This window comes from Arvicola amphibius, chromosome 4, assembly GCF_903992535.2.
Source record: "Arvicola amphibius chromosome 4, mArvAmp1.2, whole genome shotgun sequence".
NCBI lineage: Eukaryota > Metazoa > Chordata > Mammalia > Rodentia > Cricetidae > Arvicola > Arvicola amphibius.
Genome location: NC_052050.1, coordinates 130,880,996 through 130,953,084, shown reverse-complemented (window position 1 = coordinate 130,953,084; position 72,089 = coordinate 130,880,996). Strand labels below are relative to the sequence as shown.

At 40.9% G+C, this 72,089-nt stretch overlaps 1 protein-coding gene and 1 pseudogene across 1 annotated transcript; one reads left to right on the top strand and one right to left on the bottom strand.

Moving 5' to 3' along the window:
• Window positions 1-58,259: 58,259 nt before the first annotated feature.
• Zfp42 (ZFP42 zinc finger protein) lies at window positions 58,260-59,267 on the bottom strand. Its single transcript, XM_038329120.1, has 2 exons — window positions 58,754-59,267; window positions 58,260-58,690 (listed from the first exon to the last, which is right to left on the bottom strand). Exons 1-2 carry the CDS (start codon window positions 59,196-59,198, stop codon window positions 58,260-58,262), a joined length of 876 nt encoding a protein of 291 aa, XP_038185048.1. The 5' UTR covers window positions 59,199-59,267.
• Window positions 59,268-61,035: 1,768 nt separating this feature from the next.
• On the top strand, window positions 61,036-61,604 carry LOC119811619 (annotated as a pseudogene).
• The last annotated feature ends 10,485 nt before the right edge of the window (window positions 61,605-72,089 follow it).

Below are 72,089 nucleotides of genomic sequence, written 5' to 3'. Positions count from 1 at the left end.
TAAAAATCGCTCTGGCTTTTGTTCAACACCGAATTTCCCTTCCTTCCCTCCCCTTTTATTTATTTACATTTTCTTGCAGTTCAGATTCATGGGTTTACTGTCATTGAGCTTTTCTAAAATAGTTTCATTGCATGTTCAGACGCTTGAAGCATCTCAGATTTCAGATGCAGGCCGGCTTTTAAGTGAACATCTACACCCTTGGAATCTATCCCTAGAAGTTAGGAGCACGTCTTTATTTTCTGACATTTCTATTCAAATCAACACATGGTAAACAGCTGTTCACTATGTTGTGTCTCCTAGACATATTTTAATTTAGAAAGGCAGCCTCTTTTATGTTAAAATCATAACGACGGGTTGGAGAGCCAGGTCCAATTTCTGTCATGTCCTCCCTTCTAGCATTATCCAATTGGGACCTTAGAATGTCATGTTATTACCTGTATTTCCTATGACACAAAAGTGAGACCTCAAAGTGTCGTTAGCTATAGGGTTTTTGGCAGAAACACTTCCTCAAATGTGCTATAGTTTATATCATACCTTAAACATGCTTTTATATTTATTTATTCATTCATTTAGTTATTTATTTATTGGGGGGATGTGGATGCATGTGCCACAGCAAGCATATGGCAGTCAGATCACAACTTGCAGGAGTCGGCTCTTTCTTTCATCCTGGGATCCTGGGGTGAGAAACGAGGCTGTCAGAGTGCCTTTCCTCTGAGCCATCTCGTTGGCCCAACGTTATATCTTATTAAAATGTAACATTGAGCTGCTTTACTATCAAATACAATGATTTCCCTACCGTGGGGACATAGTTTTACTATATTTACATAAAATAAAATGCACTTACCCTATTTGTGCAACCATGGTATATTTATTAAAATTAGATATTGTTACTTAAGGATTTCAATTATTTTAATGATTCCAGTAAGTATATTTAATGGCTTCTGGAAATATGCCTCTTAATATAAAAACTGTACATAAAAATAAAGTACCAACAGATTTTCAAAATTAGATTAATAAATATTAGTGTTTTCCTTCTGCAGCAACAATTCTACTACATCTAAAAATATTCTATGCTTGTCAAGTTCATAATTGTAAAGTTGAAGCCATTCTGCCAGCAATGTTAATACAATTTACACTTTATGTCTAGTTATGCATTGATTGAGTCAACTGGGAACTGAAAATGTGTGTATTCTAAGTGTTGCATTTGTTTCTTTTTTCTTTCTTTTTTTTTTTTTTTTTTTGGTTTTTCGAGACAGGGTTTCTCTGCAGCTTTTTTTTTTTTTTTTTTTTAGAGCCTGTCCCGGAACTAGCTCTTGTAGACCAGGCTGGCCTCGAACTCACAGAGATCCGCCTGCCTCTGCCTCCCGAGTGCTGGGATTAAAGGCGTGCGCCACAACCGCCCAGCTAAGTGTTGCATTTGTGTAGCTAGGCCTAAAAGGCTCACCGCTGAGTAAAATATGGCCAGACTAGTTTTTTTTCTTTTTCAATCATTATTCCTTAAAAGAGACAATATGACAGCTATTTATACATTTACTTTTTTAATGATTTGTATATTTATTTTCAGCATGAGGGAGCTAACACGAATGCAGGGCATGCGAAGGTCAGAAGGAGGTGTTGGATTCCCTGTAGCTGCCATTATAGGCAGTTGTGAGCGTCTGATGATATACTGGCACTAGGGTACTTTGGTCCATTCCAAGAGCATCAAGTGCTCTTAACCCCTAAGTCATTGCTCTAGCTCGCAGGATTTACACTTTATTGGTCCATGATCAGTAATCTAGACATAGTTTAAAGTGTAGTCAAGATAGTTTTTAAGATAATCTAAAGATAGTTTAGAGGAGAATGTCTCTGTAGGTTATTAGCAAATATTTCACCATTTTACACTAAGGACTTAGTCATTTTTGGGTATCATCTAGGGAACCAGGAAGGAAGATCGTCTTCATTCCTCACAGATATGGATGGACAATTGTGTCACAAAGATGCTTCTCCAGAGAGAACTAAGTCAAGGGTCCTTCAAGAGAGTATTAGATAGAGCACAGCTGGAACATCTGTCATATAACTACTGAGCAGTCACTGGAGGTGAGGATGCAGGATACTGGGTAATTTTGGTATGTGTGGGAGAGTTTTGGAACCCCATATGCATATATAGAATAGCAGACTACACAAGAAAACATATAAGAAACTCAGAAAATGTTAGAGAATAAGTTGGACAGTTATTGACATTCCTTTTAAAGTATGTATTTTTTTGGTTTGTTTGTGAATTTTTTAGCATTATGACTATTGTTGTTTTGTGACAGAGTCACTTAGTAACTCTGGCTGTCCTGGAACTCGCTCTGTAGACCAGGCTGGCCTTGAACTCACAGAGATCTGCCTGCCTCTGCCTCCTGAGTGCTGGGATTAAAGGCACATTTCACCACACTCAGTTTATTATTATTGTTTTAGTTTCATATCTCACTTCCATCTGACACTCTCCCTACTTCAACTCCTCCTGTGTCCCCCACCTTCTCTCAGCTTCTTGGTCTTTTATTCATTAGTTATTATATTTCCTCTCTCTCCCTCACATACACACACATTATATATATACATTTATGCATGTAAATACAATGTGGTGAGTCTGTTAATGTTGCTCATATGTGTATATGTTTAGAATTGACTACTGGGTTTGGGTAAACTATCAGGGAGCTCATCTTTGAAGACTAATTCTCCTTCTTTTAGCAGCCATTAATAGCCTATACCTCTTCTTTTAGGGGTAGGGTCTTGGGAGATTTCCCCCATCCTCACTGGGATGTCAACTGGCAGTGCCATTGTACAAGATTTGTTTAGAGATGGCTATATTGGGATTTCATGCATGCCGCTTCCTTGTTTATATATATATATATATATATATATGTGTGTGTGTGTGTGTGTGTGTGTGTGTGTGTGTGTGTGTGTGTGTGTGTGTGTGTATTGTTGTTCTATTCCTCAAGATGTTCTATTCCTCAAGATCTTACAATTTTTGTATCTCCACTTTCACAATGTTCAACCCCTCCCTTCAAAGAGGTCCTGACATAAAAGTTGAGAACCACTCCTTTAAAACATCTTGCATCTTAGGGAGCTTCCCTTCAAAATGGAAGGAAGGTTTGCAGTCCAGGAATTTGCTACACAATACCCAGACAGCCATCTTCTTTATGGGTATGTATCATTCCTAAGGTTAACAACACACAAAATTAAACTGTCCTGTTACATGGTATCAGCTCACTGTGGCGCATCCAATCCAGTAGAACAATTACTGCTAATGACTCAGAACACCCCCCTCCCCCACAGCTCTTCCCAAAGCCTGTCTTCTGGGTATCTCGCCTATTTCCTGGCAGTAAACAGTAAGAAAGTCACCTCAGGAACATTCTGTTTGTCCAGGCTATTGCAATTTCATTGTGGTTAGTTTAGTAGGGTGTGTCCCTCTTGAGTTTTAAAATAGAAGTGAATTTCTATATCCGTGTAAAGGGAAGCTGCTGACGGCTCACACTTTGCTGGCCTGTGAATTGCTGCTGCCTTGCATTCTCTCATAGGAAACTAATCTGTAGGGGAAAAGTACAGAAATTAGAAAAGAGCGAAGAGAAAGCCTGATAAAATAAAGAGAAACTTAAGTCAACGGGGCATGAAGAATCATTTCATCACCTACAGTGCTAGTATATATTATAAAATAGTAACTTTTTGTTTGCAGACCTCCTGAGACACCAGAGTGCATTCAAGTTAAAATGCTTTTGAAAACTTAGTTGTCACCAGAGGAGAAGTGTGAACCTACAATTTACAACTTGAGCCTCTTTGACCTCAAGATAATCTGTACTTTGCCTTACTTTCCTGCTGTCTTCTTTTGTATCTCACCAGTTAAGGACTTCTAACAAGTCTTCTGGCCTTAGATCACTTCCTACATTATGTCGTGCGTGGGCTTTTCCCTTGTAGAGTGTCTCCCTGGAAAGTTTGCCCCTGCTACCCTGTCATATGTACAAAGCGACGTGAAAGGCAGTTTTTCTACTCTGTATGTACCCAGTTTCCATCTTCAAAAGAAATCACCTTGTCTTAGTTGGGGATTCTATTGCTGTGAAGCAATACCATGACCGCAGCAACTCTCATACAGGGAAATCATTTAATTGGAGTGCTTACAGTTCAGAGATTCACTCCATTATCTTCATGGTGGGCCATGATGGTACACACGCAGGAGAAGGAGCTGATAGTCCTACATCTTGATACACAGGCAAACTAAATTAGGGTAGCTTGAGCATAGGAGACCTCAAAGCCCTCCCACACTGGACACACCTCCTAATAGTGCCACTCCCTATGAGCATAAGGGGGCCAATTACATCCAAACCACCACACACCACTTTGAGAATTTCTTTTTTTCTTTGGGGGGGGGGGGCTTGATCAGAAGGACTTGGGCCTCCGACAAGTGGTGCTGGAGAGTAGGTCTTCCCTACACAACCTTTCTGATACCACACTGCACAGGGGATTCTGCGCTGGCCAGTTTCTTTTGCATGTTTTAGATATAAACCCACCTGAGCTTGCACATCTTCTGGATAGATATAAGTGTAAGAATGTGTATACAGCTAAACATGTACATGTCTACATAAATACATGTATGTATGTGTGCTTGTGCACACCATACCCATCCATTTTTCTCCCATTAAATTTCCATGCCATGCCGTGTGGTGGTGGTGCACACCTTTAATCCCAGCACTTGGGAGGCAGAAGCAGGCGGATCTCTGAGTTCAAGGCCAGCCTAGTCTACAAGAGCTAGTTCCAGGACAGGCTCCAAAGCTACAGAGAAACCCTGCCTCAAAATAAATAAATAAATAAATAAATAAATAAATAAATAAATAAATAAATAATTTCAATGTCATATATGTGTGTATGTATGTATAAACACACACACACATATATACACTTACTACCTATTCTGTTGGCTAGTTTTATGTCAACTTGACACAAGCTAGAGTCATCTGAAAGGAGGGAATCTCGATTGAGAAAATGCCTCCATAATAAGATCTGGCTATAGGGCATTTTCTTAATGATTGATGGGGAAAATCCTTGCCCATTGTGGATGGTGCCATCCCTGGGCTGGTGGTTCTGGGTTCTATAAGAAAGCAGGCTGAGGGCTGGAGAGTTGGCTCAGAGGTTAAGAGCACTGACTGTTCTTCCAGAGGTCCTGAGTTCAATTCCCAGCAACCACATGGTGGCTCACAACCATCTGTAATGAAATCTGGTGCCCTCTTCTTGCCTGCAGTCATACATGCAGACAGAACAATGTAAATAAAATAAATAAATAATTATTAAAAAAAAAAAAAGAAAGCAGGCTGAATAAGCCATGGAGAACAAGCCAGGAAGCAGCAGCCCTCAATGGTCTCTACATCAGATCCTGACTCCGGGCTGCTGCCCTGTTTGAGTTCCTATACTGACTTCCTTTAATCGTGAGCAGTGCTGTGGAAGAGGAAATGAAATAAACCCCTTTCTCGAGTTGCTTTTGATCATGGTGTTACATCACAGCAGTAGAAACAGTAACCAGGACTCTAACCTTTGTCATTTGCTGTGTTAATATGTTATATCCAACTCCTGGAAAACACTTCCATGTAAAGGAAACACGGTGTGTACTTCTTGACATATTTTTAATGACAAGTCTGGAGTGGCTCATTGTGGTGGCATACTTGAGACTGGGTGGTTTGTTTTATGAGGGAGGGCAGGATGGAAATCCTGCAGTATTAGTTCGCTAGTAGAGGTTTCTGTCTGTTTCCAGAGTGAGTCCTTGCTGTCATACTCTCCAGAAGGGAGGAGGAGTGTCCTCACATCGGGGCAGAGAAAGGAAAATAGGCTGAAAGCTACTGGGTGAGGTCTTTAATCCCAATCACGACCTTAGAGATGGCTGAGCGGCATCACATTAATCATAGCATTTGGGGGAGACACAAAATAGCACTGTTCTAGCAAGGGAATCACTGGACCAAGGAGTAATGCACTGAAGTCTTTGGTGACATTGATGCTTTTCCTTTCATAGGTATTAGATCCATTAGACCAGAGTATGCTTCCAGGGACCATAGAGAAGAGTGGAAGCATCCTCCATGCTGCACCCCTTCCCTCCCCCAGACATTGTTATCCCCCTTAGAGGTTTTTAGAGTTTATAACTTAAAAGAATCATATTGTAACTTCAATGTTCCCTGTTTAAACATACTAATTATTCTCCCATTTTAGATACATTAGTGGTGGCATTTCTGTAATTCTCAGGAACTCTTTAGAGAGCCCAGCATACTTTTCAGGATTTTCTATGGCACTAGAGTGGCACTTGTCACCCGTTACCCGGAGTTCCTAGCTTTGCACTTAGAATTCTCTTGCTGAAAAACCCTTTTCCAGCCCTTCCTTACATCTTAAATAAAAACCCTAATCCATGTGAGCATACTACCTACAGGTGACAGATGGGAGAAACTAGATGGAGGGAGGAGCAGGAAATTGTGAGGAGAATTAAGTAAATGGAAGAGAGATTGGGGAGATGCTTCTTACACATAGTATCAGCTCGTGTTCTTCTCAAAATATAGCTTCAGCGTAATTTCCACCTCCAATTATTTTTCTTCAGTATTCTAGTCATGACAATTAACAACCCATGTCTAATATTCCTATAAATTTCACAACATACACATTTTTATAGAAAATGGAAGTGCCCCCCTTTGACAGGTTGTGATCTCCTTAATAATTTGTGTCTGCCTATGCTTTGGGTGCTACCAACATCCCTAACACGTCCCTCAATCAGTGTAGGTCCTCTAAACCGGGTAATTCACTCAAATATTTATTGAGCTGATGCTCTGGTAAGGTATTTTGGTACCCACTGGTGATAGAGTTGACAGTCACAATCCTCACTATTTGAGAGCTCAGCTGATGATGAAAATAGACACATAGATAACTCCAATGGATGTAATTTTAAGACAAGTAAAGAAGGGAAATGATGAATATCAAGTAATTATCTATTTCAGCATCTCCCCACGACTGAGTCAAGTAGCATATATTCTTGAGATTTAAGGTAAGTAACAAGAAAATTATTATTATTATTATTGGTTTTTTAAGACAGGATTTCTCTATGTAACTTTGGAGCCTGTCCTGGAACTCACTCTGTAGACCTGGTTGGCCTCAAACTCAGAAAAAAAAATTATTAGATAATTTATTGCAGAAAATATATTAAAAGCCCCATAATTGCCAGGCGGTAGTTGTGCACGCCTTTAATTCCAGTACTAGGGAGGCAGAGGCAGGAGGATCTCTGTGAGTCAAGGCCAGCCTGGACTACAAGAGCTAGTTCCAGGACAGGTTCCAAAAGCTACAGAGAAACCCTGTCTCAAAAAACAAAACAAAACAAAAAACCCATAATTTTGTTGAAATCCATTTATTATGATGTTGAAATAGACACTTAATTTTAAGGACTCATTCACTGAAAAACAAAGCACATAAGCAAATTAGAGTTTATATAGAATATAGCCAGAACAATGTGGGGCAGAGATGTCACATGCCAACCCAGTACAGGTTGCCTTGTTATAATAATTGTAATTGAATGAGGACAATGATCCTGGACTGTCTCGAGCATCATGTCATGCTGCTATGAGAAAAAAAAAACAAAAGCCAACCCACTGTCAAAAGCACCTTACACTTCTAGGAAACAGTCCGTCACTGAGGCAGTCAAGGGAGAATCTTAAGAAACTCAAGGCAGGAATCTGGCAGCAGGAACTGAAGCAGAAATTACGAAGGCTCGCTGCTTGCTGACTTGTTTTCCACAGCTCATCCTGCCTTCTTACAGAACCTGGAACAACTCGCCCAGGGGTAGCATCTCTTATACTGGGATGGACCCGTCACATCAATTATTAATCAAGATAATGCCCCCAAAGACATGCCCAGAGGCCAATCCGGTAGGGCCAATTTTTCAAATAATTTTTTCCTCTTCCAGGCGACTCTAGTTTATGTTAACTGGACACAAACTAACCAGCACATTATCTATAATTATTGTATAGAGGAGATGTGCATTTTCCTGAGGAAGTAGAAGCTGAGTTTAATTACATGACAGACTAATGAAGAAATCTATTTTTTTCAGTGATATGCAGTTGGATTATTAGAAGGCAAGTTTTGAAGAAAATAATAGATAAGATTTCTGTCCTTGTAACTTTTGAATTTAAATTAGGAGAAAAATACCAGGTAAGTGAAGGCTAAGGAAGAGTGCTGTGAAATGTTTCTAGACATAAGAAGGCCTCTGCACTCATTAACTCACTTCAGCTATGGTTACCTACACAAGACCTATACAAGAGGAAGCCAATGAAATCAATTGATATCAGGTATCACTAATTAGACTCAGTGAGATTTGAAGACAAAAGCAGGAAAGATTAGAGGTGGAAAGGGGTGGAGGATGAGAGAGGAGAGTCAGCGATGGATGGGATAAAGAAATACCGAACACCTGTATGCATCTGTTAAGGAAACACCATTGAGGAGTGGTGCCCAGAAAGACATCATGAACATTTATGATAGAAGGGCACAGAGTGGAAGGCAAGGTCAAGAATGTTTCCTCTTGGGGGCTGGAGAGATGGCTCAGCGGTTAAGAGCATTGCCTGCTCTTCCAAAGGTCCTGAGTTCAATTCCTGGCAACCACATGGTGGCTCACAACCATCAGTAGTGAGGTCTGGTGCCCTCTTCTGGCCTGCAGCATACATGCAGACAGAATATTGTATACATAATAAATAAATAAATAAATAAATAAATAAGTGTATGTTTACTCATGGAGGTGACACCAAACTCCCATCTGAGGAATGAAGGGAATTAATTGGATAGTACACAAAAGAAGGTTCGGATCACCTGCCCTGAACACCGTAGCAAACAGGGGCATGTGGTGGCATTCAGGGAACTTCACAGTCCAACAGCAATGACAGCAGAGCGCCAGTGTTTCAATAGCCCTGCTAACGGTTACTTAGTAAACTTGTGCCCATCTCTCGAGTAGGAAATGCTATATACAGATGGATGTAATTTTTCAATGTCTTTTTAAAAAGTTATGAACTATTTACACTGTTTTTCTGCAAACCCTCTCTCGCACACTCTGTACCTTTACTCCTTGTCCTCAGTCATTTGAAGAAGGCTGTCACAGATTAAATAAACTCATCTCTTATGTGTGTCATTTTGTGAGGGTAGCACATGTCCGGGCCTGACATAGAGTGTCTGTCCCTGGTTTGGACAACAGAACAGAGACTGGCAATGCTGAAGCAGAGGGATGGAGAATTGTGTCAGAGGTAAAAAGACCAGAGATGATAACTGTGTAGGGGACAAGATGGGGTACAAGGGGGCAGAGCACAATGACTCTTCGAGGTCATTGCCAGACATTGATTTCGGTATGAGTAAGATTAAAAAGTGACTGGCAGATTAGAGCACAAGAATACTGTACATGCCAAATCTGAGTTTGGGTATGTTAGATGTCCAATCAATTCATTTATGGTATTTATCTGAAATAGACAGTCTACACAGACAGAAGGTTGTATGGCTGCGGGAGTGGCTAGGGTAAAAGTTTTGTACAAAGATAATTGCAGTATTTTTTTTTTTGCAACTGAAAATTGGCAACTGAATTGTATATCCTGGTAGGGAAACTATAGCAATCTGTGCTGTGTCTACACTACAGAATACAAAGGAATGATTTGAAGTATGAAGATTTTTTTTTTTGGTTGGTTTCCTGTTTTACAAGACAGAGTTTCTCTGTAGCTTTGGTGCCTGTTGTAGAACTAGCTTTTGTAGACCAGGTTGGCTTCGAACTCACAGAGATCCACCTGCCTCTGCCTCCTGAGTGCTGGGATTAAACGTGTGCATCACCACTGTCCAGCTTATGAAGATAAATTTAAAAGTATAAAAAAGTTAATAGAATTGTGTGTGTGTGTGTGTGTGTGTGTGTGTGATGTGTGGGTTTAAGTTCAGACATGCACATACCAGAGCTCACGTATGGAGGGAGGTCAGACGATAACTTTCAAGAGTTAGCTCTCTCCTTCCTCTGTGCATTCTAGGATTTGAACTCAGATCATTGGACTTGGGCAGCAAACATTTTACCCACTGAGTTTTCTTGTCAGGCCAGGACTGTTACTTCAATGGCAAAGAGGTGCCCATGGAAATGGCCTGTTCTGTCTTGTCCACCTTGTCCCTGACATTTAGGGGGTTGTCGGAGATTAGTCACAGAACCAGGGCAGGAGAAGGTAGGTCACTGAAACAAGAGTAAAAATCAACTGGTTCTCACTAGTCTCAGTTGCTGACATATGGGATTCACTTTGGTTTTCTCTCTGTGTTCAGCAGGTTTGAGAGTTCTATAAAAGAAAGTATGAACTCATTAAAGATTGAAAAACTAACTGAAGCATGAAAGTCAGGAAATGATTCCACAAATGTTTTCGTTGTTGCTTTGCTCTGCATTTAAGGCAAACTCTTACAAAGGAAACATCTGTAATGAATATTTTGATATACTAGGCATTCAGAGTTCTTAGAATTAAATGAGATGATCCATGTAAATTATTTAGCCCTGAAGTCTCTATATAGAAAACAAAAAGTTATTTTTTTTCCTGGAAGTTTATTTTTTCCACTTAAACTACATTAAAGTTATTATTTCTTAAATTGGCCGACCTGTCTATCTCTAACTAATTTACCTTCTATTTAGCGATATAATGTTTCATAACTTATTTAGACATTCTCTTGTTGACATTTTTCCTTTATAACCTATTATAATGTGTGTCTTACAAGACATAGTTGTGTAGTTAGGGATGTAGCTTACTCTTAAAATGTTTGTGGGGCTCTGAGTTTGATTTGAAGCATTTCATAAAGCAGGGTGTGGTGGTATATGCCTGTAACCCCAAGCACAGGATATGGAGGCAGAAGGATGAGAAGATTAAGATCATTGGCAGGTCCTTAATGAGTTCAAGGCCAGTCTTGGACAAATAAGACATTATCTCAGAAAAGTAAAAGAAACCCCTCATCTATATACCTTCTCAATTATTTCTATGAAGTCCCATGAGTGGGCATTTTGGTCAAAAATCAGTGCAGTTCCACAGAGGTTTTAGTTTGGCACACAGAGAAAACCATATTTACTTTCTCTATGCATTGGGAAATTTCTCTATGCACTTGCTTCCCTATAATCTAGCCATAGGACATTATCAATATTTGCAGGCACAAACTGGGCTCACACCTGTGATTCTTATACTCGGGAAACTGAGGCAAGACTATTACTGTGAGTTCAAGGCCAGCCTGGGTTGTACTTAGTGAGTTGCAGGCAAATCTGGGCTACAGAATGAGACCCCATCTCTTAACAAATTATTTCCATATATAAAATTCACATTTTCTTCATAAGACTTGAGTTTTATTCCCCAAGTTACTGGTGACAGTGAGTGAATATTTATTAGTTATTTTATCTTTACCATAGTCAAATACCTTATTGTAATCTTTATATTGGATTCTGTCTTTCTCTTACTGATTTCCTAATACATATAAGACTACTGCCAGTTTTGTCAAACATAATGTAGGACATTTCTCCTAGTTTCCTAATTGTCTTTAATTCACACAAAATTTATCACCTTTATTTTATGGTATCTAGCATTTATGACATGCTGAGAAAAGACTTTTCTACTTCCAAATTAGAAGCCTATTTTTTCTGTAGTGTCTTTCACTCTGTAGTATTAATTTGCTTGCATTTTGTCTTAATCCATCTAGAATTTTTTATTAGGTAAGGTTATACAAATAATTCCTAATACATAGTCAACTGTTCCAGCCTGGGTCTTGAATTCTTTTTAGGGGCTGTCTAGAAGTCTCCATCCTATATTTTCCTTTAGGTACTTTTTATTGACTCTTCTTGCTAACACATTTATTATAACATACATGCTTTAGAAGCTGCAGTCAAGACTACATTTGGAGGCACTTTAGAAACAGGGTGAGAACTGACATTCTCTAACACCAAGCATTCCTTCTGACTTTCTAGATCTTTTAAGCAAACCTTATTTTAATTTCCCTATAAATCTTTTATTTATTTATTTATTTATTCATTTTTTTTTTTTTTGGTTTTTTAAGATAGTCCTTCTCTGGAGCTTTGAAACCTGTCCTGGAGCTAGCTCTTGTAGACCAGGTTGGCCTTGAACTCACAGAGATCCTCCTGCCTCTGGGATTAAAGGCATGCACCACCACTGCCCAAAATATCTTTTTCATTTCTTAAGTATTTCATAATTTTGAATGATTTAAGATGTTCTTGAATGAGATCATCTTTTGCCACTCTAATTTTTACCTGCTACTGCTAATATAACATGCACAAAATGCTGTAAGTCTTTGTGTGTGCATGCATGCAACATACACACATGGTGTAGGAGGTCCTTCTGTCTATGTGTTGCTTTCATTGGTTGAATAAAGAAACTGCCTTGGCCTTTAGATAGCGCAGACTTAGGTAGGCAGAGTAGATAGAATGGAATGCTGGGAAGAAGGGGGACAGAAAGCCGCCATGGAGCTGCCAGGTCAGACATGCTGAATCTTTCCTGGTAAGCCATGACCTTGTGGTGACATACAGATTATTAGAAATGGGTTGAATCAAGAGGTGAGAGTTAGCCAATAAGAGCCTAGAACTAATGGGCCAGGCAGTGTTTAAATGAATACAGTTTCTGTGTGATTATTTTGGGTGTAAGCTAACCGGGCGGGATGAACAAAGGGCCCACGCTCCTGTTACACACACATGTATAAGGAAGCTCCTTATAATTCCAACAGTTATAAGTCTGAGGCAGGAGGATTTCATGATTTCAAGGCCATGCCAGCCTGGATTATATTGGGGACCTCTGAGTGCCAGCCTCAGTGTCCCCTTCAGGGTTCAGAAGACGTACAGCAAGCATGGGACTTAGATCTGAGGGTGAAATGAACCCTCCACTACGGACATTTCTGCACTGGTTTCTTTATTTTGCCCCCCCCCCGCTGTTCTCCTGTTCTGTAAATTTTTCAGTTTATATACACACGCAAAACAAAGGCAGTTCTCTGAACGTGAACATTCCTTTATCTTTGAAGGTCCCAATGTGATCTATATCAAAGACTCTTTTCCTGACTGCATGTCCTGCCAAATGGAAGGTAGTTGCAGGAAGGTGGCTTCTAATGTATCATAGGGAATGAAGCAGAGATTAGACTGTGGGAAGCAAGGCTATTGACTGCATGACTAAATTTCCCACTGTGGTCCCATAGAAGGTGGGGGGCGATGACCCAATATACTATTACATACCCACTTGTCCATATCTGCTGAGCACCAAGCAAGAGTAGTTGTGGCTTCACAAGAAATCCACTGTGAGAATCAGTCGATATGCAAAAGGTGGTATGCCTAGCACCTAGCAAGCTGGGTTTGCCTCCATCAGAATGCATTCGTTCTGGTGGGTCAGCCTTCTGCTCTATCAGCTGAAATCTCACTCCATCATTCCTGCGGACCACAGCAGGACTATATAAACTCTGCTACATAAAGCAACAGTTTTGTAGCCTGATGTTAATAACTCTTAATAAGGCACAACTGCTAACAGAAGAGTTCTAGTGTATTTGCCGTATCAGAACAGAACCTACAGGAAAGACAGAAGCAAAGAACGACTCCAGACACATGCATCGTTCACTTTAAGACTAAGGTCAAAACAGAGTGGGAAAATGTAGCCAATCTGGCAGGGATGAACTTGACCCAAAGGGCCAGTCCCTGTAGACACTGAAACAACAGATACCAAGAACTTAGATTATCTCCAGGGATCTTAAGTTGGAGAAGGAAAAGAGCTGCTGAATCCTGGTGCCAATTGGAGAAGGAGCTTGTCTCCCAGAAGGAGATTTCACATAGTTATGACAACTTGTCAGACCAACAGGCAAGACGGCACTTTGACCAGGGACGCTTAGCTATGACTACCTCTTGCTTTCTATTTAAACCTAAACCTCATGTTCACAACATGAAAATGGACTTAGGGATATTACTGGAGATCTTTGTTATATGACAAATTGAAAAAAACCACTTTTCTGATATATATAATATTGTTTGAAATCAATATAAATAATGAAACCAGACTATAATATACCATCTCAGACATGTCTTACCATAGGAAATATGTCTACATTTACATTTCTGTTAGAATATGGAAAACAATCCATTAAAATGTTAACCACCGTGATTTATCTTCTCCAGGTGGTAGGATTTGATGCAGTCAATCTAACTTCTCTAAACTGTTACTAATCTCCTTTCAGAACAACAACAGCATATCCACTTCTAAAGACAGTTGTTTAAACTTTGAATTCTTTAAAGTCTGAATTACCGCTTCCTCTAAGAACTTTAGCTGAAACATCACACAAATGAGAAGTTTTGAATGCTAGAATTCGATGGATGATGTCGCTAAACAGGGAAAACTGAGATGCAGTGTCTGTGGCCTCAAACACTGTCAAGTGGACTTCTGCAGGCAAGTAGACTAAACTCAGGAAACGGTTTATGCCAAGGTGCCAACAGCAAGGAGGGAAAGAAAACTGCACGTGTGTATGCAGGTGCACAGACGCAGACCTTTAAAAGTAACTCACCATGGGTTGGATTTCCCAACGTAATACAAACGCCGAAAACTAAAGTCTTAACTACTTGGCAAAAAGCTACATGAAACAACATTACAAAAATCAGCTGGGGAAAAATCTACAGTTAATATTGTATACAAAGGACTGTTTCCTCTCAAACCATCTACACACCAAGAAAAGCAGATGGTCAAGAGAAAACCCAAGGAAAGCAGTGGGATGGCACAGCGGGTAAAGGTGCCCGCTTCCGCACCTGATAACCTGAGCTGGGGCCCTGGAGCACAGGGTGGAAAAAGGGACGACTGGCTCGCACAAAGCTGGTCAGCTCCATCCGCATACACCATGGTAGGTGCGTACACTCTCTCTCTCTCTCACAACGCACTACATCCTCACACTCTCACATACACACACACGTATGCACACATTAAATAATAAGCAAGTCGATAAATAAATATAAAGAAGTTAATTAAAGCACAAATAGGTAATTCAGTATAGGGAGTTTTCTGTGGGCAGGAAGAAAGAACCAATCATGCAAAACCCTACAGAAGGCTTCTGCAGTTCAGGTGACACCGTATTCTTTGTTTTTAAGCTAAGTGATGAATTCACAGATATTTCATTACTCCTTAGTCCTTGTCTATCTATTTATATGTGTGAATACATGTATGTCTTAGTCCATTTTATGTTACTATAGTAGAACACTTAAATCCCAGTAAAGTTTTTGGGATTTATCTATTTAAATTTTGAGACAGGGCCTAACTGTGTAGCCCTGCTGGCTGGGTACTATGTAACCAAATGTAGCTTTGAACTAACTTATGATGATATTGCTAGCTAAATTTCCTAAATGCTGAATTACAGGAGTGAGCCGCTATGATTGCAAAGTCTGGTGAATTTATGATAGAAAGGTATTTATTAATTCACAGGTTGGAAGTTAGGAAGTTTGACCTCAAGATAGTCTCAGAAGGTAAGAAGGTGAGAGAGAACTAAAGAAGAGTCTCAATCACATGATAGTAGCATGAATCTACTCATGAGAGTGACATTCTCATGACTAAATAATATAAAAAGTTCCATCTCTCACTATCATTACAATAGCCATTAAATTCCAACATGGATTTTGGAGGAAAACACTGGGAAACACTGAAAATATTTACCACCACACACAGCCATGTGTCACTTAATAATAGGGACACGTTCTGAAAAATGTGTACTTGGTTGATCTCATCATTGTGAAAACCTCAGAGTGCTTGGACTGATGAATATGGTCACAATATCACCAGACACAGGAATTTATGAGACCACCATTGTATGTGTCTGGGGCCTGTTTTTGAAAGGACCATCTCTACACATACAGTTATATGTTCTGTCTGTGTGTCAAAATGTTAAGACATCTTAAAAACAAAAACAAGGCCTATTAGGGCTGGTGAGATGACGTAGTGGGTGAAGGTGCTTGCCATCAATTTCCTTGGTGGAAGGAAATGACCATCAAGTGGTGCAAGTGGCCATTCACACATGCACACACATAGAAATTAAGAAAGTAAATGCAAACTTATCTTTAAGAGACATTACACTGGGGAGTGCTTGCCTAGTACGCACAGATCCCTTCTACATTATTGCATGAATGTGGTGTGGTGAGATACACCCATAATCCCAGCACTCAGGAGACAGAGGGTAGACGTTCTAGGTGATCCTTGGTTACAGTGAGTTTGAGGTCAGCATATGTTATGTGAGAGTCCTTCTCGAAAATGTTGTGTTTAATATATTGAGAAAGGTTTGGTGACACTGGGGGCAAGAAGAAGGGGCAGAGGTCCTGGTGAATGTGTATCCAACTATCTGTAAAAAACTGTCATCTATGAAACCTAACGGTACACATATTTTTTTATTTAGCATTTCTACTTCAATGGTAGTCACTTTAAATATGTAATTCTACACTTGTTATATGAGATTACATGATCAAGGTTATTTAACAGTGCACATATTTTTTATTTAGCATTTCTACTTTAATGATATTCACTTTAGATATATAATTCTACACGTGTTGTGTGAGATTACATTATCAGGTTATTTATTGTAACCTCGTGGGTTCCAGTGCACATTGAAAACAGTACTTATAGGGACTCCAGTATATAAAACGCACTAATGAACTTTTAAATATACAAGCAGTTGTAATAATAAAATAATGAGGGGGAAAAACATGGGCAAAGGAATAGATTGGTAGTTTTAAAGGATTGTATGATCTATCATTTTGTAGAAATAGGGCAAAGTCTGTTATAATTATAACTAGTTTATTGAGAAATGTGGGGAAAGGGAGATGATTCAGGGGACAAAAGCACTTGCTACAAAGGCATGAGAGCTTATGTAGAAGGACCTTTTAAAATCCCATGTGTTCAGGTGGTGGCGCACGCCTTTAATCCCAGCACTCGGGAGGCAGAGGCAGGCGGATCTCTGTGAGTTCGAGGCCAGCCTGGTCTACAAGAGCTAGTTCCAGGACAGGCTCTAGAAACTACAGGGAAACCCTGTCTCGAAAAACCAAAAAAAAAAAAAAAAAAAAAAAAAAAATCCCATGTGTTCTATGGAAGGAAGAGGCAGAATAATCTCCAGAAGTTTAGCTTACGGAAAGTAGAGGGTACAGGGGCTGCTTCAAAAAATGTAGAAGTATGTTGGGCAGTGGTGGCACATGCCTTTAATCCCAGCACTGGAAAGGCGGAGGCAGGCAGATCTCTGTGATTTCAAGGCCAGCCTGATCTACACAGTGAGTTCCAGGATAGCTAGGTCTATAATACAGAGAAACCCCATCTTGAAAAACAAAAAGGTCAAAGATGAGAATTAACTCTCCAGGCAGTCCTCTGACCTCACATTGTGCCATGGTGTGTGCTTCCTTACATTCATGAACACACATGTTGACACTGACATACATACATATATACATACATAATACACACGTGCACATGTGCTCATGCGCACACGCACACACGCACACACAAATATAAACATGCTTGTTACTTTGCATGTTCATGTTGCTCTCCAACCCAGAGAAACCCTGTCTTGAAAAAGAAAAGAAAAGAAACAAAAAACACAACAACAAATAACTGACAAGGTTTTGTCTTGTTTTGTTTTTGAGACAAGGTTTTGGTAGGAGCCTAGGACGGCCTAGATCTCCCTCTGTGGCCCACACTGGCCTTGGGTACACATTGAGTCCCCTGAGTGGCCTTGGGTATGCATCGAGTCCCCTGAATGGCCTTGGGTACACATCGAGTCCCCTGAGTGGCCTTGGGTACACATTGAGTCCCCTGAGTAGTGGCCTTGGGTACACATCGAGTCCCCTGAGTGGCCTTGGGTACACATGGAGTCCCCTGAGTAGTGGCCTTGGGTACACATCGAGTCCCCGGATTGGCCTCTTCAGTTCTGGGATTGCAAGCTTGTATGCCACTACTTGCCTTCTCGGTGACAGATTTTAGAATCAAATTTCCATGTGGACATATAATTTAGCCATCTGAGCAAATTAAGTGCGTGTTGTAATGTACATAAGACAGTTTCAGTTGCATAAATTAAAACCTTAACAGAAGAAAAGCAATTACAAGACATTATCTCTATATCAAATTAATTATAGTTGTATTTGGATGACAGAGTATAGGGGGATAGTTAATACTGGTGTTTCTGTAATGACAGCTTACAGAAACTCAATAGCACAAACTTTTGGTGGGATTCATAAGTATGTTTAAGAAAGAAAGAAGGAAGGAAGGGAGGGAGGAAGGGAGCGGAGAGGGGGGAGAGAGGGAGGGAGGGAGGGAGGGAGGGAGGGAAGGAAGGAAGGAAGGAAGGAAGGAAGGAAGGAAGGAAGGAAGAACAAAAACATCAATAAAAAATTGTTCTGACAGTATTTTAAAGAACGACCATAGTATTTCCTTTGTTATGTGCAGGGGAAAATATTTAGTTGTTTCCTTATATCGTTCAAACAAGACCAGAACATATTGGTGAATCACCCAGAGTCTCCTCCCCCCCCCCCCCCAGCTAACTAGAATGTCTCTGGTCCATGAGAATGCAGCCAGTTTTCTCCAGGGATGGGACAGGCTCTGGGAGGGGTTAGAGCTGCTCTTTTATTTAACACCCGGGCTGAGACTAGTTTGTAGCATTACATCTGAGAATATCAAGAAAGCAGCTCCCCAAGGAATAGGCAGTTATACAATTTTGTAAAATAAAACTGGAGGCCGGGGGCTGGAGCTACAGCTCAATTGGCGGAGTGCTTGCCTTGCATGCAGGAAGCTAAGCTCCATCCCCAGCACTGAATAACTGGGTATGCTGGCTCATGCGGGTGGCCCCACTACTGGGGAGGTAGATAGGAAGATGATTACAGGGTCATCCTTGGCGACACCGAAGGTTCAAGGCCAGTAGAGGGCACAGGGTCTCACAAAAGCTGAGGGCACAGGAATGGGTGGCACAGGTTTGTAATCCGCCTATTCAGGAGGCTGGAGGAGGCAAATCTGAAATTCAAGACACATAAGGCACATTTGGCCTAAAAAGTGACCTCATACCACCTGTGTGGAGGTCAGAGGCCAAGTGGCCATTGGTTCACTCATTCTACCATGCAGGTCCCTGGATCTACTCAGGTAGCTGGACTATGCAGAAACCTTTCCTTTTGTGGAGGCCTCTCAGCAGGCCAGCTGTGGATTTGAAGGGAATCACATCTCAGGCACAGGCTGGTGCCTTCAGCGCCAACTGGAAAGAAAACCACGTCTCAAGAATTGACCCAAACTACATCTTGAGAAATGTAAGCAACCACCCTTAGTCAAAGGCTGACTATACTAAAATCTGCCAGTTATATCAGTCTTAGGATAAAATCATGGGCTCCCCACTGTTTCTTTCTTTTTCCATCATAGATGCACCCACAGGCCATTCTGTCTCCTCAGACTCATCCATTCTGCCCAAGTAAAGTGCTTGTTAATTCTGGCACTTTGGAAGGAATGACGCCAGGTGTTCCAGGAGTTAAGCGGTCTCAATGCCCTTAGGCAGTCATACCTCATCTTCCAAGATGGAAGGCTATGTTTCCAGACTAGCCTTAGCTTATTGTAGTCTACTACTGGCATAGTATTCTTAAAAGAATCTCAACTCTACAAAGGAGGAAAAATGAAATAACAGTGGGTTAAATAAAAAAGGTAAATAAATAAATATAAGAAATTTTTAATTTTATACCTGCAGACAATCTTTCCATTTCTATTGGAAAATAATGTGAAGATCTGGCAATGCTGGCAATGGATCCAGTGTTTCTACCCAGCAACTTTTCCCCCTTTCTTTCTTTCTTCCTTTTCTTTTCTGTTCTTTTTTTTTTTTTTTTTTTTTTTTTGGAAAGGCCATCTGGCACACTTGGTCCCCAAGCATTCCCTTGAACACCCTCACCCTTGTTAAGATCTGTGACTTTCAGAACAGTCTCAGCACTGCCTGGGGAATTTCAGGTCCCATTTCATTTCGAGGTCCCAATAGGCCCTGTTAGCAAGAGCCCTAGGTGACTAGTGGCACAATAAAAGTTTTTAAAATCCTTTTTGCACCTTTACCCTCTGTATACCAATGTGAGGTCTTAAATCCCAGGCGTCCCAAACTAGTAAATTCCCTCCTCAGACTGCCTCTTATTCTCCCTGACTTAATGATATTGGCCTTTACTTAGATGTTATCTGTATTGGTCTAGAATCCAGGTAAACTCTTTATTTTTCAGTATATTTTCTTATCAATTTTCATATCCTTAGCACATTCCTCCCCTCCCCCAGCTCTTCCCAAGCAACTCAGCCCACCCCAACAAGGTAACCTTCCTTTCCCTGGTTCTTCTTGCTTGTGTTTCGAAAGTTGTCATGCTAACAGGGGACCAGGCCGGGCTCTCTGAATGTGGCTGACGGTGGAGGAGGACTGAGAAACCAAGGACAACGGCAATGATTGTGAACTCTACAGCATGGACGGGCTCACTGTGAGCCTTAACCTTCACCTGGCGATGGATGGAGATAGAGACAGAGCCCCACATTGGAGCACCGGACTGAGCTCCCAAAGTTCTGATGAGGAGCGGATGGAGAGAGATCATGAGAAAGAAAGTCAGAACCATGAGGGACGCGTTCACCCACTGAGACGGCAGGACAGAACTAATGGGAGACCACCAAGTCCACTTGGAATGGGACTGATGGAACATGCGACCAAATCGGACTCTCTGAGGGTGGCTGATGGTGGAGGCTGACCGAGGAGCCAAAGACAATGGCGATGGGCTTGGTCTCTACGACATGGACGGGCTCTGTGTGAGCCTTGTCAGTTCGGTTGCTCACCTTCCTGGACCTGGGGGGAGTTGGGAGGACCTTGGACTCGGCATAGTGTGGAGAACCCTGATGGCTGTTTGGCCTCAGGAGGGAGGGAGTGGGGGTGTGGGTGGAGGGGAGGGGAGGGAAGAGGGAGGAGGAGGGGAGGAGATGGCAATTTTTAATAAAAAATAAATAAACTGGAAAAAAAAAGTTGTCATGCTGCACTTTCAATCTTGAGATTCTTTTGAGCAAGAGGAGGTGACCATCTACCGTTTGTTTCATTTTGCTATTGGAACCTAATACCAAGAATTGCAAATTCGTATTGGATAGCAAGCTACTTATGCAATTTCTATTTATGAGTAAACATTATGTGTAATGTTTAGATCAAGCTAAACATACATTTTTCCAACCATTCACCATTTCTTTATTTTATTTCAATGGTTTTCTTTGGCTTCTTGAGACAGTATCTCATATAGTCTAGGATGGTCTTAAACTCTGTAGCTGAGTTTAAGTTTTGAGTTTTGAGATTTGAACTCCTGAGCTTTCTGCTTCCATCTGCATAGGGCTGGAATTATAGGCCTATGGCACTATCAAAATCCTTTCTTCTAGGTTTTTAAAATGTACAGCACATAATAGCCATGTGTAGTTACCCTACTGAACAACAGCACCGCACAACCACTTGGCCTCATGTAACTGTAATTCAGTACCACAGACCAGCTTCCCTTGCTTACTGGTAAAGTAAGGGTTAGCATGTCTAGGGTTCTGGGTTCAATTCCCTGCACCTAGATTTAAAGAAAATGCTGTTAATATTTCTTTTATTCATTTTCCTACCATCAACTTCTAGCATCAGGTTGAGTGAAAGTTACTCTGAAAGGTCTTCCTATATGTCCTAATTCCTGAGACCTGTGCATGTGACCAGGGAAAGGCGGTGATGCCAAGAAGAAATGATTTCTCCCCAGCCAAAACTGGGAGCAGGAAGGAATGAGCAGGCAGACCACATGGCTGCCTATTTGAGATAAACACTATAGCAAGAACATCCTACAGTCCTCTAAGTTTCCGTCTTGATCTATATGCACAGACTCTTTCAGTGTCTCCCGTGTATGCACAGGTGTTCCCAACAAAAGCTTCTCGTTTAACATTCTTTTTCTTGTTTTGACACAAGGCCTCTCTATGTGTTCCTGGCTGTCTTGAAGCTTGATATGTAGACCAGGCTGTTCTTGAACTCACAGATATCCTCCTGCCTCTGAGTACTGGTATTAAAGGTGTGTGCCACCAAGCCTGGCTCTTTTGCCTTTTTTTTAGAAGCAATGACAGCTGGGTATGATGCCCCAGGGCTCTAATCATAGCAGACTTGAAGGTCAAGGACAGCCTAGGATGCAGAATTATCTGTCTGTAGAACACATTTTTAACTGTAGTCAAAAGTCTGAATCCGCATCATAGGTTATTATCGTCAATCAATTCCTACATTGTGCACCTGGCAGGTCCTATGCTCCCAGAGATTATATAACTATAAATTGTATTATTTGTTACTTTATTACCTATTTTAAATATCCCAAACAATTGTTATCTATATTCAAAGCACTGCCTAAAACTTGTTTATACTTGTTGAGCTGGCAAACCATTAGCCTAGAAAACACAGGTTTTCAGTTCCACACGTTGTTTGGGGAAACATTTTAGTGTTGCTAGAGGTTAAACTACACAGGATATACCTCAACAGCTTCTGCCCACTCTGACTGGGAAGATGGGATACCTATGTCTTTATGATTAAGCACATTGTTATAAGAATAATCATCTAATTCTGTTAAGTTGCCATGACAACCTGTGCAAACCTGCATTAGTTGATACTTTGTATTTTTAGTTTTGTCAAGATTTTAAGCTTTTCTGAAGAGCTACCCTGGGTCTTGACCAATCCCTACCCCCAACCTCTTCCAAAAAAGTTTCCTGTGTCCCAGGTTATCCTGGAACTTTCTGTGTATAGGAAGATGACCTTAATCCCTGATCCACCATCTCCTGAGATTACAGACATATGCCCCCATGGTTTATATCATACTTTGGGACAAAAACAGGGCTCTGTTCATCCCATGTAAACACTATACCAACTGAACTATGCCCCCAACACCCTCTCTCTCTTTTTTTAAAATTTCTTTTCCTCCTTAGATGGTGTCTTGCGTTTCTGCCCCCTTTCTCTGGAACTCCTCAGATGTTCTTTCAAAGTCAAAGGTTGTAAAAACATTTAAAGCATACTTATTAAATATCATTCATACCGACCACATTCCTCTAAATCCAGCACTCAGGAGCACTCAGCACTGGTAGATCTCTGACTTTTTAAATTGTTTCTATTGAGCTATATATTTTTCTCCACTCCCCTCTCTTCCTCTCCCCTCTTCTTCTTCCTTCTCCCATGATCCCATGCTCCCAATTTACTCAGAAGATCTTGTCTTTTTCTACTTCCCATGTAGATTAGGATCTCTGATTTTGAGGTCAGCCTAGTCTATGAGTTCGAGGACAGACATGAATACAGGGAGAAATCCTTTCTTGAAAAATCAAACCAAACCAAGACAAACAAACCAACAACAACAAAAAGCTTTCACATAATTGTTGTCGAAATACTCTGATATTCCCGGTGATTTCTAACATTTAAATTTCCTGGGATGTCTAAAAGAAATGGAGCACACTGTTTTTCATTCTTCATAGTTTTGAGTTTATCTTACTTTCACTGAAGAAACACACATTCAGCGGTGCAAAGGTGCAGTGAGATTTCTCCTTCACTGAGGACCTAATGGTGCAGTCCTGTAATAGCAGTATACGGAAGCTGGAGGCAGGGGGCTCTGGAGTTCAAGGACAGATTTGGCAAATCTGGTGAGTTCAAATATGTGACCAGCCTGGGTTACATGAAATTCTGCTTTAAAAAAAAATCATGGGGGATGGAGAGATGGCTCAGCGGTTAAGAGCACTGACTGCTCTTCCAGAGAACCCGGGTTCAATTCCCAGCACCCACATGGCAGCTCACAACTGTCTGAAAATGCAATTCCATGAGATCTGATACCTTCACACCAATACACATAAAATAAAGTTAAATAAAAGAGAGAGAGAGAGAGAGAGAGAGAGAGAGAGAGAGAGAGAAGGAAGGACAAGGAGGCAGAAGAGAGAGGAGGAGGAAGGGGCTTGTGAGATTGTTTAGTGGGTAACGATGCAAAGACTGATGAGCTGAGTTTGATACCACGGACCCACATGGTGGAGGGAGAGAACCCATCCCCACAGGTTGTCCTCTGGCCTCCACATGCATGCCATGACCCATGCTCTCCTTACCCGCACATACAAATAAATAAATGTAATAAAAAATCTTAAAAAAACATGAATGACATTGTTTTCTTTTAATGATAAAGCAAAGTCTTTTATCCCTTTAACTCAGTGTGGCATGAATAAATACACTTGACTTGAAATTGTAAATGCATATATAAAAATCTACATCATCTACCAGCACCCCTAATTTTTAAAAACTCAATTAAAAAGTTAATCGTACAATAGAACAGAGATCGGGATAAGTGTATGTGGTAGCTGGAAAGAAAATGGCCCCCAAAGGGAGTGGTGCGATTAGGAGATGTGACTTTGTTGGATTGAGTGTGGCCTTGCTGGAGGAAGTGTGTTACTGTTGAGGCAGGCTTAGCAGTCTCATATATGTTCAAGCCACACCCAGTGCCTCATAACACTTCCCACTGCCTGTGGGTCAAGATGTAGGACTCTCAGCTACTTCTGCGGTACTGTGTATACACGTCACATCATGACAATGGACTAAACCTCTGGAAATGTAAGCCATCTCAAATACATATTTTTCCTTTATAAGAGTTGCCATGGTCATGGTGTCTTTTCACAGCAATAGAAACTCTACGACAGTGTATGGCAGCGCAGCAGTATAGTGCTCAATTATGACATATTATTGTGTGAAAATGCAGAACTATGAAGCTAGTGCCAATATAATTTCTTATTTCACGAAAATCTCTCCAATTTCATGGTTGGTATTATTTTGTAATTAATAAGCAAATGTAACTGAGGTCATTTGCTATCTTTTGGTAATTAAATTAATCTCCTTTATGTCCATTAGCCATTGTTTTTCTAGCTGGTTCTTAACCCAAAGGGCTAAGCAAAGTAGATACAGGTGTTTTAACTTTGGATTTGTTATTTTAAGGCCAAGTAATTTTCAGTTGCTACCACAGTTGACAAAACCTATTTGACTGCAAATATTACCCCAGGTTTCTCTTTTTAATTAAAAGTAATTTCATTGGTTTCCATAGCTTCTTAATTCCTTAAAATGGACTATTTTTTAAAACTAACTCCAGAGGCTGGAGAGGTAGCTCAGTGGTTAGTAGCACTGACCGTTCTTCTGTAGGACCAGAGTTCAAATCTGAACACTCAACTTTAACCTCAAGAGGAATCAGTCAAAATCAGAATAAACTGCCACTGCGCTATGCCACAGGCCCGAGTCAGTGCTGCTTTTGATATCCTTTAAATGTTTGGTACATTTTAGATTTTTAAAGTGTGTGTATAGAGCTGGGTGGTGGTGGTGCACGCCTTTAATCCCAGCACTAGGGAGGCAGAGGCAGGCGGATCTCTGTGAGTTTGAGACCAGACTGGTCTACAAGAGCTAGTTCATGACAGGCTTCAAAGCTACAAAGAAACCCTGTCTTGAAAAATCAAAAAAAAAAAATCAATAAAAAAAAAAAACAAAGTGTATGCATATGTATTTTTCTGATGGGGAAGCTGCTCCTGTGTAACTCAGAGTGGCCACACGTTGACAATAATGATAATGTGTGAGTGTGTGTGTGTGTGGTGCTGTTGTATAAGACCTAGCTAATCAATCCCAGGTCTTGAACACTAATGAAGTTAAGCTCACACAGTCTTGTTGTATAAGACCTAGCTAATCAATCCCAGGTCTTGAACACTAATGAAGTTAAGCTCACACAGAGTCTTGTTGTATAAGACCTAGCTAATCAATCCCAGGTCTTGAACACTAATGAAGTTAAGCTCACACAGAGTCTTGTTGTATAAGACCTAGCTAATCAATCCCAGGTCTTGAACACTAATGAAGTTAAGCTCACGCAGAGTCTTGTGCAGTATCCACATCACTCTATTCAGAATTCTAGCTCCAAACTCAAGAAAAAAAAAATCATGCCTATCAGCAGGCGATTGAATACGGAAACTGGTCTGTGGTATACTGGAATGCTTTTGTACACACAAAAGGAATGATTACTAACACATCCAACAACTAAAAAGAATCACAAAAGCCCATTTTGTGTGAAAGAGACTATACACAAAACAGTACATTCGCCATTATTCTACTGAATACAAAAGATTCTCCAAAACGCCCGTCTATGGTGATGGAGAGCAGACTGGGTGTTATACGACAATGGTGTAGTGGTTAACAGGGAAGGGAAGAGCATGGACAAATGGAGAGAGGGCAGTTTTCAGGGGATGGAAAATGGAACTGTCCTACATTAGGGTTTTTATCGCTAAAGGCTCCTCAGTGTCGTTAAGGTCACTGAATGGACAATATTGGTAGAGGCTGCCAGGCACAGCGGTGCATGCTTTTAGTTCCCACACCTGGGAGGTGGAAGCAGGTAGTGCGACCCTGCCTGAAAATAATAAAAGAGGACACAAACATTACAGAGAGTGAGGAGGTGCAGGAGAGGGGCTGGGGTGGGGGGAGGAAGGGTGGAATGATGCAATGTTCCTTCCTCCAGCGCCTACCATGCACCTCTCTGTCTCATAGGCTCTTTTTCCTAAAATGTTGTTACATATATATATATATATATATATATATATATATATATGTGTGTGTGTGTGTGTGTGTGTATGTGTGTGTGTAACAACATATATGTGTGTGTGTGTATGAATACATAAATACAACCTGCTCAGTTCATATAATGTTATCTATATGTGTATGTCCTCAGGGCTGACCACTTGGTATTGGATAGCCAATTAAAAGGTTCCTTCCTGGGGGCTGACCACTTTTCTTTCTCTCAGCATTCTGCAGTTGCCCATAGTTGCCCATACACATATGTATATATTTGTGCAGTATCTGGAATCTTTTTCCGAGTTGGTCTTGCACTTGCTATGTAACCAAAACTCATCTTGAACTTCTGGTCCTTTTGTCTTTACCACCCAAGTGCTAGCACTGGGGATCAAGCCCAGGGCTTCGTGCACACCAGGCAAACAATGTACAAACTGATCTACATCCTCAGCCCATGTCAGAGTTGAAACAAAACTGTACAGTTTTGCCTGTCATGGTGAAGCATGCTCGTAATCTCAACATGAGTCAGGGAAGCAGAGGGAGGCAAGGGGATGGGGAGTTTAAAGTCATTCCTGGTGTCTTAATTACTTTCTCTTTTCTCTCTTCTCTCTCTTCTCTCCCCCTCTCTCTCTCTCTCTCTCTCTCTCTCTCTCTCTCTCTCTCTCTCTCTCTCTTTCTCTCTCTTTCAAGAAAAAGTTTCTCCATGTAGCCCTTGCTGTCCTGGAACTAGCTCCTTAGGCCAGGCTGGCCATGAACTCAAAGATTCACCTACCTCTGCCTCCCCAGTGCCGGGATTAAAGGCATGCACTGACACCACCACCAGGCCTTAGTTACATTTCTATTTCTGTGATAATAGCATGACCAAAGCAACGAATAAACAAAAGCATTTAATTTGAGGGCTCAGTGTCTGACAGTTAAAGTCCATGGCCTGATACCATGGCAGAGAAAATGGCAGCAGGCACATAGGCATGGCACTGGTGCCATAGCTGAGAGCTAACCTGACCCACAAGCAGAGAGCGCTAACTGAATGGCATGAACTTTGAAGCCACAAAATTTATCCTCAGTGATATACTTCTACCAACAAGGCCACACCTCCCAACCCTTCCCAAACAGTTCCACCAACCAGGGACCAAATATCCAAACCTAGGTACCTATAGAGGCCATTCTCACTCAAACTATCACACTTAGCTATATATTTGACTTGAGAAAAATCTCAAACAAAACAAAACAAAACAAAACAAAAACCACAAAACTGTATCCAGGTGTTGTTTTGCGTTCCTATTGCAACTTGCGTGAATTCTGGTATCTTCATTCCTTTAACAAAAAGTGAATATTACCAGCCATTGTGAATCCCACCATTTTCTTGGCTATGTAGAAACAGTTCATTATGATCTGAATTTGCATTCCTCAGTAGCTAACTATGTTGAGTATGATTTATGTTCTTATTTGCTTTTTGGTATGCTCACTAGTGAATTATCTCTTCAGGTATTTCTCTCTGTTTTAATCAGGTTGGTTGTAATTTTCTTATTGAGTTGTAAAAGCACTTTATGTATTCTAGCTATGAACCCTTTATTAGATATACATGTTTCCTATATTTTTTTAAGATTATATCTGTTTTGAATTTTATGTGAAATATGCACAAAAATTTATTTTGAATTTTCGTCAAGTACAATTTATTAATTCTTTTAAAAAAGGTTTTATACTTTTCCTATATTACTTTTCTTATCTTACATAAAAATTATTTATGGAGCTAGGTATAATGGAGAACACCTTTAACCCCAGCACTTGAGGCAGAGGCAGGCAGACCTCTGTGAGTTCAAGGCCAGCCTGGTCTACAGAGCGAGTTCTAGGACAGCCAAAGCTATATAGTACGACTCTGTCTTGGGGAAAAAAACTCTGTGTGTGTGTGTGTGTGTGTGTGTGTGTGTGTGTGTGTGTGTGTGTGTGTATACATACATATAAATGTATATGTACATATATATTAGCAAGATAGCTCAGAAAGTAACAAACATTACTTTCAAGGCTAATGACCTAAGTTAGGGCCCCAGGACCCACATGGTAGAAAGAAAGAACTGACTCCTGACAATTGTCCTCTGACCTTCACACTCTCTTGATCCAGGCCACCATCTCCTGCACCCAAAATACATGTAAAAATAATTTTTCAAAAGCCATTTCTTTGTTTTTAAATAAATTCTCCTCAAATTGCCCTGTACATATAACACATTCCAGAATGATGTCCCAAAAAAGATCGTGTGCAGAAACTGATATTTGGCTCACTATACATAAAAATGCAAAGGACATAGAATAGCCAAAGCCAGTTTAGTTAAGGAGAAAGCTATGGAAGTTAGCCTACCTCAAGTGCAGCTTCCTGTGGAGGGACGGTGGTTAAGTGCATTGTGTTGTCTGAGGACAGACGGAACATTCAATCGTCTGTGGTACGTGGTCACATGCTCTTGACGTCTGGCACAAATATCAAGATAAAGAGAAAGGACAATCATTGCCACAAACAATGCTTGGAAACTAGGTTAGAAACACATTTGGGAAGCTGCGAGGATGGTTCTGCAGTGTAGAGTGTGCCCTGCTCTTGCAGAGGACTTTATATGCTTGTGTATTCAAACTCAGTTTTGCTAACACACACAACATAACCTCAAGCTAAGTCAGAGATAAAATAAAAATAGGAAACTCTATGTTTCTGGAGAGGAACAAAAAAAAAAAAAACAGGGAAAACCTTTGTGTTTATAAAATAGACTAAAGCAGGAGGCAAACTCTGTCAACTAGGCAAATGTAGTCCCTGGACTGTTTTGTATATAAAGTTTTATTTGAACCTTACTGTGTTTATTCATTTATACCTTATCTCCGGCTTCAGTGCTTCAGGGCTGAACTGAGCAGCTAGAGCAGAGATCACAGAGACCATGAGGTTGGAATATTTACTGTCTAACCCTTTGGTAGACAAAGGTTGCTGACCACTGGGCCAGAATGCAGTTCTCCTTGCTGTGCACAGAAAATTGGTTCCAGGACAATGGAGGATATTTATGTGCCTATGGTTGCATATGACGTATCAGCATCTTCCCGTACATGAAAGCCATTTTAGATTGCTCACGATACTTGATGCAATAGCAATGCTATACAAATATTTACCATGTAGAGAATAATGACAAAGATAATACCTGTACATGTTCAATACAGAGGCAAGTACTTCTCCCTAATATTTTCATCTCTGGTAACTTGGATCCAAAGAGAAAAACCAATGGACATATAAAACAATTGTATTTAAAATGGATGCAGAGGAGCCGGGTATAGTAGCACATGCCTGTAATCCCAGGAATCTGGAGGTAGAGGTCGAAGAATCCCTGTTCTGGAACTCACTACGTAGACCAGGCTGGCCTCAAACTCAGAGACCAACCTGCTTATGCCTCCCCAAGTGCTGGAATTAAAACCATGCACCACCACTGCCAGGCTTAAATGTTCTTTTTAGATACAGTTTTGCATAATTTAAAATCAAGAGATATTCAAAGTTTGGTTTTATGAAGCACACAATATATTGCCAAGGCTAATTTTTTTTTAAGGTAGAGAGTAATTCACAGAAGGTAGACTCCATGGAGGAGGTATGTTAGCCACCGTGAGTTCCTATTTCACGGCGAGTGAAGTTATTAAAGTCTAGCTGTTCAATTAGCATGGTAGCGGGGCCCAGTGGAGGTAAAGTATAATTAAAGTTTAAAGTGGCTCTCTGCTGAGATGGTTGGGAGCGGCAAAGCACACAACTGGGCCAGCTCAGAAGGTCTCTGGAATCGTGTGTGTGGAGGGTGATGCTGTGGGCCAGCCCAGCTTTGGAGAATTGCTGGAGGTTTGGCAGTGAGTGGTCCTGACACTGGCTGAGCTCTCAGCATGTTTGCCAAAGTCATAAAGGTCCTGAGATCAGTAGTGGGGCCAGTAACTCACACAAGGAGGCTGATAAGATGTGCTGTCCATTCCCATGGAAACGGGATTGCACTCCCCATTCTTATCATAACGAAACATATGTCATTCAGGTAGCAAACCATGTGTTCAATCACATCAAAGCGATACAACAAAAAGTCATTTTGTAACCCCACAACAGCTGGGGAGTGTCTAATGAAGCACTAAGGTCCTTTCTGTGTCATATTAATTTCCTATAGTTCTTATTTTAACCTAGTATTTATTGAGGCATTTATCTGCTTTACATTATTTGCTTTGACAAAAAAAAATCTCTTTATATAATTATTTTCTTTGAAAATAACCAGCATTCACTCTGTGCCTTCCAAGAGCCTGGCATAAAGACTTTACATTATTGTTCAACTCTCGCAGCAACCTAGGTACAAAGTTAGTATCACAATATTGCAGGGTCACTTGGTGGTTTGTTCAGAGTAAAACAGTCTAACTGAGTCCCTTGTCATGCTCACACTCAGTGTTTCAAATTCCAGATACAGTGAACTCTAGACCCTGAGCCATAAACTCTGTTGACACCAGAGGCCAGCCACCTGGATCCGAGATTTCTCTTAGGAACAATACCATCAACTGTACAATCGGTGCCGACTGATGCAGATTTGAGCTTCTGTAATTTCTTTACACAGCTGCATCGAAAATGCAAGTTCGCACTTTGACAGGTATGCTAAGTTAATTGTTAACCTGTTATTAAGGCAACTAATTATTGATTGGCATATGAAATGGCACAGCCCAAATCCCTTTTAGAACAGATGCCATTCAGAAGAAAAAGTGGGCTTTAGGAGCAGACAGTAGCATTGGCAACGCTATGAGTGCTCTTAGGGGGATTTGGGGTGCTGTGTAAGCCTTTCTGCAGGAACAAGTATAAATGCCTCACTCAGCGGGATAATCAGAGGTTGCTAAAAGCTTCATGTGTGTTCTGACACCAAATGAGGTCAGAAGTTTTAGCTCCAGCTCCTTGGTTGCCAAGAGTAAAACCTCATCCTGGGCATCATTTCTGTCTGTGGGAATGACACATGTTTTAACTTGGAGAAAATGTTTCAGGATTTGGAATCTGTGCATGGTCAGTGCTCATTACATGTTAGTAAAACTTATGTGTACTCTGGGACAGAGGATGAGAACACTCAGCTGGGTTTCCTCAAGTAAACAATTACAGTATTCTGTCCTTTGTCGGAAATAACAAGTAATTTAACTTTGGAATACATAACTCTTTCCTTTTTTATCTTGATTATTTTTGTTTGTTTGTTTCAAGACAGGGTTTCTCTCTGTAGGCCTTTGCCATTCTAGATCTTGCTCTGTAGACCAGGCTGGCCTTGAACTCACAGAGATCCACCTGCCTCTGCTGGAATTAAAGGCATATGCCACCACTGCCTGGCTTCCTTTATTACCTTAATCAGAAAGTTCATAAGCTATGTCTTCCTCTAGGTCTTGAGCCTTGTGTTTGCCTCTCAGAGCATCCTGCCCAAACATCACTATTGCCACTTAGACACATTTTGTTATAATTGGTTGTTTCCCCTTGTGTCTTGCCTGGATTATAAAAGGAACTAATTGATGTTCCATTTTTATATTCCCAGTGCTAAATACAGTACCTAGTACATAGGAGTAATGATCTATTAAACAGACAATCCATTTTGAGTGTTTCCCTTTTGTGAAAAAAAAACTGTCTACACAGCTACAGTAATAAAATAGATACTGTGTATACATATATTTCTATACTAAAGGCTTACTAGCTGTTAGAATGTTGTCACACATATACCCCATCCCCGAGACTATAAGGTCACTGGGAGGTAAGCTTCTGGCCATACCTATTAGAAATGATCTCGATTGTGATGCAGGTGAGAACACCTACTGTGGGCGTCATCATTCCCTGGGCCGAGATCCTAGGCAGCATGTAACAGGGTAAGGTGAGCTGAGCATAAGCTTCCATTGTACTTGACTTCCTGACTGGATGTGATGTAAACAGCTGCTTCAAGCATCTGCTACAATGATGGTCTCCCCCCCCATCCACCGTGATGGAATAGGACCTGAATCAGAACGCAACAGATGGGGGGAACGCAAATCAAATTATCCCACACTAGCTCTAAATAGGATATCCTAAGGTTTTTCTTTGTTAAAAGGAAACTCACGGATCACAACATGGAAATAGGAATGGGGTACAACATCCGGGTGTGGCACGGGAAGAAGAGGGGCAAAGGGGCAGGACAGAAACTTTTTGGCACCCAAAGCCATGCCCTACCTAGTACAGCCTCTCAGAGGCCATTGGTTGAAGGAGGTTCCCCATCACCTCCCCATTTTGTCTAAATAAGAGAGTTCCAAACTCAATATAAAACTATATATAATACAAACAGATATCAAGTATAAAACTTAGAATTACAACCAGCATAAACAATATTGAGTAAGGAACATGCTAAATGTTTCAATAATCATTCTATCCTAAAGAGTCTAAGTCTTGTATTAGAAATGGCTTGACTAAATCATGAGAGGAAATTAACTATGACTCATCTTCAACCCCATCAAAGTCCTGAGAGGGGAGATAACATTATTTGAGTAGGCAGGAAGTGCAGTCAAGCAGCTTCCAAAATGTGCAGTAGATGACAGAGACAACTGGCTACCTGGGCAATCACCCAAAGTCTCATTTGCAATGTTGAAGCAAACAACTTTGGCTAAGGCCTAGAGTAACTGACAGACCATTTTCAGAGGAAGGAAAAATTTTCAAAACTGTCTTACCCCGTATTGGCAAGATTTGGTAGCCTTTTTTCTTGTATCCTGCTTGTCCTGTCTGGACACCGCGCATTTTGTCAGTGGTTGAGGCATGGGCAGTTCCTTACCCAAAGGCCAATTTTGCCAAGAAGAAAACAAGCTCCAAGTGGAGTAGCCTCCAGAGGAGAACGATGCGAGCTGCTAGCCAGAACCTTGCCAGTAGGCCACAAGTCTCATGGTAAAATACAAAATAATAGGAATAGGTTAACTTAAGATGTAAAAGCTTACTAGAAATATGCTAGAGTCATTGGCCAGTGTTTAATTAATACAGTTTTGTGTAATTATATAGGGTTGGAGCAGCTGGGAACGAATGAGCAGCCTCCTACAACAGATTGTAGCCAACGTGGCCAACTAAATCCACTTAAAACCTGAGAGAGTTTGGTGAAGGAATTCTAGACACACACACACACACACACACACACACACACAACCCACAGAGTTTAACACAGCTTCTTGCTCTGTTTGATTGCGGTAAGCAGAGATGCAGCTCCTTTAAAAGGTTTCCTGACTCAGCTTTAGTGACAAGAACTGTGAGGTTTCTTTAAGGGAAGGCTTCCTGGTTCATGCTAGAAGAGCTTAGGCTCTTTTGGGGGGTTGATGCCTGCCACCTACTTTGGGTCCAGATGCTTATGTGCCCACTCTGGGTCTGGAGGAAAGTAGCTGAGACCTGCCCCCAAGTTAAGCATTCCCCACTTGGGTAGGCAGCAGGATCAGGTCTACTAGGAGTTCACAGGCAGGAGAGCATGGTGGATTTCCACCACCATACACAGAGATATTTCCCGGCTGCACAGTGCGCTGCATGGCAGATTTAGCTTTTACTCAGATCAAAAGGGTTTATGTCTTTGATGGGGTTGAAAACTAGATAGTTGTAGTTACTTTCCTCTCATAAATATATTTTTACAAAACACTGAAGCCATATATTTTTTTCTTTATTTACACTTAAAATACAACGAACCTTTGGCTTCAACACATATGGTAGAAGCTCATGTTTATTTGATGTGTACACGATATGCCCCTTTAGGCAGAGGTACAAAACTGCTAGGTGAAAATGTGGTAAGGAAAATGATATGTGCATACTATCCACACATTTACCCACAAATTATGTATGAATGCCAAAGGAAAACATAATTTTCCAGCTGAGAAATGAGGCTGATTTTAACGAAATGCTCAAAGACAATGTAACCTCTGATCACTCCAACACCGTGTACTTTATATATAGTACAGTGTGAACTTCAACATGACTGCAGGTGTACATATGCTCAAAACAAACCACCCGGCCCAGTCACAAGGAAGCATCAGAAAATCTAAAACACAAGTGAGACACTGTGAAAGGTTTGCCTGTATTCCTCATCGATGCCAAGGTCAAGAATCAAAAAAGATTAAGACAATATTCCATGTTTAAAGAAAATGAAAAAGAGCTGGGTGGTGGTGGTGCACGCCTTTAATCCCAACACTCAGGAGGCACAGGCAGGTGGATCTCTGAGTTAGAGGCCAACCTGGTCTACAGAGTGAGTTCCAAGATAGCTAGGGCTACATGGAGAAACCCTGTCTCAAACAACCAACCCCTCACATCCCCACCCCACCCCCCAAAAAAGAAAAAAGAATAAATAAATAAATAAATAAATATGTGTCTGTTGCTATGGAGCATATTGTACATGATCCCTGCCAGGTGTGATGATGATGCATGATGCAATCCTGAATTTGGGAGGTAGAGGCAGGAGGACAGGAATTCAAGGTCACTCTCCTCTATATAGTGAGTTTCAGGCCACCTTGCTCTAGATCAAATGCTGTGCCGGTTAGTTACTGCCAATTTGATAACAAACGAGAGTCACCTGAGAAGAGAGAACCTCAGCTAAGACACTGCCTCCATCAGGCTGCTCTGTGGGCATGACTCTGGGGCATTTTCTTCATGAATGACTGCTGTGGGAGCGTCTAGTCTGCTGTGGGTAGACCCATCATCCCTAGGCAGGCGGGTCTTGGTCAGTATTAGAAACGTAACTGAGTCAACCAGGGTAAGAAAGGCAGTAAGCAGTGTTCGGTAGTTTCTGCCTCAGTTTTTGCCCCTGAGCTCTTGCTTTGAGTTCCTGCCTTGGACTGTAAACTGTAAAATGAAATAAATCCTTTATACCCCAAATGGCTTGTTGGTCATGATATTTATCACAGCAGCAGGAAGTTAACCAAAACAGATACAATGAAACGATCAATACACGGTGCCCGTATGGATCCTCAGCACAAAGGAAGAATATCAGTAACTATCAAGGACATTATTTAGAAAGCACTGTATATACCTAAACATACCTGTCTTTAGGAAGCATCCATTGAAATACTCAGAGGCAAAGGCATTATTTTTGCAACGTATTCTAAAATAAAGAAAAAAGTAATAAGGGAAAAGAGAGAGCATAATAGAGCCCTAAAACAAAAACGTAAGGCTGTTTCTTGTTCTTTCCTGCAATTTTTTGGTGAGCTTAAAAGATTTTACCAAACTAAAACATTAACCTCAAAAAGACATCCTCTGAAATAAACTATGCAGTTTGATGTCAGATATTCATATATAATCTTTTAATTGTCAATTATTCATTATTGCCTTGGCAACACAGCTGAATAATTTTAAAAATTCTCATCTAGTAATCCAAAAGAACATGAAGTTATTATCTTTTAATGATCCTGAATGTAGCCTGAGGTGAGTTGGGCTAGTCTTCGATCCTTTGGTAGCTAGACTGGGGTTCCCATTTTGCTTTATGCTATGGAAAGCTCTGTAATTTTGGAACAACGATGATGGCCTCTCAGCTCCAGGATTTCTTTAGTCTGAGTTTTCTTTTTTATTTACTTATTTATTTATTTATTTATTTATTTTTGTTTTTTTCGAGACAGGGTTTCCCTGTAGTTTCTAGAGCCTGTCCTGGAAGTAGCTCTTGTAGACCAGGCTGGCCTCGAACTCAGAGATCCACCTGCCTCTGCCTCCTGAGTGCTGGGATTAAAGGCATGATTTTTTTTTTTTTGACACAAGTTCATGGGGCTAGTAAAAGTAACACTGTCTGATACAGAACACTGATCCAGGGACTGGAGAGATGGCTAGGTGGTTAAGAGCTCTGGCTGCTCTCCCAGAGGACCTGGGTTCAATTCCCAGCACCCACATGGCAGCTCACAACTGTCTGTAACTCCAGTTCCAGGGGATCTGACAGCCTCACACAAACATACATGCAGGCAAACACTGATCCAATCCACATCCCCTTCCCCATGTATCTGTGTGGCCGCTTCTTTTCCTCTTGAATATGGAAGTGAATTGTATGAATGTCCCTACTAGGTGACAAGAACCAAACATACTTAAAACTTAAAAAAGACTTAACCTAGAACACCCAGACAACTTTATACTAAGCAAGTAATTTACAATAAACTTCATGTAATCTGCAATTATAAATGCGAATCCATATACACATTATGGTGGTTTCCATTCCAATCAAAACCCTTTTGACATTTACTATGTATGCTAATATACCCAAGCAATATTCATCGAGAAGTGTGTTCTATCTCAATTATTTTACTTTGGCAGTGTCTCTGGGAAATAGTTTTAATCATGGCCAAAAATTCCTCCCAGCCTGGGAAACCATAACTAAATCAAAGCAAACTCCATTTTTGTCTGTGTGAATCTAATCCGTGCTGTGATTTTTGCCTGCACAATGAGCACAGCGGAAGAAACATTCTAGGACTTTTGAGCCTAGGCTACAGAAATGTGAGCATCATTTTGTTTTTCTACCCTGGAGCTTGATCAAGCTTCAAGAAAACTCAGACTAGCCGGGCGGCGGTGGCGCACGCCTTTAATTTCTTTCTCCTCCACCTGCCTGGATACCTGCATATATTTTTAAGATGAAAACTGAAGATATGATAATATATACCTCAAGGCACCACTATGTACAAGTAAGAGTTGACGGTCTCACTCTGTAGAGTAGGCGGGCCTAGAGCTTGTGGCAATCTTCCTATCTCAGCTTTCTGGGTGCTGTGGTTAAAGACAAGCACCTCGACACCAGGTTTAGGTGAAATTAGGAAATGACTCAAGGGCTTAATACATGCATTCTACCAAGGAAGCTACATCCCAACTCCAAGAAGGGTGGCCTTTTCTTTTTTACATACTTTTAAAAGATTTATTTATGTATTTGTTGCTCTATCTGCATGTACACCTGCATGCCAGAAGAGGGCATCAGATCCCATTTATAGATAGCTGTGAGCCACTATGTGGTTGCTGGGAATTAAACTCAGAACCTTTGGGAAAGCTGCCAATGCTCTAAATCCCTGAGCTGTAGAAGGAGCAGCCACCCGGCCGCCAGCTAGCTTTACACCCGAAATAATTACACGGAAACTGTATTCTTTTAAACACTGCCTGGCCCATTATCTGTAGCCTCTTATTGGTTAATTCTCACATCTTCCTTTAACCCATATTTAGTAATCCGTGTAGCACCATGAGGTGTGGCTTACCAGGAGAGATCTTAACCTGCATCCATCTCAGAGAGGAGAAGCATGGAGACTCACTATGGCAACTGCCTGAAGCCTCTCCCCACTCCTGCTACCCAGCATTCTGTTCTGTCTACTCCGCCTACCTAATTTTCTGTTCTCTTAAAGGGCCAAGGCAGTTTTCTTTATTAATTAACCAATGAAAGTAACATAGACAGATAACTCTCCTCCATCACTGAGCCATCTCTCCAGTCCCCAGAAGTATGACCTTTTAAGCCATCATAATTACAATAACATTTGTGTGCTCTGAAAAATTAAAAATAATTACTTTACAGGTAGTCAGTGAGTGACTATCTCAGAAATATCTTTCTAGAGTAATTTCAACCTAAACCCAAACAAGTCTCACAAATACTATTTGGCTATTAGTTAACAACTATCAAATCTTTGTAACATTCCCCCTTTTACCTTAGGTGTTTGAGGAAACCAGGTTGTTTGCTTTGTATATTTCCCACTCCTATCCCAGTGGTTAATGTATTGGCTGATGGTCCCCTGCAGTGTCCTTTATTATGTTTTGATGAATGCAAGTTTATTTAAGGGAGCAATTAAATGCCAATTAGTAAGACTCCAAAGGTTGGAGTCATTAAGACTTACAAATTTCAGCAATGGGGAGGGGGTTAGGAGAGCAAAGACAAGGAAATGTGATAATGTGGAATTCACCTCTCAGTCAACGAGCTTCACAGTCATCTGCTACATTCTAGTGTAGAAGTCCTTTAAAAATAGAATATTATATTCTTTGAGAATTTCATAGATATGGATTATTTTTACAATGCATTTTGCTCATGCTTATCCTCTAACCTCCCCATTCAATCAGCGCCTTAAAAATTTCACCTTTCATGCCTCTCAACTTAATAACATTTCTTTTTCTTTCTTTTTTTTCTCTGAGTTCTCGATTAGCTTGAGCCACAGGACAGCCAAGGCTATACCAAGAAACCCTGTCTGAAAAAAAAAAAAATCAGAGAGAAATAACAACAAAACCTACTCCACTGAATCTACTTAATGCTGCACATATGTGGATGGATGTGAGGCCATGCACTGGAACACAGTCAACCTACCATAGACCATACACTTCAAGAAAAACTTTTCGGGAGGCAAAGGCAGGAGGATCTTTGTGAGTTCGAGGCCAGCCTGGTCTACAAGAGCTAGTTCCAGGACAAAGCTACAGAAAACCCTGTCGGGGGGGGGGGGGGATGGAAAGAAGAAAGAATGAAAGAAAAGCTGACTTTCTGTCAATATGTAGAGGATGGGCCTTCTCTGGGCTGAAATGTTGACTGCTTTGATTTTCTGCAGTTCTGATGCAAGCAACCACAGCTGCTGTGTTCCTTTCCAATGATGCCCGTTTAGCATAATAATAGTAGCAAGTTCCCTCCTGGCCCTGGGAATACCCCGGCCATTGTTTTTTAAACAGCTTTACAGTCCTAAGAGCTCAAATTCCAGGAGAAAAAAACAAACCAATAAGAAAGCTAAATAGCCAGGTGGTGGTGGCCCATGCCTTTAATCCCAGCGTTCAGGAGGCAGATACAAGTAGATCTCTGTGAGTTCGAGGCTAGCCTGATCTACAGAGCTAGTTCCAAAACAGGCTCCAAAGCTACAGAGAAACCCTGTCTCTAAAAACCAAAAGGGGGGGGGGGGGGCTAAATAAATAAATAATTCAGAGAAAGGTAAATGAGAAGGGCTAGGATGTAGCTCAGTATAGAACATTATCCTAGTATTCATGAGGCCTTGGGTTCAATTCCCAGGAGTGGAAAAGAAAAACTGAATAAATGAATGCAAAAAAGCAGAGAAAACAGGGCAATGGCAGATCAAGGGGATCTGAGACCCTGCTGAAGGGTCATCAGATAAAAATTTGTTTCAAAGGTTTTAGCTGATGGCTGGACTGTGGCTCAGTTGGCTGAGCCTATCATGAAGGAAGCCCTGTGTTTGATGCCCAGTGCCTAAGTCAGAAGTCCTGGTTCACACCAGTAACATCGGAGCACAGCCAGGAGGATCAGATGTTCAAGGTTATCCTTGTTTACACAAGTTTGAGCCCAGAATGGATTATACAGTCAGATCTTGCCTCATAATACAAAACAACAACAAACCAAACCCTACCTAACTGCATACATGAGATTCTATCATGAGCCCAATTGTAACTAATTAACTATCATGAACCAAACTGTAACTAACGACATGCATGGGAGTCTATCATCACACCCAACAGGCTTTGAAAAATAGAAGTGTAGATTAAGGGAACTAAGTGCAGAGCCTGGGTCCTAGACAGGGCAGCAAACCAAGGCTTGAGGAGGCAGAAAGGATGACCTTATATGCAGGAGGAAAATTGACATTTTTTGGTGGTTCCTTTCTCCTTACTTCTTGTCTCTTTCTTTATTTCAAATAATTTTTACAAATACAGTTTTCAAGGAAAGGAAAGGAATTAGCTTTATAAAGAATATGATAAAATTACAAAAAAAGATAAAATCCAATTTGGATTAATTTGTGAAGTTTACCTATACGACTAAGAACATTCTGGAATTTTTAAATGTTTTATTGATATCTAAGGGATTTTAGAGAATATAGTAGACAATAATTTGAAGTGCTAATCTGGTTACCATAATGTAAAAAGTACATTTTATTTATTTTTTATTTTTATGTATATTGGTGTGAAAGTATCACATCGCCAGTGCTCTTAACGGCTGAAACATATCTCCAGCCTCAATGCACAGCGAATCTTATACACATGAGAGAAAGGCTTGAAAAGAAGACTCTTGGCTGTATTTACTATTAACAATTTTAATAGTTTGCAGAAAAGTGCCAAAGCTTTAGCTTTCTTGGGTTCAATTTGAGCTATTTTGTTAGCCATTTATACACACATACATATATATGCATATATATATATATATATATATATAATTTAAAGCTAAACAATACAACAATAGCAAATCAAATTCGAACTAACTACATACATGAGATACTATCATCCTTCACAGCAGACATTGAAAGCATAGTGTAGATGAGTCATCAAGGAATAAGAGTAGATCAACAAACATGTATATGGTTTGTGTCTGTGTGTACATACAAACAAATATACGTATAGACATGTAAACATATATACACACATATAAAACATTTTTTGTGTATGTATGTACATGCCGTGTGCTAAGTAGGGAGCATAACCCCAGTCCCGGGCATCCATCCCAGCCCCCTGGCCTGGGAGTTGCATTAGTCTGGACTCCAAATCCCAGCATGCCAGGTTCTGACTCCTCCTTGGGGAAAGGTCAGGACCACTCCCACAGGGTATTTAAGTGGGCTCCCAGGAAGAGGAACCCGTGGTTCCGGGTTTGCATGTGCTCCTGGCTTTCTCTTGGCCACCTGAGAGCGCTATGTTGAATAACACATGGGCATTTTTAATTCGGTTTAATCTGAACTAATTGGATTTCTTTGTGCTGGCGGAGCGGCTCGTTTTAGGATATTTTCCTAACACCACGGTGTGCGAGGACAACTTGTGGGAGTCGGTTCTCTCCTTCCACCACGTGGGTCCTTGAGATCAAACTCAGGCAAGCCCCCTTCACTGCTGAGCCATCTTAGTCTGCAGAGAAGGACGGAAGTGAGGGGAAGCAATACTGATTCTTCAAGGCAGAGCCGACTGAAAGGTAAGTTCAAGACTGCGAGTAGTAGGGTGAGTGAGGACAAAAGGCTGATTACAATAAAGGAACCAGAGGATACCGCCAGGCATGAGGATCCTAGTGCCGCACATGAAGAGCAAATGGACTCCTTTGTGAAGAAATGATTGAAAGACACCAGGTTAGGGTGTCTTACAGATTGGAGAGATGGCCCAGTGGTTAAGGGCACTCGCTGCTCTTCCTGCAGTCCTGAGTCCATTCCCAGCACCCTTTGATGGTTCACAACCATCTGTAATGAGATCTGCTGCCCTCTTCTGGCCTGCAGGCATACATGCAGGCAGAACACTGTATACAGAATAAGTAAATCTTTAACAACAGCAACAAAAAGGATACCAGGTTGGAAGCAAGGAAAACAACTTAGTGACTGTGTTAAACATGGTATCTTGGGCTGGCTACAGAAAAGAGTCTCTGTTTTACAACGATCGATATGGAATATGGAAGAAAAAGAAGGAATTAAGGATACTATCAAGGATGCTGACCTGAGGAACTGATTTGCTGGAAGAGTACAGGCAGGGAGCACACTAGAGGATAAAGGATATGCTTAGTCACGGGCTGCAGAATTTCCCTTCCCGTCTATTGCCGCCGGGATTCACCAGCATCACTTCCATTTCCACAGTTTTCCTATCCCAGAAAGGCTTTGTATCATGTAATTTTGAGAAGTTATTAGTGCATTGAAGGGTTGGATCTCATATTTCCTAAGTCCCGTTCTGAACCACAGATTTTTATATTAACCCACTCTGCTTAGGTTAACTTTTACTTTCAAGGCAAGTTTTCTCTCACTTTGAAAAGCTATTGGCCAAACTGGATGGTAGTGGCACATACCTGTAATCCCAGCAAGGAAGCAAGGGGCGTGGGATCTCTGTGAGTTTGAAGCTAGCCTAGTCTACAAAGCAAGTTCCAGAACAGCCAGGGCTACAGACAGAAATCCTGTCTTGAAAAGCAAAACAAAACAAAAACAAAAAATAAACAAAACAAACAAAAAACAAAGGGAAAGAAAAGGCTTTGACCAATAATATATTGTAAGGCAGGTCATATTCATATCCAGAGAATGAGTAATTGTACTTGCAGGTAGAGGTGGAAGAGACATGTACATTCGCACGTTAGCAGACATAACATGGATATTCATTACAGTTGAACTCACAGTAGCTCAAATTCGTATGCTTCTCATATGCCATCTACAGTACGCCAGGACAGAAGAATGGCTATTTTGGGGGGAGGGAGGGAAAGACATGGTGGAGACTTAGGAGATGTAAGTGTATTTATGGTTTATGCATCTTTCTGTATCTGACACTTTAATAAAAGAAAACCATGAGAAATTGAGGAAAATGGTTTTATTTCAAGAATATTTTCCTGTTTATCTCTCTCTTAGAACTGCATTTTCCAACATTTGTTGATTAAATATATAACCAGCTCTATTTTTTTTTTGAGATGGGGTTTTTCTGTGTGTATTCCTGGCTATAATGGACCAGGCTGGCCTCATACTCACAGAGATCCACTTGCCTCTGCCTCCTGAGTGCTGGGTGGGATTAAAGCCATGTGCCACCACTGCCGAGCAAGCTCTATCATCTATATATTAGACACTACAGCAAGCCTTGAAAATACACTGGTAAACAAAAGATTTTGTTTCCTTTCTTCTTTTATAGTTATTTTCTTTTGCAAGTGTTTGTCTCGTGGGAACTCATCAACTCTAGATGGACAGCAGTGGAGTCTGCATGGACAAGCCTGCATGTGAGAGACAGTTATGTAGCTTGGTGAGGGGCAGTGGGATCAGATCAACCCCTGCTGCACGAACTGGCTTTTTGGAGCACATTTCCCTATGGTAGGATGCCTTGCTCAGCTTTGATGCAGTGGAGCGGGATTTGGTCCTGTCTTAGCTGAATGTACCAGGCTTTGTAGACTCCCCATGAGAGGCCTAACTCTTTTGGATAAATGGATGGGGGAGGAATGCGGCAGGGAGCAGGAAGAGGGATGGGAGGGAGACTTGTGGCTGGTATGTAAAATGAATGAAAAAAAAAAGTGGGGGAAGGAGAGCAGTGCACTCTCTTGGACAAGGAAGGTTTCCTGACACCATGGCTTGGTGACTGGTCTGGAGCTTTCCCCATCCTTCCTTTGTAGAGGAAGAGGCAATGCGCCAATTCATTCTGCAGTCATGAGTGTGTTATTTCCAATTCATCCCTTAATAAATATGCCTTGATCTCAGAAAGAAAGAGTGTCTGTATGTGCAATTCGTGTATGCACATGTGCGTGGATGCATATGAACACATGTGCTGCCTGGGCACATGGAGGCACCAAGCTTGGATCAGGAGTGTTCCTGGATTTCCTCCTTCACCGAGACAGGGTCTATGTAACCTATTTAATTCTCACTGAATTGAGAATGCTGGCTAGCCAGTTTACTCCAAAGATTCCAGCCAGGTCTCTCTCTACCTTCAGAACACTAGAATTACAGTGGGCCACCATACCCGCTGAACTTTAATGCTCATATTTGTTTGCCACACACTTCACGGGTTGAGTCATAGCCTCAACTCTGTTTCTTGGAGTATTGATGCAGATTCTTTGCTATGGGGAAGAGGGGGAGAAAAACGGATTCTCGCTATTTCTGTACAACCCTGAGTCATAATTCATTCAAGGAATGTTTGTTTACCCACCCCTTCCCCTTTAAAAAACTCTGAACTCTTCCTGATCCAGGGTTTCCTGTATCCAGATAAAGCTTTACATGTATGTCTTTCCCCTCAATCTTTGGAGGTTAGGATGTCAAACTGACCAACCAGTTCGTGAGATATTTAAGTCTGATCATCTGTAATGGCTGTGAGAGGGTCGGAGCATGCTCAGCTGAGACACTTCCTCTGAGCTTGTTTGTTAATGAGTGATTTGCGAAAGTGCCAGGCTCTGCATTTTCATGCTTTAAGACGGTATCGGTTCCCCATATTTCTTTCAGAAGGGCACAAAAGGGACATCATTATCCACTCCCCATCTGTAAAAGTGAGAAGCACGTGTCGTGTCCGGTTAAACCTATGGCTGCTTCCTCATTGCACTGGATGAATAATTAACCTGACACAGGAAACTGGCGAACCCTCTCCTTCTTCCAAAGGACTGAAAATAGAGTAGAACTGGTGCTTTCTAGCGATTTCTTTTTAAACACATATTTATTGTGTGAAGGATATTTAATAAGAAGACATGAGTGCCAAAATCTCAAATGTTGATCCAGTATTATTATTTTGTTTATTCTTCAGTGATCAGGATTTTATTATTATATGTATGCTTCTTGGAAGTGATAATGTTCTCTAATGCAATCATTTGGAACAATATGGCCACCAATCTACTTTCATTAGTCACACGGGAACACTATAAATCAATTTATATGATCTTTGCAATTGGAATTTGCCGGATGCCAGCTGTTTTAATTTCTGTTAATTATCACCCTTTTAAATCTCATTCTTTCTGTAAGTAAGATATGCACTTTAGGATATATATATATATATATATATATATATATATATATATATTTTAAATTGTCTTCTCATCCTCCTACAGATCTCCTACAAGGATTTTGCCCCTCTATGTTGATTTATAAGGTAACCTTGAGACAAGGAGATGCATTCAGTTGGCTGTTGTTTTAATAAATGGCATGTCAGCTCCTTTACTGCCATGGCTATTTCTTTAGCCAGAGAAGTTTCTAGATAGCAGGCCTCTGAATCCCTAATTATTTCACAGGCTTAGCTGGACATTCCTGATTATGTCCATCTGCCAGCAAATACATCCTCGACGGCTAGAGAGGAAATAGCTTTGATTTGTCTCCACGTTGTGATTTTTGTCAGGCATACTAGTCAATTATGAAGCTGGAATGTAATGAAATCCCTTTATGTCTCACCTGTTCTGGCACTATGTTCCTCTCCTGTTTATGCTTATTCCGCAGGAGTTATATTTTCTTTGGAATTGGAGTTCTGTTCATATCAGCTTCCCTGGTCGAATTCGTTAGTTTTACTTTTCACAGTGAGTTTTTCACTTTCTACATGCAGGATGAGATTCTTACAGTGAATTATCCGGTTTTCTCACCTATTCATTGCTCCTCTGCAGTCCTGATTTCTGTCTTAACTGTAACACAATCCATTATTGTACTGTCTTAATATTTCTTTCATTATTATTATTATTATTATTATTATTATTATTATTATTATTATTATTATTATTGGCTTCTTGAGACAGGGTTTCTCTGTGGCTTTTGGGCCTGTCCTGGAACTAGCTCTTGTAAACCAGGCTGGCCTCGAACTCACAGAGATCCGCCTGCCTCTGCCTCTTGAGTGCTGGGATTAATGGCACGAGCCACCACCACCCGCCCGGCTGTCTTAAGGTTTCTGTTGCTGTGAAGAGACACAATGACTTCAGCAACTCTTGGAAAACATTTAATTGGGACTGGCTTATGGTTCAGAGGTTTAGTCCACTGTCATCATGTAGGGAAGCATGGCAATAGGCAGGCAGACACAGTGCTAGGGGAGGAGTTGAGAGTTCTACATGTGGATCGGCATGCAGAAGGAGAAAAGAGTGAGCCACTGGGCACGGCTTGATCTTTGGCACTTTGAAAGCCCACCCCTTATGACACACTTCCTCCAACAAGGCCACACCTACTAATAGTGTCACATCCTCTGAGCGTATGGGGTCATCATTTAAACCACCACAGGTACCCATCTGAAAATCTCAGGATGCCACTCCTATTTCCCTGCACATTGCCAAGACCAGATGGCTGACCTGAGCATGGCTTGTGCTTCTACCTCCTCCTTAGTACTATAATAGCTACCTTTTTCAGACTTCTAGAACTTTTGTATTCCATGATGATCTTTCTCTAATCTTTTCCTCACTTTTACCTCCTATATACTTATGTCCATAATTATATAATATTTGGCATAACACACACATTTGCATTTATTGCTCATTCGATAAAACTGATACTTTTTCAGTTATTTGATTGTTATTCATTTGTATTTTATGAGTAAGAGTGCTTCGTTTGTGGGTATATGTGTGAACCATTTGTCCCCATAGAGGCCAGAGGGGGTGTTAAATCGTCTAGAACTGGAGTTACAGACGGTTGTAGAGTCTGGGAACTGAACCCAGGTTTTCTCTGGAAGAGTAATCAGTGCTCTAAAGTGCTGAGCCATATCTCCAGCCCGTGAACTGATAGGTTTTAAGAATGCATTCTCTAGACTCCCCCCCCCCCAATTTGTTTATTGGTTTTTATGAGGCAGGGTTTCTCTATGAAGCCTAACTTGGTCTCCAACTTAGTATGCTCCTACCTCAGTCTCCCAAAGCTAGTGTTATAGGTGTTTGCTCAGATTAGGGTAATAATAATTTCAAAGAATAGCCGAGTGGCACATGTCTTTAATCCCAGCACTTGGAAGGCAGAGGCAGGAAGATCTCTGTTTGAGATCACCAGTTTGAGACCAGTCTAGTCTACAAGGGTTAGTTCCAGGACAGGCTCCAATGTTACAGAGAAACTCTGTTTCGAAAAAATTTTTTTCAAAGAACAATTTTAATAAAACTTAATAATAGAGAGCATACTAATGTAAAGATTAATAAGTTTCTAATATAAATAATATTTATAATATAAATGAAACAACTAATGAAAATTAATAATAATTTAATAATATATACTTTTGGTTTTTCTTTTTTAATACACTAAAACCAGATATTTATTATTTTTATATCACGTTTCATTTTTCTTTTGGGGGGGATATAGAGTTTATTTAGTGTGTTATGGAAAGGAAAGGGAAGGGAAAGAATGGGAGGGAGAGTGAGAGAAACAGATAGAGGGGGTGTAGGGGAGAAGAGAGAAGCAGCAGCCACCTCTTCAGAAGAAGGAAGAGACATTTGTCATTTTACAATATAGAGACACTCCATAAAAATGTTGAATCCCCATGTCCTTTTCCTAAGTCCCAGCCCTCCCTCAAATATCCCCTCCCATCCCTTACAGAACTCTGTCCTGAATAATATACTTAAATATATCATAAATAGTAAATTATGAAAAAACAGCAAGAACTGTTTCTTTCCTTCTTATAAAAGAGAACATGACAGCAAAGACAGGCAGTTAGAAGCTGGCTGGGGGTGTCTAATACAGACAGCTACTTCAGGGACAGACTAACTTGCTATCAAGTATCAAGGTGGGACGGGTGGGAGAAGTAATGACATGAGGTTTAAAGATTTTTGGTTTTTCAAGACAAGGTTTCCCAGTAGCTATGGAGTCAGTCATGGAACTTGCTCTGTAGACCAGACCTGGCCTTGAACTCAGAGAGATTCTCCTGCCTCTACCTCCCCAGTGCTGGGATTAAAGGCATGAGCCAACACTGCCCAGCTAATTTAATAATACTTTGAAAGATATGAGGTTGGGAGGGAGATATAATGAAGATAACTGCATAGATGTATGAGTCTGTCAAAGAATAAATACAAAATACAATTTTAAAAAGACATACGGCAAAGTACAACCATGAGTAAAAAGTGCTCTTTGTATATGGCTAGACCAAGAGAGGGCTTGTGCCTCTGCAAAGTCTCAAGGTACCCAGGCTTGAGTGTGCAGACATTTTTTTTTTTTTTTTTGGTTTTTCGAGACAGAGTTTCTCTGTGGCTTTGGAGCCTGTCCTGGAACTAGCTCTTGTAGACCAGGCTGGCCTCGAACTCACAGAGATCCACCTGCCTCTGCCTCCCGAGTGCTGGGATTAAAGGCGTGCGCCACCACCGCCCGGCTGTGTGCAGACATTTTAAAAGCAAAAACTGCAGAGGTCATACTGTAATTTATATCAGTGTTAGATGAGAGTCAGCGTACCCTTGAATGGTTCATTCCTGCCTCGGTATAGTAATTGTTTCAGACATAACATGCCAATTATTTTTGATGTATATCTTTTCTAGCTGTTTTAGTTTACTTCAGTTATTTTGGTTAATACAACTGAACTATGGGCTGGTCCAGGCCATGAAAATCTCAAATGTGCTGCCAAGGCAGATGTGACTGTTAGGGGAGGGGAATAAAGAGCTAAGAAGTGTGTGAGCAAACACAAAATAGTCAGGGGACTGGTGAGATGGCTTAATGGTTAAGAACACTGGCTGTTCTTCCAGAGGTCCTGAGTTCAATTCCCAGCACCCACATGGCGACTCACAACTGTCTGAAACCTTCATACCAATGCACAAAAAACAAATTTAATAATAATTAAAAAAAAACAAAATAGAGTCAGAAGAAGATGATGCTAGTTTGTTCACTTCAGACCAACACAATTATCTATCCAGGGATGACAGGATAAAGGAAATTTGACATCGATACATCCAAGGGAATATCATTACACTCAATAAGGGAGGGAATCAAAAAAAAAAAAGGCGGGGGGGGGGGATTGCCATCTGTGGTCCAATGGATGAACCGTGGACACTATGCTGTTGAAATAAGCCAGTTGCAGGAAAACAGATCGAACACACAGGACCTAACACTGTTAGTAACTGAGTAGAGGGTAGAATGGTGATAGCAAGGGATGGGAAGGAGGGAGGGGCTTCACTAGAGAGATGTTAGGAGGAATCAGTTTACATGTTTTAATACATAAGACAGCGAGGGTGGTTAGTAAAAATGAGCGTATGCTGTGTAGACTAAAAATCGTTGAAAATAAATCTTACAAGTTCCAGCTACAAAGAAAAAAAGCAACTGCAAGGTAGGGTATAAGTTTAGTTGCCTCTTTTGCTATTTGAATGTATATTGGAATATATGTGATTCAAAACAATGCCTTATACATGAGAAATCTCAATTTCATGTGCCACCTAAAAATTAATTCTTAAAACTTGCTTTGGCTATCTTGCTATTTTAGATGTGCCTGTTAGTGATACTCTGCATATTTCTTGTAGGTCCCACTTGTAAAGGATGCACCCGGTGGCCTGAAGAATTTTATAATCTATAGGTCCTTAAGGTGGCGATGTATTTTCCTAGTCCGGAAGACACCTATAAACCAGGAAGAAAGAAAGGCCAACTTGAAGTTCACTGTGAAGTGTAGGTCAGCAAGATGATTAGCGAGTCTCTAAATGAGAGCTAACATTCTTAAAATGATCAGTATCCTTCAGTATTCTTCAGAAGAGTATCCGTGGCAAACAAAGAGTTGCCAGGATGCTACACATCTCTTTTATGACCTCAGAAGTCACTGTACTGGCTGTCACCAGCAGTTGCTGAGGGTCCGGTTTCCTCCCCATGTGGAGAAACCATGTTAGTGAATGCAAAGTGGCTCCAACTGTGGTTCTGACGGGCAGTTCTTGAGTGACACCAGGGAACATCTTCTCCTGTGTCTACTGGATATTTTTGTACCTTCTCCAGAGAAGTGTCTACTCAAGCCTTATGGCCATTTTAAGTTAGATTGTTTGTCCTTTGATTGCCATATGTCACTGACTTTGAGTTTAGGGCATCTGTCGTTTTTCTATTTTTACTGCTGCCTGGAAATCTTTTCAGTTATGTCTAGCCAAGCATTTATTTAAATGCCCATTAATCATTTATTATGTTCTCTATCTGCGCTGGAAATATAAGGCCCAGTAAGACCTGTCGTCTCTTCTGGGTTATTGCAACAGTTGCTTATTTTCCTTCCTGCTAATCCATCTTCAGTCTGCCTCCCAGATGACTTTTCTCAAAAGTGAATTTGATCATGTCGCTACTTGCTTAATCCCTCTTATGCTTACTTCATTGACTAGAAGATAAAGTCCCAGCCCTTTGAAGATGGGTTGTAAAGGCCCCTGACCAGCCGCTACAAAGTTCTCTCTCGTGTCTGTTTTCCACTCCCATGTTGGAGGTTTAAAGGTTTTCTAGTTAAATACTCTAATGTTTTTGATCCCCTAGTGGAGTTCCAGAAGAAAAAGTTCATGACGAATGTATACGAGGACTAGAAATATAGCCCTGACCTTGATCCCCAGCACAAATCCAGGCAGTGGTACCTGTCCGTAATCTCCATACTTAGGAGAAGGCAGTTAGATCAGAAGCTCAAGGTCAGCCCTAACTATACAAGATCCTGTTTCCATTTATCTGTATTTTGAGGCTGGCAAATTGTATGTATCATCAACACATAAGAGAAACGTGAAGCCACATGACTGTGTATATAAACTTTCAGAAAAGGAAGGAAACATATTGAGCAAACAAAAAGAAAAAAAGCAGAAACCAGGTCTCAGAGAAACATGAACCACGAGTGTTTTTTGGTTAAATTCAAATCCCAAAAGAAGTGGCTCTGTCTTAAGCCCAGGAGCTGAGGAAAAGCAAGTTATACTGTGCTCCTTTCTTCCGTGTAAGAGGCTCTTCCAATGTTTCAGTCTCATCTCAGTCTCACTGCTAACAGTTATCCAAGAGCTGTGTGCTGTGGCTTGGGTCTGAACATTAAAGGGGAGCGTGGCTTTTAAGGGCAATGGTGGGATGCTGAGAGCTCTGACGGAGAGAACTGAACGAGCTCTCAGAGGAGAAACTGCTCCTTCCACGTGGGGATTATCCCTGCACTAGCCTTAAAAGACAAGACTCAGTTTTGGTGAAGGCAACTGCAATTTCTTTAGATCACTTAACAAATACAACGGTCTTCCCAGTCCATGAAGAGGGAATTCTCTAGTTTTCCGTGTGAGCCTCTGAAGCTACATCAAGGAATTACAGTCAGCCCTCCATGGAAATGCACCCAAACTTCAGCAAACCTCAGGCTGGACATATTTTTTTTTTCTACAAACAAATAAGCAAAAATTATGTGGTGCATCTGGTGGAGTACTTCTCTATTGTGTATGAATTCACAGATTTCATCCACAGCACGCAAACACCGGATGGTAGATTACAAGGGCACTCAGGAGGTGGAGGCAGGAGGATTAGATGTTCAAGGTCTTTTGCGGCTATATCTTGATGAGTTTAAGCCAGGCTGGGCTGGAAGAGATACTGCCTCAAAACAAAACAAAAACCCAACCAACCAAACAAACAAACAAACAAATCACAACAATCCCCCCTCCAACAAAAACTGCACATCCATCTACTTTTCTTTTCTGTGATTTCCCCATAAACACAGTGTGACAGTTGCTTACGAAGCACTGACGTGTGAAATGGCTGGCTTCATTGACAGCAACCCTATTGACACAGCAGAATAAAAAGTAGTGGACGATTTCCACCTGATTCTTGACATTATCTCTGTATTACACTGTAATATGTATATACCTAGGCTGTGTCTGTGCATATAGAAAACATACAAATGTCAGGCAGTGACAGAACTTCAAATAACCCTCAACAAGGTTGATAATAGATACTGGCATATATATATATATATATATATATATATATATATATATGCCAACCCCCAAACTTCTGAACCCCCAAGCATCTGAAACAGCCACTTTGTCATTTACTGACTTAGAAACATCACAATGAACCATTTAGAAAATTTGCTTCCCACAGTAGAGCAGGCTACCTGTGGGTTGGTGGAGGATGAACTTCCCAAAATGGTTCCTTCACTAAGAATCGGCAGCCTCATTAGTTCATGGCCAGCCACTCTGTGCTCTCCCCCTATGTACAATGTCTTATCTAGACAAGGTCTCCATGCGCACATAGATTTTATATTGTCCTGGATGTTATTCTTAGTAAGAGTAGTTACTCAGGCTCATGTGAGCACAGGATAGGTGGGGTGTACAGATTTTACAACATTACAAATAATAGTATTAATAATCACAAACTGATAATTTTTTATTGTATAAGCATGTGGTACAAAGGCGTGCACCACCACCACCCAGCTAAGATCTTACATTTTAATAGGAGGAATGGCAAAGAATTAGCTGTCATCTTTACTATATATAGGACAGGTAGAAAGTTCTAAAAAACCACATAGACGTGGCAAACCCCCACAGCATTTCCATACACAAAATTTCACCATGCTTAGTCCTTAGCAGTTTGTACAAGCACCAATTATCTTAGAAAACTGGGTATAATTACATATATTGTGTGCAGCATTTTGACATTTAATGGTGATGATTATCAAAATTCTTCCCAGTTTTATTACTTCTTTGATTTGTATGTGTACTTTATGACCATCATTTTGAGTTGTAGGCAGCATGTACTATGATTTTTATGGCACACTTCTATGATCTTAGGAGTGCTAAGAATAGTTTATTAATGCCCAGGGCATCATTGAGGCCTTCTTTAATACTTTTGATTTACTAAAGTCACAAAAGTTCTGCTAGCTTGTTTTATGGATATGACTTTAGCCATATGGTAAAGCACAGTCTGGTACAGGTGTTCTTCATGTCTGGTCCACTAACGTTTAAGAAATTCAACTCTGGGGTCACAGAGAAAAGGAGCAAAGAAAAACCTAATAAAACCCACATGCTAACCATTAATGTTCATTTACCCAAGCTTGCTTAAACTCTTGTACTCTTAAAGCTAATTTCATCCAATTGCCTTTTAATTATAGTCTCTTGCTCGGAGTTGCAAATAGAATGGGCTTTTAATGTAACTTGCACTGTTCTATGTCCAGTGCAGGATGCACTCACGCAGTTTATTCAATCAGAGCCAGTGCACAGGGTAATTACAACACAAGAGCACACGGATGTCCACGCATGCATACACCCAGCAGGACAGTGTAATATAGGAACCTGACAAGCAGCTCGTGGTGTAACACTGCAAGATTCAGACAAGCCGGAGTTACAGTTAGACCCTGTCTCAAAAGCCTCCATGAAGTGGAACAGTTGTTTCATGTGCTACATAAAGTAATTCACGTTTTTTTTTAAAAAAAAAGATCATTGATGTGTGTGCACCACATTCACATGGGTGCTCATTGAAGTCAAAGGGCATTGGGCCACCCGAAAAGGAGTTATAGGCAATAGTAAGCTGCCTGATGTGGGTGTTGGGTAAACCCGCCTTCCCCACCTCCAGTATACAAGTACCAACTTTTATCTTCTGAGCCGTCTCTCCGGTCCCAGGGCATTAGGATTAAAAAGAAAGGATCTGCACTGACAGTTTCCGAGCTTGTTCAATCAATCACATCTCTATATATTGGTGATAATTTGGAAACAATAAATCCAAACATTCTTATGTATGGTTACATTAAATACTTTGGAGGAAATTTAACCAAGGAAGGAACCACACTGAAAAGTTATAAATATTGCTGAAATTGAAACTTAATGTAAAATGAAAAGATATTCCATGTTTATAGAGTGGAGAAATTAACATTAAAAAAAGTGGAACTCCATGAAACTAAAGAGCTTGTGCACAGCTAAGAAAACAATCAGTAAATTAAAATGCTTCCTATGGACTTGCAAGAAAATACTTGCAAGTCCTTGGTAGGTAGGAAAAGTACACAGGGAACTCAGGAAGTCACAGCTTATTAGCAAACAAACCAATGATCCTCCATAGAAACCGACAACAGAAATGTAAATTAGGGCTGGAGAGATAGCTCAGAGGTTAGGATCACTGGCATGGACAACAGAAATGCAAACTAAAACCACTGGGAAGGGTTGGAGAGATGGCTCAGTGGTTAAGAACTCTGGCTGCCTTTCCAGGGGTTCTGAGTTCCAATTCCCAGCAACCACATGGTAGATCACAACCATCTGTAATGAGATCTGGGGCTCTCTTCTGGCCTGCAGGCATACATGCAGGCAGAACATTATATCATAATAAATCTAAAAAAAAAAAAAAAAAAAAAAACAAAAAAAAACAGGGAAGCCATTCTACATCTGTAACCTGTGGCTGAGGCAGGATTGCTGAGAATTCCAATCCAGACTGGACTATACAGTGACTTCTGGGCAAGCCTCAAAATAAATATGCAAATGAATTAAATTATGAAATCTGAAGAGTCAGTCTTGGTGACACACACACACACCTGTAATTCCTGAATCTGGAAGATGGAGGAGTGTCACTTCAAACTTCTTGCCTACTTACTCAGCTTGAGGCCACTTCAGACTACATGAGACCTTGATCCACACCAGTGAGGATGGCTTTTAAAATCTATTTTTAGATGAGTTTACTTGATGCATGTTTTGCCTTGCATATGCACCATGTGCTTGGAGTTCAGAAGAGGACATTGGATACTTGGAACTGGAGTCATGAATGGTTGTGAGCCACCATTAAGTTCTGAGACCAAATCTGGGCTTGACAAAAACAAGTGCTTTATTATTGTTGAGCCATGATGGGAGATGGGAAGCCATGTATAGAAAAAGGAACCCTTCAGCTAGGGCAGTGCCAGCGCAGGCCCTTAATCCCAGGACAACCAGGGCTACACAGAGAAACCCTGTCTTGAGAAACTAAAACCAAGGAGGCTGGAAAGATGGCTCAGTGGTTAAGAGCACAAGTTAGTCTTCCAGAGGACCAGTGTTCAATTCCAAGCACCCACAGGGCAGCTCACAACTGTATGCAACACCAGTTCCAAGGAACCCAACACCCATGGCAAAACCACAAATGCATATAAAATAAAATAAATTTGAAAACAAAAAAAAACCAAACAACAACAAAAAACAGAACACTGAAACTGTTGGAAATGTGATAGAACCATTGTGGAAAATAGCTTGGAGGGTGCTCAAGAAAACAAAGCAGGACTAATATATAACCCAGTCATCCCAGTATGGTGATATCTAGATCCCTTTGTTTATCAAGGCTGTTCGTAATAGTCAAGGTGTGGATATGGCCCCCTGTAATGTGAAAGTCTTGGAAACCACTATATTAGTAGAATAAAGCCTAATACCACCAGCAAAATACATGTTAAAACAAAACAAAGGCAACCAAATACACACATAGTGTGCTTTCAAACTTTCAGTTCTGCAGGAAGTCTAGAAATCTAATACACCTGTGCATGTATGCATGCCTATCCAGCTTTGAAACTGATTAAATGTAGGTATTCTGGAGAAATTATTTTAGTTCTGCTGAGATGTTTATTCCTATGTAAAATGTAAACGTGAGAGTATGTGTGCATTCATTAAATATTAACAAAAGGGCTGGGAAGGTTTCTCAGCAGTTCAGAGCACTGGCTGCTCTTCTAGAGAACCTGGGTTTGATAACGAGCACCCACACACCATTTTGTGATTCCAGTGAGTGCAAAGCTCCACCCTGGTTTCGGCAGACGTTGCACTCCCATGGTGCACAGACAAACATGAAGACAAAATGAAAGTGTTTCAAATACCATCCCTCAACATCTAGCCTCCTTCCCACATCTTCACTTTCCCACCCCTCTGCCGTCCCATCTACATCTTTGGGAGGAAAAGACAAAGAAACACGGGGCTAGCCAGGTATTATCCTGCAACAGGATTTTCTATGCCTCTTTTTACTTTGAAAAAGACTCTTCTCACATGAATACAGGTAGACCAGCCTCTACAAGGAGAGCCAATCTTGATCCTTCCGGAGCTGAATCTCAGATCTTTAGAGCCTGCACCCTAATCTCTGCATCTTTTGTTTAGACTTTAATCCTCACACTGAAACTAGAATCCATAAAGGATCTAGTAAGACACAAGGCTGGCAAAAGCAAACACCAGACAGACATGTGATCCATCACCTTGATTAAACTCTTAGAAAATTGAAATTTATGAATGGCTTTTGTGCTTTAGTTTACTGGTATTAACTTGGAGTTTCAGATACACATTCCTTTAAGTGATACCTGAGTTGCCCTACCAAATATCTCAGAATGAGTTAACATTCTGTAGTAGTTCTTATTAGCAACAATGCCACACTGAAGTCAAAACTCTAAACCCTGAATTTTAAAGACATGTTTCTTTTAAATTTTGTTATTTATAAAAAACAAGATTAAGCATCATTCATTTTTTCTTTCTAGAACGTAACTTCCAGGGGTATGGCAAATCTTCAAAACAAAGTGGCACTTTTAACAACCAAATTATCTACATGGAAAGGTATGTGTGTGGGGAGGGTACATTCAAAGTTGGATGGCTGCTTTATTTTCTGGTCTTTAGTTCACTTGGCAATTATTTCAAATAAGTTAAACATAATAGAGTTAGATTTTCATTCCAGCTACCCTTTCCTTTGTCCACTTTGAATTCCTTCCCCAGCATGCACTGGTTTATCCCAACTACTAAAATCAACAAAATTCCTCTATGGATCCCATCTAGTATGACCCTTTTCTCATATCATTTCCCTTCGTAGCTTTTTTTTTTAAAAAAAAATTTGCATTATCTTTCTATTGAGGAGATCTAGCATGATTTAGGTAATTGTTTTTACTGAGTGGACATTTACGTATATGAATTTGCTACAATTAAATAGAATTCACTTAATGTCCTTGAGGAAATACTCCCAAACATGAAAGAACTCTAGAAATAAATAAAAAAAAAAAAAATCACTGGGTCAAAGCACTACATATTTATGGATTTGCATCCTCCTCAAACTTCATACATTAAAACTTTTAGATCCCAGTACTACAGAACAAGAATGTGATCTTTTTATTCAAACTTAGGAGAAAAAAAAGAATGTGATCTTATTTGAAGGTCTTTTTTTTGAAGATTTATTTATTTATTATGTATTTATTCTGCCTCCATGTATGCCAACACGCCAGAGGAGGGCGCCAGATCTCATTACAGATGGTTGTGAGCCACCGTATGGTTGCTGTGAATTGAACTCAGGACCTCTTGAAGAGCAGGTGGTGCTGTTAACAACTGAGCCATCTCTCCAGCCCCATCTGAAGGTCTTTTTATAGATAATTAAGATGACAGGTCTTGAAGACAGAATGTTATTCAATATGACTGGTGTCTGGATAAAAAAGATTCCAAACAGAAAACAATAGCAAGAACCCTGGTATGACCATTTGATTTCAGACGGGTGGCCTCCACAACTAGAAGATAATATATTTCTAGTATTTGAAGCACTCTGTTTTGGTCACTGTGGTGGTGGCCCTCAGAAATTTAACAGAGCACTCTAACAAAACAGACTGGACAATTTCTGCCCTAACATACTGGTGCATTAGTATTAAATTTTAGTAACTCAAATTGGAAACAGCTCATTGTGTAGTTCTGGTCAAACTAATACTTGTCCTGTGAACCAGGCTGGCCTCAAAGCTGGCCTTAAACTCACAGATCTGCCTGCCTATACCTCCTGAGTACTGGGATCAATGGTGTGTACCACCACAACCTACTCTTTTGCTATATTTTAAAAAACAATTCCTCCTCTCCTCTAGAGACATAATCCTCTATAGTTTTGACTAGTCTCCCAAACTCAAGGTTTACCAGGCTAGCTTCGAACTCACAGATCTGCCTGCCTCTGCCTTCTGAGTGCAAGGATTAAAGGCATGCGCCACCATTACCAGCTGTTATCTTTTTAATGCAGTTTTGACTCACTTTTCAGAAATATTGGCACATTTCCAGAGCTCTCTTTTATTCTGAAACTTCTAAATTTCAGATGGATCGACTTTATTATGTAACCATTTACATTTAACTATAATTAGTAGTTTGATACAAGGAGGAAAATGAAAATTAAAGAATTTGATTTAAAAACAGTATTCATTCTTATCGCATCTACCATATAGTACAGTTTTAAAGGTAAAGCTAGGCAATCAGAAACTATATAATTAAAAATCAGTGATTTTCTACGAAGTAGGCAAAAATCATCACATTCAATAATGCAGCACATATATTATTAAAGATTATGCTTCTGAAGTAACTCCAACATTGACTTTTCCGTTGAAACTACACCATGAAATAAATGTCCTTAAAATGGTATAATGAAGCATAAAGAATAAGTTTGCTTTCTAGAGTTGCGAAACTCCCAACAAATATTCCACAATGGTGGTCTCCCCATTGACAGATTCTTCCATTAAGACCACCCAGCCTGAGGACAATCTGTCTTGGTCTTCAGCATTTCTTCCCTGCCTTTGCATGGGTGAGGATGTGAGTTTTCAGATTATTTGACTGAATAAAGCCCTTGGCGCAGCCGTCAAAGGGGCACACGAAGCGCTTATCGCCAGTGTGGATGCGGATGTGGGTGCGCAGGTTGAAGTCCAGCGAGAAGCGCTTCCCACAGCCTTCGAAGGTGCACTGAAATGGCTTCTCTCCATTATGCACCAGAAAGTGTCGCTTTAGTTTCGAGCTCTCGGCAAAAGCTTTCCCACACTCTGCACACACATGCTGACGGGGACCGTGAACAAGCATGTGCTTCCTCAGGGCAGTTTTGTCCCTCAGCTTCTTCGTGCACCCGGTCTGAGGACACTCCAGCATCGATAAAATGCCACGGGATTCACCACCCTTTGGCTTCTCTCCAGTGGATCCCGCAAGCAGCTGAGGATCTGATAAATCAACTTTCGGTATTTTCTCAACAGGGAGCTCCCAGCTAGTCATGGACTTGGAACACCCGAGTTCTGAGTCTGCTCCAACAATCTGTTGAGGCTGCTCTTGCTTAGCCTCCCTTTCCTCCTGTTTTGTTCCCTTAGTCACATATTCCAAAGAACTTTCAAGAAGGGAACTTGCTTCAAGAACCTGGCGAGAAAGGTCTTGTTCGGCTTTCTCTAGGTTTTCAAAAGATTTAAAAAGCAAATCCTCTTCTAAAATAGGTTCAGAAAACTCACCTCTGATGATGCACTCTATGTAACCATCGGGGAAGTCATCGTCCTCAATCTCGGGGTTTGTTTCACCGTACATATCTTCATCGTGGATGGTGTATGTTATATGGAGAGGTCCCATGCTTGTCTTCTGGACTTGTTCCACCTCCTCTTGTTTTGCGTTTGCTCTGAGGGATTGACTGCCCAGGTCTTTCTGGCCACTTGCCTTTGCCATTTTCTTCACTTCCTTGCGCATGTTGCCTCGGCTGCTTCCTTCGTGAAAGATGAGTGTTAATCACTTCCCGAGAGTGCTGATCCAGAAGTCACCCCCAGGAAACACCTGCCTTAGATAATAACCTAAAGTTAAAACATATTCCAACACTACAGCAACTGTGCGGAAATGATGTCAGTAAATGGTGTACAGACAGTGGGATGATAGCTCAGCAGGAAGTTGCTGGCCCCTCAGAGTTTGATCCTGGGACCCAGGTAGTAGGATAGAACCAACTCCCATAGACTGTTCTCTGACCTCCACAAGTGAGCCATATTTGAGTGAACACATGTATGTGTGCACAAACATAGACTCTCTAAATAAAACGACATATACCTTAAAAAATGGTTTACCACATGATCATCTCATTCGATGCTGAACAAGACTTTGAAAAACTCCAACACTCCTTCATGAAGTTGTGGAGAGATTAGGGATACAAGGGATATACCTAAACATAAAAAGGGCAATTTACAGCAGGCCAATAATAGCCAACATCAAACTAAATGAAGAGAAACTCAAAGCAATTCCACTAAAGTCAGGAAGAGGAAAAGGTTGCCCACTCTCCATATCTCATCAATATAATACTTGAATTTCTAACTAGAGCAAGACAACTGAAGGAGATCAAGGGAATACAAATTGGAAAGGAAGAAGTCAGAGCATTAGTATTTGCAGATAAGTATACATATGCAACCCCAAAAATTCTATCAGGGAACTCCTACAGCTGATAAACACCTTCAGCAAAGTAGCTGGATACATTAACAACAACAAATCAGTAGCCCTCCTACATACAAACGACAAACAGATCGAAAGAAAACAGGGAAACACCCTTCATAATATCCTCATACAATATAAAATATCTTGGGATAACCTTAGGTAAGCAAGTGAAACACTTGTATGACAAATACTTCAAGTCTTTGAAGAAAGAAACGGAAGGTTTCAGAAGATGGAAAAATCGCCCATGCTCATGGATTGGTACAATTAACATAGTAAAAATGGTCATCCTACCAAAGGCAAACTACAGATTCAACGCAATTCCCAATAAAATCCCAACACAATTCTTCACAGAAATTAAAAGTATAACACTCAATTTCATATGGAAAAAGAGGAAACCCAGGATAGCTAAAACAATATTTAACAATAAAAAAGAACTTCCGGAGGTATCACCCTCCCTGATTTCAAGCTCTCCTACAGACCTATAGTAATAAAAACCATATAGTATTGGCATAGAAAGACAGGTGGATTGACAGAATGGAATTGATGATCCAAAGTTAAGTCAACACACCTATGCACACCTGAGTTTTGATAAAGAAGCCAGAAATATACAATCAAAGAATGCATCTTCAAGATGGTACTGATCTAAATGAATGTCGGCATGTAGAAGAAATACAAATAGATCCATGTATTTCCATGGGCAAGACTCAAGTCCAAGTGGATCAAAGATCTCAACATAAAACCAGATCACTGAACCTGGTAGGACAAAGTGGGGAGTAGCATTGAATGCATCCACACAGGAGACAACTTCTAAACAGAACATCAATAGCACAGGCATTAAGATCAACAATCAATAAATGGGACCTCAGGAAACTGAAAAATTTCTGTAAGGAAAAAAGGACACAGTCAATAGGACAAAATGAAAGCCTACAGAATGGGAAAAGATTTTCACCAAATCCACATCCTATAGAAGGCTAACGTCCAAAATATTTAAAGAACTCAAGAAACAAGACAGCAATAAACCAAACAAATTAAAAAATACAGTACAGCTACCAAGGAACCCAAGGAAGAGGGCATCGGTGTTCATGGTGACTGAATGAAGCCTGGTGACAGGATGGCTGGGCACAGGTTGGTGTTGGTGTTAGCAGATCTGCACATTCCACACCAGTGCAAGAGCCTGCCAGCTAAATTAAAAGCTCCTGGTGCCAGGAAAAATCCAGAACATTCTCTGCACTGGGAACCTTTGCACCAAGGAGAGCTATGGCTATCTCAAGACTCTGGCTGGCTATGTCCATATTGTAAGAGGAGACTTCAATGAGAATCGGAATTACCCAGAACAGAAGGCTGTGACTGTAAGGCAGTTCAAGATCAGTCTAATATGGACACCAAGTTATTCCACGGGGAGACGTGGTTAGCTTGGCCCTGCTGCAGAGGCAGTTTGATGTGGACATTCTTATCTCAGGACACACAAATTTGAAGCATTTGAGTATGAAAATAAATTCTATATTAACCCAGGTTCCACCACTAGGGCATATAATTCCTTGGAAACAGATATTTTGTCATTTGTCCTGATGGATATCCAGGCTTCTACATTGGTCACTTAATGTCTATCAGCTTACTGGAGATGACGTGAAAGTAGAAAAAACTGAATACAAAAAAATCTTAAAGCTAGGCTTGTCTTGATCATTTTGGTTTTCTTCCATTTCCTTGTTCAAATGAATTAAACTCCTAAGAGGCACACAGTTGTGTCACTTGTATTTTGAACTAAGAGTTATCCTCTAATACCAGTTGCTCTAAGCTTCTTGTAAACTATAAAAATATTCTTAGCTTGCAGTATATGGTTTCTAAGAAAAGTCCACCATACATACAGTACAGGGTGATTAAGAAAAATTTATCCTTGTAAATACCTTCCTAGTTGGTATTTGGACTTCATTATAAAACTAGTGAATGAAGAGAATGAATCCAGAATTTCTGTATGATTTCTCTTCTCTAGTAATATCTTCCATTTTTAAAAAAAATGTGGTACAGATCTAAACAGGAATTCAAAATAGAAGAATCTCAAATTGGCTGAGAAACACATTAAAACATTAAAGAAATGTTGAGCATCTTAAGTCATCAGGGAAATATAAATCCAAAGGATTCTTGATATTCCATCTTACTGAATGGCTAAAATCAGCTGGGCGGTGGTGGCGCAGGCTTTAATCCCAGCACTCAGGAGGCATAGACAGGCAGATAGCTTTGAGTCTGAGACAATTTTCTTCTACAGAGTGACTTCCAGGAGAGACTCCCAAGCTACAGAGAAACCCTGTCTTGAAAAACAAAACCAAACAAACAAAAAAAAAAAAGCTAAGATCAGTAACACAAGGGACAGCTCAAGCTGTTGAGGATGTGGAGCAAAGGGATCACTCCTCAATGCTGGTGGGAATGCAAACTGGTACAACCAACAGGGAAATCAATATGGTGTTTTTTTTTTTTTTTCCAGAAAATTGGGAATGGATCTACCTTGAGACCCAGCTATACAACTCTTGGACGATATGCCCAAAAGATGCTCTATCCTATCTACCACAAAGACACTTGCTCAGCTACGTTCATAGCAGTTTTATTCATAACAGTCAGAAACTGGAAACGACATAGATATCCCTCAACCTAAGAATAAATAGAGAACTCAATGGAGTACTACTCAGCTGTTTAAAAAATGATAATGATATTGCTTTTCATACCAGGACAGGCAAGCAGAGAGGCAGAGGCAAGAGCGGGAATCTCTGTGAGTTCAAGGCCAGCCTGGTATACAAAATAAGTTCTATGACAGCCTGAGCTGTTACACAGAGAAACTGTCTTTAAAAAATAAAGAAAAGCAACAAATAACAACAACAGCAATCAACCAACTTTGGGAGACAGAGGCAGGCAGATCTCTGTGAAGTCAAGGCCAGCCTGATCTACAAGAGCTAGGGCTGTTACATAGAGAAACCCTGTCTCAAAAAAAACAAAACAACAACAACAAAAAAAAAAACCCAACCAAACAAAAAAAGACACCATGAACTTTTCAGGCAAATGGATGGAACTAGAAAAACAATCATCCTGAGTGAGGTAACCCAGACCCAGAGACAAAAAATGGTATTCTGTCAATGCTAATCATGCTACAATCCAGTCTCAGAGAGGGTAAGTAACAAGACTCAAGTGAGGGGTGGATGCATGGATCTCCCTGGGTAGGAAGGGAAGAGAACAGATTTCGTTAATGGGGGTGGGTGGGTGGGAGGGTATGGGAACAGGAGGGATCAGATGGAAGAAGGGACAGAAGGAGAGAGTACTGGAATTGGGGTCATTTGGGGGTTGATGTAGAAATTTAGTGCAGTGGAAACTCCTTGGAATCTATGAAGGTAACCCTACCAAGGACTCCTAGTAATGGAGGAATATGGAGCCTGAACTGGCCATACTCTGTAACTGGGCAAAGCTTCCAGTGGTGGGAAAGGACACCAACTCAGTCACAAAACCTTTGACCTATATGCTAGGGAAATGGTGGCTCAGAATTTGTGGGAGTGGCCAATCACCATGCCTGACGCTGCCTGGATGGCCAAGAACAGGAAACTGAATAGCCCAGAGAATATAGGGCAGAAACAAATATGACTGGAAAAAAGCTGAACAGGGGGGTGGAAGGATTATAGGAGCCAGAGAGGTCAAGGACACAAAGAGAACTCTGCCCACAGAATCAACTAAACAGAGTTCATTAAGGTTCAGAGACTCAATTGGCAATCATGGAGCTTGTATGAGTCTGGACGCTACGTTCTCTACATTTATACCATGGTTGTTAGAATGCTGTATTTGTGGGACTACAGTGGGGATAGGGAGGCAGAGGCATGCGGATTTGTGAGTTCGAGGCCAGCCTGGTCTACAAGAGCTAGTTCCAGGACAGGCACCAAAGCTACAGAGAAACCTTGGCTGGAAAAAAGCCAAAACAACAACAAAACAGTAGGGGTAGGGGTGTCTCTGATTGTTTTGTCTGCTCCTGGGACCTGTTTCCTCCTACTGGGTTGCCTTGTCCAGTCTTGATATAAGGGTTTGACTCTTGTTATGCCATGTTTGCCTGATATTCCTGAGAGCCCTGCTCTTTTCTGAAGGGAAAGGGAGGAGCACGAGCTCTGGGGGAGGGTGGAGGTGTGGGCGGGCTGTGGTACTGGGAGGAGTGGAGGGAGAAACGGGATAGGGATGCACTGCATGAGGAAAGAATAAATAAAAAGGGGGAGAAAAAGGTTCACAACTCACTTTACAAAAAAGCTTAACTTACACAAACATCTTAGACTAGAAGAAAATGAATTGTAACCCTGAACACACCTGCATGACTGGAACTCTCCAGTGGGTGACATGGCCTCACTGCTAGTACTGACTGCATACTCAGTATGGTGCCACCCCTATTTTAGACGAAGCATTGCTCAGGACACATCAGCAAATAAACATACAAAAAAATGCCTTAATAGCACAAATCTTCATAAGCATACAAAATAACAATTGTGGACCAGGGATGTGGCTCAGCGGGTAGAACGCTCAGCTAGAGCGCACAAAGCCCTGGGTACAATCCCCAGCAGAGCATCAAAGGACTGTGAAGTAAGACTTGTAACCCCAGCACTGTGGGAGGTAGAGGCAGGGTGTCAAAAGTTCAAAGTCATCCTCAGCTATAGAGTTAAAGACCCTACCAGGACTACATGAAACCCTACCTCAAAAAAACAAATTAAAAATAAATAATAAAGTAAGCAACGCATGCCAAATGCTATTAAGTTGCAAACTCTGGTATGAAATACTAATTTGCAGAAAGTTTAAGTTTGCAATTTTAAAGAGAACTCAGGCAATCCTACGGTTTGGTCAGTTGCAGTTGATGAAAAGACTTGGAGGCAGCGGAGTGAGACAGTCCTGCTTTCTTTCATAGGTAGGAGCGGTGGATGGGAAATGTAATGAGGCTTGGAAGGCACATGGCACAGTCCACAGCACACAGTAAATGCTGGGCATACATGTGAGTTAGTGCTATTTTTTTTTCTTGTTTCTCATTCTATCCTGGATCCTACTGCTTTAAGTGGGGTAGGAACAGTAGTTACTATTATTGTTTGGTACAGAGTCAGCTATAAGCTTGAACAGGCCCCACGTGTCTGTTTAAACTATTCAGACTTCTTGAAATGAGAAGCAAAGAGTAAAAGGAATGAGGATGTTGTCACAATAAAATAAGGAGGGGCAAAATTTCATTCCTGGACTGGAGTTTGCTGGCCTATTTTCTAGAAGATTCTCTGGGATCCAAAAAGTAAAACACAAAATTGATGGAAACCCAGTGAATTTAAGGTATAATAAAGTCACAGGTCAAAAATTTGGTCTCTATTTTTCCATTATTTTTTAAAAAAAAAAAAAGACCAAGAACAAAGCCAAACTGAAAAAGCAAGACCATTTAAAGTTGCAGCATAGATACACTGCTGTTTTTCTACGTGCCTTTTGCTTAATGTTCAAATCATGTGCCTGACAAAAGATATCTTTATTGTTCTGATGTCTTCCAGTAGGAACAGAGAGTAAATGCTCTTTAAACCAGGGAAAATGCGAAAGCTGCGGGATGATTATTAACAGCTTAACTACTTCGAAATGGTCATGTTAGTAAAAAAAAAAATCATCCCAACAGAGATGATGAACAAAAAAAGATGAATACAGCAAACAAAAACAAAGCACATTTCAACTGCTGGGGCCAAGAGCATCCCCCCCACACACACACACACATACCACATACCTATTCTTTGTCATTTAAACCGATGACATAATTGAGAAAGGCCATATTCAAGAATATTTAACGAGCAAAATCATGTCATGATCATATATATCTAGGCTGGTATAAAAAAGCTGTTCTCTTCATCAGCTCAACTAAAACAACTGCAGTTTGGTTTGATTCTTTTCTCCAAGCTCCTCTCTTGCCACTTCTAGTTCTCCTTTGCTTAAAGAGTTTACCAATAGGGAGTTTAGTCAGAAAATGCTTTTTAATTCTTGCATGGTTAAACCCATCATGGGTCAGGCCAATAAATCACATGTTAAGGTCAGCAGCGCCCAAGAATATATTTGAAAATATGAAGTAACGTGTACAGGGATTAAAAGCTAACAACCTTCCCAAGCACATGCTTAGGAAGTATTTCTAAACAGCCAACTAGGAGCCGGGGCTAAAATACTCACACTGATCCTGTTGAAGTTATCCTCCAAGCACTCAGAATCGGTCATTCTCAAATATAAATTTTGGTAATAAAGCCTCATGCCAACAGTCCTCAGCTATAAGAGCCTAAAAAGCTACAGGAGTCTTAAAAAAAAAAATAACCTCGATAATAGAGCTCGCCAGCAAGAAGGCTCTATAGAAGTCACCTCCTGCCAGTGACACACATGGGACTCCGACTTTCACTTGCACTGGACTGCATTTAAGCACACGAGCATGTAAGTGTTTGCTCACACACACACTAAATACAAAACATAAAATTAAAAGGAGAGAAACTTCAAAAATAAAATCTGAAAATGCTGTTTTGTAGCTTGTGGATGTCCTGGAGCAGTCATTCCTATTGAATGTCCGGAGAGCTGACAAGCACATTCCCAGGACTTGCACGCGAACAAGAACTGGATTCGGTCTCCACAACCTGTCTAGTGCAAGGATGCATAGCAGATACAATAACCCATTGTCACACATGTTCTGGGAGGAACGGGCTGGCTGGTATTTCTCTAAGGCTGGCCAAAAGGGGCAAAGCCAAAGCCAGAAGGCAGACAGCCACCTTTCCCACATCACACTTATTTTTTAAGACAGGGTTTTTTTTTTTTTTTTTCCCAAGCCTCAAACTTGTTATGTAGCCAAGGACGATCATGAACTCACAAACTCCCAATCTTCTTGGGTGCTGGGGTCACAGGTTGTTTTAATTATTCTAATTTTAATTAGTCAACCATAATAAACTCTCCCTAGAATACAGGCACCCCACTACTGCACTGCATCTTCTTCTTTTTCACAAATACACCAAGGAATGTTTTCTGGCATTGGTAGTGTGCAGGAATACACGCACCTACATTTCAGATTTCTGGTTAAACACTGCTTCCTCAGAGCTTCCCTTAGGTGCACTCCCAAGCTAAATGTTCCCCAGCTTCTTATGGTACACATAAGAACACGGTTCTTGGTATTGTCTGGAAAATAGGTTCGTCTTACCTGCTGGCTGGACTGTACATTCATTCACTCTACCGAGAGCAAAAGCCTGTCTTCTTTGCCAAGTACCAGAGCTTAGTCCATTTCCCTATGAAAACAAGTTTATGAATATGCATTAGTTATAGTCCTGGTGAGGCCTGATACAGAAATCTTGAAAAAAAATTAATTCAGTAAGCATTTACTCACAACTTTAGACATTTAAAATGAAAAATTTTTCAAGAGTTGCTTGCAAATGCTATTTAGATAGAATATTTCCTAACAGATCAAAGCCAAAGAAATATTTTATGAATATATCACCATCTAAATATAGCATTTACTTTTCTTCATTAGGTTATTCATCAGATATTTTGAGCATTACGCTACCCCTTACCCAATATGCAATCTTGGGTAGATTGGCAAATTAAATTAAGGTGGTGATTTTTTTTTTTTTCCTAGACAGGGTTTCTCTGTAGCTTTGGAGCCTGTCCTGGAACTAGCTCTTGTAGACCAGGCTGGCTTCGAACTCACAGAGATCCGCCTGCCTCCACCTCCAGAGTGCTGGGATTAAAGGCGCGGCACCACGCCAGGCTAAAATGGTGATTTTTTAAGCTGTTACTATGTTGTGCAGACTGGCTTGAACTCACCACCTCCTGCCCCTACTTTCCAAGTTCTGAAATTACAGACGTGTGCCACCAAGCGTGGCCCAATAGCTTCTAATTAGTCACAGTAATCATACATTGTTCTAGCGGCTCAATATAAAGAATGAAAAGTCCACAGTTAACACGGAGACACGCTTTCATAATGTGGGGAACACAGATACGAAGCAGTAAACAAAATAGTTCCTGGTAGAGAAAAATACTCCGGGAAACATTTGTATGAGAGACGGCACACGGAAGAGAATCCACCTTTGTAAGGACCATCTAGGAAAGCTTCCAAAATGCCAGTCCCCTCGGGGAAAGGTGAGATTAGGTTTCCCAAAACGCCCGCTTTAGCAAGCCATGTGCATTCACTGTAAAGGGGATTTGATGTGGAACGTCAGGAAATACAGTAATTCCGGATAAAGGTAAGTACGGAAGGAAGCCATGTTGACTACAGGGGGAAGCCATATTTACCAGAGATGCCGTAATTCCTTGTTCTCCCCCGTCTGGTTTTTTGAGACAGGGTTTCTCTGTGTAGACTTGGCTGTCCTGGAACTTACTCCGTAAAACAAGCAGGCCTCCAGCTCACAGAAATCCTCCGGCCTCTGACTCCCGAGTGCTGGAAATAAAAGCATGCGCCACCATGACCGGGATAAAGCCGTAATTCCTATAAAACAGGGACCGGAAAGACGCAGGCAGAGTCCAAGCGCAAAGGATGCCGGGAATTCTACGGAAAGTCATTTGCGTTGCATTTCAACAGCGAAGGAAACCACTACAGGCTTGCAAAGGAGCAGCAGGCTCTAGTTTAAATTAAAGGATTATTGTGGATCTACTATTGAGAGACAAGAGTGAAAAGAGAACTCCTCCGGTAATTTGAGAACCAAGACCTGAAATGCACAGAGGGCGGGAAACCAGGAAAACATTCTTTCCAGTTTGCTGTTTGATTGAAAAACGGGATGAGGAATTTGAAAAAAACGAGCTAAGGAAAACAATAAAATAAGCTGTTTTATTTTGTTCTCCTGGAATTAATCTGGCGGAATTTACAGAGGTAAACGTTAAGAGAAATGTAGGTGCCCTGTAGTCACAATATACATTTTTGTTTTTCGAGACCAGTTTCTCTGTACCTTTGGAACCTGTTCTAGAACTGGCTCTTGTAGACCAGGCTGGCCTTGAAGTTCCTCCTGCCTCTGCCTCCGGAGTGCTAAGATTAAAGGCGTGTGCCACCACCGCCCGGCTAAATATTTTAATATAAAATAATTCTACGGGGCTGGAGAAATGGCTCAGTGGTTAAGAGCTTTGCCTCCTCTTCCAAAGGTCCTAGTTCAATTTCCAGCAACCACAAGTGTTCACAACCATCTGTAATGAGATTTAGTGCCCTGAATACCTAATAAATAAATCTTTAAGAAAAAAAAGTTCTAGCTAAATAATTCGATGAAATAAAGGTCATGAAAATTTGAAACAAAATTTAAAACACAACTTCGAGGAGATTCCAATCAGAATTTCGCTTTCTTAATGTTTATCTACTTTGCTCCTCAATCTGTGTTTGAAAAATTGGTGGCCAATAGCTCAAGGTAGCGGGAAATCGATGCAATCTGAAAGCTAGCAGAATTTTAGATGTCAAGCCTAGTTTAACACCAAGTTGCAGAAGTCGAAACTCTGAATTTAGGTTTTCAAACTCTTCCCTCTCTCCTTGTAGCAGAAAAACAGACAAAACCCAGCCGTTTCATGAAGCAAGACTTACCTAATCCTTCTGCGATGCGCTCTGATACCTCCTACTCCGGTTCCTTTCTGAAATCCCAAGAAGAAATTGTCACTCGTACCCGGAGCAGCCGTGGAAATCTCCCCAGCCTCGAACTCGGCTATTTGGACCCCTCCAGGGTTTCGGGCGGACGCGCTCTATTCCAGCCACACTTATCTGATCAGTCCCCCTACTCCGCCTTCCGCAGGCTGAATTCCCAAGGCTAAGTGGTCCAGGTGAAGGGGGCGTGGCGGGGGCGTGGCCCTGGGCCCAGGTGAGCCACCCGGAGCGGGTCCGCGTCCTAGTTTAGGGTGTGGTCAGCATGGGAGGACCGGCGGAGGCGGCTCCACAGCAGAACAGACCAACGCCTTTTCGGAATCTCCTGCCTTAAAACTGTAAATTCTCAGGACCTGTCTACGAACTCATGACACACGTGTAACCAAATTTACGCTTTAATTACCCTATGGAAAGAAATCAAAGCAGAGAATACCGTTTCTGCCTCCTAAACACACGTCCAAAACTTCCTTTACACTTTCGACTCATATCCACTCTGGATCCTGGCCTCCCCTGATCGCGACTTTAGCCACGTTAATTTTTTTTTCCCCTCTTAATGTGACTGTTGGAAACCCCGCAAAGCAACACAACTCATGTTGAGAGCGTGGATCAACCGGCGTTCACCACTGACTACTGTCTAGTAAAATGTACTAGTTCGTATAAATACACCGGCACCATTAAAAAAAAAAAAAATCTAAATCAATATTTAAGAACCTCTTACATTTAATTGAACCCGAAGCTTTTCTGTAATTTACTTGTCAGGGCGGAGTCAATCATTTATTTTAGTTTGCTTGCTTCTTTGTGAATAAAATTTAATTGTGAAATCGAAAAGGACAAACTTTCCACTGGTGAAATAAGATTCTTACTCTGTGAAGGCTTTTGCATTAAGTGCCCCTCGTACATCTGAATGGAAGTTGAAGAAACCTGCCTAACCAGCTTTCTTCTCCCAGGGGCAAGCCCTCTTGAGGTGAATTTCTGGTAGAAGGGAGAATAAAGAACTGTTTTCCTCCTGGTTTCTGTACCTCATTGTGGCTTTTTTACAAAGCACATAGGCAAATTCTCAACAAATTCTCAGACCACGTTTGCATCTACCGCTGTGTGTGTGTGTGTGTGTGTGTGTGTGTGTGTGTGTGTGTGTGTGTGTTCCCACGCGCACGCGCATGATAAAAATGTTAGTAGTTGAAGCCAGCCTTGGTAACACAGTGAAGTCCTGTTTCAATTTTCTCCTTGCTTAGGTTTTTAGGTTTCAAGAACAAATACATCAAGGAGAAAGCAGAAAGCTTTTCTTTGACCCAATCATTCAGAGCCAGAGCCACTCCCTTTTGTTATCAAGTCCTTACCTTCAACTGTGAGACTCCTAAGAACTAGATTAACAACTTCTTTATGCAGGATTTTGTCGGCCCTCTAGTTTGTATTAGGGTGAGGCTGTGGCTAGGGAGGGACTCACAGAAAGAGAGCACCCGACAGCCTGCTATTCCAGTCCCATACTCCACCACACACAGCCATTATTTTGTTGTTGTTGCCTTTTGTTTTTCAAGACGGGCTTTCTCTGTGTAGCTTTGGAGCCTGTCCTGGAACTTGCTCTGTAGACCAGGCTGGCCTCGAACTCACAGAGCTCCTTCTGCCGCCTCTGCCTCCTGAGTGCTGGGATTAAAGGTGTGCGCCACCAACCCCCCGCTTCACATGAACTTTGTTTAAGGGAACTTTGGTTTCTCCAAAATGAGTTAGGTAATTAAAGAACACAAGAAAAGCAGGCTGTCTTTTCCCGCAAGGGAGGAGTGTATTAAATACAAATTTTTCCAGGTTTGATGGGTGGTGCTTGTAAACCCAGTATTTGGGTGGCTGAGACTGTAGAGATGATTTTGAATTGAGAAAAATCATAATGAGTTCCAGGTTACCCTGGGTTATAGAATGAGACCTTGCTACAAGCAAATAAACAAATAGCAATAACAAGACAATATTCAGGCCGGGCGGTGGTGGCGCACGCCTTTAATCCCAGCACTCGGGAGGCAGAGGCAGGAGGATCTCTGTGAGTTCGAGACCAGCCTGGTCTACAAGAGCTAGTTCCAGGACAGGCTCTAAAGCTGCAGAGAAACCCTGTCTCGAAAAACCAAAAAAAAAAAAAAAAAAAAAAAAAAGACACAATATTCATATTGCTGAAATTTTATCCATTTTAATTCTTCTAACAATAATATCCTGGTCATTAAAATATATATTCTTGGGGCTGGTGAGATGGCTCAGTGGTTAAGGATAATTGTTGCTCTTCTAGAAGACCCAGGTTTGATTCCCAGAACCCTGATGCTGCTCAAAATTATCTGTAACTCTAGTTCCAGTGAACTGGATGGTGCTTTCTGGATCTCCCCCTCCCACAACCAGGCACATAAGTGGTATACAGACATGCAGGCAAATCATTTATATACATAAAAATTTTTTAAAAATTTCCAACAATTAGTAAGCAATATTTGTATTCAAAGTTTACAAAACGAAACATGAACCATAGACATTATTTAGGCCACACAAATTTGAGTTTCTCACCTACACATGTCCTTGTCCTGGGAATAAGGTTCCTG

Excerpts from the sequence above, each read along its gene's own strand:
- Zfp42 (XM_038329120.1), bottom strand. The coding sequence starts at position 59,198 with ATGCGCAAGGAAGTGAAGAAAATGGCAAAGGCAAGTGGCCAGAAAGAC. Across the intron at positions 58,691-58,753 it reads AGCAGACTCAGAACTCGGGT|ATCCTCAGCTGCTTGCGGGA; the intron begins GTTCCAAGTCCA and ends TTGATTTATCAG.